This window comes from Mus pahari, chromosome 10 (assembly GCF_900095145.1).
Source record: "Mus pahari chromosome 10, PAHARI_EIJ_v1.1, whole genome shotgun sequence".
Classification (NCBI taxonomy): Eukaryota; Metazoa; Chordata; class Mammalia; order Rodentia; family Muridae; genus Mus; species Mus pahari.
In genome coordinates, this window is record NC_034599.1 from 106,904,259 (window position 1) to 106,968,338 (window position 64,080).

The 64,080-nt window shown below is 42.4% G+C and overlaps 1 protein-coding gene and 1 pseudogene across 2 annotated transcripts; one reads left to right on the plus strand and one right to left on the minus strand.

Moving 5' to 3' along the window:
• Positions 1-1,972: 1,972 nt before the first annotated feature.
• Pdcd6ip (programmed cell death 6 interacting protein) lies at positions 1,973-57,333 on the minus strand. 2 transcript variants are annotated; one of them, XM_021208056.1, is made up of 18 exons: positions 56,972-57,333; positions 49,151-49,205; positions 47,077-47,146; positions 40,823-40,950; positions 39,001-39,154; positions 37,034-37,134; positions 34,853-34,969; positions 29,567-29,789; positions 28,002-28,125; positions 24,085-24,262; positions 22,321-22,432; positions 21,357-21,526; positions 12,424-12,672; positions 11,084-11,218; positions 9,941-10,035; positions 7,301-7,424; positions 6,266-6,456; positions 1,973-5,271 (listed from the first exon to the last, which is right to left on the minus strand). In XM_021208056.1, exons 1-18 carry the CDS (start codon positions 57,178-57,180, stop codon positions 5,097-5,099), a joined length of 2,610 nt encoding a protein of 869 aa, XP_021063715.1. In that variant the 5' UTR covers positions 57,181-57,333; the 3' UTR covers positions 1,973-5,096. The 2 variants fall into 2 exon arrangements, with proteins under 2 accessions (XP_021063715.1, XP_021063714.1); XM_021208055.1 differs by having other exon boundaries at positions 34,853-34,984.
• LOC115064907 lies at positions 16,101-16,228 on the plus strand (annotated as a pseudogene).
• Positions 57,334-64,080: the final 6,747 nt, after the last annotated feature.

Consider the following 64,080-nt stretch of genomic DNA (forward strand, 5'->3'; position numbering starts at 1 on the left):
GCCTGGAATTCCCAGCACCTGAGAAGGGGGTCAGCACCTAGCAAGAGGATCAGGTCAAGGTCAGCCTGGGTTAAACAGACACACAGGACCTTGTCTCTGTGACAGCAGAGAGCTGGAAAGTTCTGGAAAGATGAGGGAGGAACACTCAGAGAAGCTCAGAGAACTGTGAAAACTTACACCTCAGCAGTGGCTCATAGCATCTTTAACTCCAGATCCGCTGTTCTCTTCTGGCCTCTGTGAACAACAGGCACACACATGGAGAACACATATATACTTGCAGGCAAAACATTCACACACATAAAACAAAATAATCCTCTTTAAAATGAGTGGATGTTCAGCATCTTCGATGAATTATGAATTCAAAGCAATGGCATAACACACATATTCACTCCAATGATTAACACCCAGAAAACAGATCACATAAATATTAACAATGATGGGGAGAAATAGGAACTATTACATATTGCTGGTGGGATACAAAATACTAAAGAGACTTTGGAAAATGGCAGGTTCTTTCAAAGCTGCCATGAGTCCATCCAGAAGTTGCAATGAGACTTTCACCCAGGTGGCACTGGAACTGTATGGCTGCCCATACTTGTACGAGAACGTTTCCTTGTTTGTTTCAAGAATTCAAAGCACCCAAGATCCATCAAGAGAGGAGTGAATACCTGGGTTGTGACATGTCCTGGTAAATCCACACCGTGCTCTTGAGCCATGAAGAGGCATTGAGGAAACATAACAAAGGAATCAGCCTCGAAAGGCTCGTATGTATTACGTGATTCCAACTCTGAATTCTAACGATCTGGAAACTGGAAACGGCAGCACTGGAGAGATGGTGTGAAGACCAACGCTCACCTCGAGTTAAAGAGGGAGGGGTGGCAGCTGACACATAGGGACTTGAGAGACTGCAAATCTATTCTGTATGAAGTTGTAATGATGAATACATATGCTTTTGGCATCTTTCAGGACAGAAATGGGCCTTAATGGGAACTATGAACTTTGGTGAACATGTGAGTACTGATCATTCATTTGGTCAATGAACCACACTAATGCAAAATGTTAATAGAAGCTGGGTGGAGGGGCATGGAAATTCCCTGTGCTTTCTGCTCAACTTTCTGTAAATGCCCAAGAGCTGTGAAAAAGGAACTCAAGAAACTAAAAACAGAACCACCATCTGACACCCCCTCCCATTCCTGGGTATATGCCCAGAGATCAGAGTATACGAAGTGCCTGAACCCGCGCTTACGGTGGCATCATTCACAACAGCTCTATGGGAAGTCAGGAGTGCTTAATGACAGATCAACGGTTTTACTCTGCCACAAAGAATAAAACTGTGTCCCAGGAAAATGAACCTGGAGATTACGTCAAGCAAAATAAGATAAATATGCATGTTATCTCTCATATGCAAAATCTAATTAAAAAAAAAAAGACACAAAAGAGGGAGAAAGGAGGTGATAATTTGACTCCTGAACTTTGTTCCTGGAGGAAACACATGGAGGGTCGGGGGGAGTATGATCCAAACCTGTGAGATAGATATAGGTGTGTGTGTGTGTGTGTGTGTGTGTGTGTGTGTGTGTGTATGTGAAATGCCATAATTACATGCATCATTTTTATAACCAACATGCATTAATAAAGAGGGGAAAGAGGAACATGTTATCATCCCTTCTCCAATGAAATGAATACTGTAGTAATCATGTTGACTTGTCCCAAAAATTAGACCAAAAAAAAGGTCTCTAGAAGAAAATGCATGTCTGGAAAAGCTGCAGCCAAATTGCTAATTAATGAGAACCACAGTTTGCCCATAACAATTAAACCATGAGCTGGACAGCCATGAAAAGCTAACGGGCTTCCTTTTGCAGTCTCACACACTAGGCAGAGGGTGTCGCTGCCCAACCCACCACTTGTCAATGCATTCATGGAAACTGAAGCTCAAGGAGAAGCACTTTAAATAAGAATTCATACTCCACAGAAGTAAGAATCTTTCAACTTTTATTACTAGGATACATTCATCCGGAATCTTTTTGTTTCTTTACAATTTTCCCCCTAAGAGAAATGAATACAATAAAAATATAATCCAACTACCAGCAATGTTTGTAATCAGAAAGGAAGCTAAAATCTCCGGTGTGATAATATAGGATATATTTTCTAAAAAATATAAATTTCATACCAGAAATAAAGCCTGAATATTCTCTTTTGTTAAAAATATAATTTTCCTTCTATGCTCTTCCATTTAGTTCTAAAGTCTGTACTTAAACCAGTAATTTTAACTCTTCTTGCAAAGGTTTTGTCCAGCTCGTGCCCGGTTCTACACTGTGAGTCAACTAGCTGCACAAGTCTTAGAAATCACAGGCTGTAGCAAGGCTTCAAGACATTGGTTTAAAAACTCCCACTAGCCAACCGAGGCCTGCTTACTATTTTATCCTGTTCGTGAAATTAGGAAATGTATACAAAGGAATGCTCACAAACTGTAAATCACAATTGGAAAAACAACAAAAAACACTAAGCTGTCTTGACGAAAAAGGTAGCTGGCTGGGACAGAGGTGGGGATACAACTGCCACATCCACACTGATACTGGGGACATCACTGCAAGGGTGCCAGAGTGTAGACTCAGGGTCTCAGAGACTGGCTGCTGTGCAGCTGTGACACGAGCACTTTTCTCAATCAAGAAAGGGACCAAGGAACAGCGAAACAGTTCTCCAGCTCAGAGACTGACACCATACTGAGTAGTCAAGCCATCCACCTCTGGGGACAGGAAATCCAGATTGGATGACTTTCCCCCTCTTCTGACTGGTGTCTTGGCAAAGCTTCAGTAGTTGGCAGGTAATCAATTCATCTCATAAGAGGCTTAGAGAGCCAACATAAATGGCCGGGGGGGGGGGGTAGGTGCCTTCACTTAAGAAGGAAGCAGCAAGTCTGATTATAAACACGGGATAACATAGTCGAGCCAGAGTGGAACCCTCGACCTCCATCGTGCACAGTAACTTCTGCAGTGCATTCTGAATAGCACAACAACCCGAGCAGAGGTGGGTTAGCAGAGGACAAACCCACCCGGATGAGGGCCGCCATCTATTTTCCTAGGAAGCACAGTAGGTAGGCACGTGAGTCGGCTTTCTACCAGTCAAACCGGACAGGCTTAAGAAGGCAAAGCCAGCACTGCAGCTTAATGGCACCTAGCCTGAGACATGAAGAACATCCTGAGCAACTTAAAGGATGAGAGAGCTGGCAAGAGGCGTCCCTCAGGAGCTGAGCTGGGGTGGGGGGACTGGAAGAGGCTGACCTCCCATGCTGCCTGTCCTCTGTGACCCTGCAGGCATAGCACAGGACATGACCCCTCCTCCCCTTGGATTTCTGATACACTTACCTTCCCTTTAGACCTCCAACCCCCTTTCCCCAAGAGAATATTCAGGCCATTTTTTTCTTTTTCTTTTTTCTATTGGTGGTTGTTTTGCATTAGTAAGGAATAGACCAGCAGTCTGGGAACTCCCTAACTCAGGGGATGTCTTATAAGATACTCGAGAGGGGAAAATATAAAATTCAAATGCCATTTACAGAGGACTCAAATAAACCTGTCTCATACACTGAATACTCCAGAGCACTGAAGCTGAGCAATGAAATGTTTGTTATGTTTTGCCAAGGTTTAGCTATCGGACTTTAAGCCAACGTCCATATTCCAGGCATTAAGTCATTTATACTGAATTAGCGAATTTGTGTTTTCTGCATACAACAACAAAGTAAGGTGCTTTAGAATAACACGTTTAAACCAGTTTACTCCCTTTTACAATCGTATCTTCAGTCTTACATTTGAAATTACAGCCTGAGTTGGCAATGAGAGCCAAGGTGGACAGGGTGACAGTGTCATTTAAATGAGATGATAAGGCAAGACAACATCAGCATTAAACTTGGAAAACACAGATTAGGAATCTGTTCATACACCTTGTGTCTCACACAGGCAGAGCCGCCGAGACCTTGGACAGCTCCGACGCCATCTCCTTGCTGTCACCGGGCATTATTCCAGACTAGGCACATGTCCCAACAATTGTCCTGCATGCTCCTGGGTTACAAAAATAACCTCAGATTTCAGGAGCCACAAAAAAATAAAAAAGTAAGAAGAAGAAACTTTAAAAGGAGGGTTAGGATCTGTTCAAACACACTGTGCAGTAGACATTACAGGATAAGAATAGATAGAACCAAGAACTAGAAAGGCACGGGAAACTCTCTCCAGACTCTACCACATCAGATGAGACTGTATGGCTAAAACTACTCATTTTAACCAAATTATGGGTGAGGGAAATGAGTATTACCAGAATTTGCATCATTTGTTTTGGAAAAATCTAACAATAAAACATTAATACATACTTTTTAAATGTTATATTTATTTGAAGAATCTTTGGTAACAATTGTGTGTATCTTCCACATTAAAGGACTTTTAAATATAAATGTCCAGATGAGTTGACTAATGAGCATGAGAGACAATCTGGTGCTGCACTTGGGCTCCGCAGAGCAGCCCTTCCTGACCGCTCACCTGACACTCAGGCATTTCCACACAGTAATGGAGCCTGTGAACATACAAAAGGAGAGGCTAATACCAGAAAGGAATTAGACAGCAATGAGAATCAATGACAAAACATAACAATGACAACTGTTCGTAAGTAATTTATTTTTAAATTATAAGATTTACAATGCCTTGATTATGCAAAATATCATAATAGAAATTAAACTAAATCAATAAACCAAAAGAGAAAGAAAACTTTTTCCTTAAATATCAGTACTTAAGCCATCTTTGTCCCAACTGCATCTTATAAAGTATGCTAATTTCAAATGTTTCACTTGCAGGTTTAATTTCTCACTTTCAGCGTTTTATGGAACTGAAATTTTTTTCAATGCTATTATAGCTAGCGTTTATACTGCAACAGCAGCAGAATCTCACGAGTGCGATCAAATGTGGAGGTGGGGCCCAGCCTTCGGCTTTAGCCACAGAAGGAAATCATCCACAGCAATCAGTAGAGCAAGATACTCTTGAGTGGCCAGAGCGTGGCTTAGAGCTGGTGGCAGCTGCTGTCCTCGCTCCGATCTGAACCAGCAGCATGTGGCAGCACTACTGCTGTGGATAGTAGGACTGCTGTGGGGGCTGAGGGAAGGGGTAGGTAGGCTGCTGGGGTCCTGGGTATGGAGCCTGTCCGGGGCTCTGGTGATACACCGGTGGGTACGGCATATTGTACTGGCCATATGCGTAGGGGTTGTAGCCCATGGGCATGGGCATTTGGCAATACCTGATGGCGAGAAGAAAACAAAACACTGCGTTGGTAAACCAGACCCTACTGAGACCCTACAGTCACTGCTGTAACATCAGTTTTCAACAAGCGCCTCTGTCCTCTATATTCATCCTTCTGGGGAAAGGGAGTGAGGCAAAGGTCTTGTTTCAAGATACACAGAGAAAAAGCATTCCTACCATTAATTAAAAAGAATATCACACTTTTAATACTACCCAGAAAAAAATAATGTTGAATCCAACCTCTAAAAGAAGAATAAAAATAGAGACAGTTCGTTTTAATGAGGCAATCCAGTTCTCTAAATATGTTGCTGTGGAGATAGAGGTGGCATGGTAGTTAAGAGAACTGGTTGCTCTTCCAGTATAGATCCATGACTGACTGACTGACTGGCTGGCTGGCTGGCTGGCTGGCTGGCTGGCTGACTGACTGACTGACTGACTGACTGACTGACTGGGTGGGTGGGTGGATGGATGGATGGATGGATGGATGGATGGATGGATGGATGGATGGATGGATGGATGGATGGATGGACGGACGGACAGATGGANGATGGATGGATGGATGGATGGACTGACAGATGGATGAATGAATGAATGATCCCCGAACAAGGATAACCCTTCAAATATATCCCATAACTACGTTTCTATTCATCAGTTTATAAGATTCTGAGATTTTCAAGCATCGAAAACAAGGCCTTACTGTCTTTGCTTCACATAAGGGCAGCCATGAAACATATACTTTATTTCAAACAGAAGAGATATATTTATATAAATGCAAGATGCAAAAAATAAAAATATATATCACAGGCACCTAGTAAATAGCTATTCAGCTACTCAAACAAGTAATTGTAACATGAGCTTTTAATTTCTGGGCAAGTTGACAACATGGCTAATTCATGAGACCTGTGTTGAGAGAAGAGACAAACCTGCCATTAAAGATTAATTACAGCTAGAAATTACTCAATCCTTGATGACACAGTGTGCCACTGCCTTACCCGGGATACCCTGGATAGGTAGGGTATGGTGGTCCCTGAGCCTGTGGAGGGGGAGCAGTGCCAGGGGTCTGTGGAGGCGCTGCTGAAGCCGTCCCCACGCCTGCAGGGGCAGCAGCAGCAGCAGGAGGAGGAACTCGGTTTGCAGGAAGCACAGGAGGTGGAGGCCGGGCTGGAGGCTGGGGCTTAGCAGGCTGGAGGAAACAAGCAGTAACAGAACGTCAAGTGTGGGTCCCAAAGAGCGGTGGCGTAAACCAACGGCAGTGTGAACATTCACCCAAACCCTCCTCCACCTGCCACAAGTACCAGCTTACTACACTAGATGCGGCTGAGTAGAAGGCTCTCCCCAACTCTGAAGAGCCACCATTCTTCCTGGTGCTGATGTCTAGTCACATGCTGCCTCCACCAGCAGTCAAACACATTACTGGACCTTCTGTCAGGCCCCAAATTCTTTTTACAAAAGTCTTCAAACCCGTGAAAACTTTTAAAACTCTCAGTCGCACGTGAAGCAGTGAGATTCAGTGATTGTTAACACTACTTTATCTCCTATGCTTCTGTAGAACCACCTGAAAGAAAGCTGCTAGCTTCACAGCACCAGCCCTCCAGACAGCAACCCTCAGCACGGCACCAAAACAATCAAGCTATTCCCTAGGACTAGTGAATACCCTGTCAGATCCAAGATTCCCTAGTCACCTGAAAGAAAGGCTCCTTTGGTGAACCAAATTCGAATCAAGGTTCATGCCACAAAAACCGTAATGAATTGTTTATTCTCAGCTACAATCCCCTCCTGGCTTCCAGGTGTCTGCATCCCATGCTCTAGGTCTGTTTAGGTTTTGCTGAGGACATGGCTGAGCATCTGTCTCCATCACGTCACTCATTTGTGAGAGAAAGTCCATTCTAACATTGTTGTTTCCCTCCGAGAATTCACTATGCACACTGCGGGCAGCAGAAGGCTGGACCTGGTCAGATGTGGGGACCATCGGTTTCCTCACTGCAGCCTCCAGAGCTGACTGGCTGCAGAAGATGGGGCCTACTCACCGGCATGGTTCTTGGGGCTGGAGTTGGAGGGGCTGCTGCATGTCCCCCTGCTGAGGAGGACTGATACGCTGGAGGAGGGATCGAAGGAGCGCTGGGCTCTCTGGCAATGCTCTGCTGCAGATCCCTTATGAAGGACAGGGGGTTAGATTGACACCATGAAAAAAAAACCTAGGTCATTTTTTGTTTTCCTCCAAATGACAGTATTCTAGGATGTGTTTTTAATCTTGCCTAGAAAGTTAAGTCTTTATTTCTGCAGCAAAACAAGGTTATAGCCTAATATTTCCAAAAACTAGCAAAGAGAGTAGATTTTTCAGACATCTTAGTTACAACCCAAATATGGAATGTATTAACTAGGCAAACAGCCTGCTTAGAAGACTGCTTTTTGTCTAATAAGAGGTAATTACAAAACAAAAAAAACCTACAGCCTAGTCAGTCACCTGGCTAACATTTCAATCATGATATGACATCACTGTCCAAACAAAATACATGAGAGAGAGGCAGAAAGAGTATAGCCTGGGTGTGGCCCTGGCTATGTAGCAGAAAGTCTCTCTCAAACAAACAAGAAAGGAATAAAACAAAGATGGGAGCTAATCTATGCAACTCATTATGTAAATTTATAGAACAATTCTTAACCTATTATTTAAAACACGTAGCACTGAACTAAAAGATAAATGTCACTAGGGCAACCTGTCACTAGGGTCATCTGTCACTAGGGTACTCTGTCACTGAGGTACTGTCACTAGGGTACTCTGTTACTAGGGTACTCTGTCACTGAGGTACTGTCACTAGGGTACTCTGTCACTGAGGTACTGTCACTAGGGTACTCTGTCACTGAGGTACTGTCACTAGGGCACTCTGTCACTGAGGTACTCTGTTACTCAGGTACTTTGTAACTAGGGTAAACTCACAAAGGATACATTACTGAAAAGACATCAAAACACAGAAGTATTAAGAGAGAGATTTAAAGTCTCTTCAAATCCAAAGTCTGTTAGGTAAACTGGAATTAACTTCAAAAGTCTCACTAAACCCCAAGGTTTACATTCAATGACACATGGTGGCCATCAGCTTCTTGCGGCATGATCAATAGCTTCAGTAGGACCAGCAGCCCTGAAGCCACAGTCACCCTTATCACAGTCACCCCTCCTACCTGTCACGTACACCCTCACTCTCAAAAAAGGCCCCAGGTAAAAATACACAAGAGGTATATTCTTCAATGAAAGAACTCGATGTAAGCACTTAATGTAAGTCAAATGGGGAGGTTTTTTTAGTCAGTGATAATATTCTAAAGGTCAGACTTTGAAAGATCTAAAATATATACATATACTACAAAGGCTTAACATAAGACTCCCCCTTAATAAACTCCAGTAATTAACATATTTGTGGGAAATGAGAATTTCCTATGCCTTACTAATGATATAAATCAAAAGCTATGAAGTCACAGCTCAATAACGTACAACATGGAAAGTAGCTGCCACAGCTGCTCTGTCCAACATTCCCCACTGACACTAGGGTTAATCACCCGTGAAAAGGAACTGAAGTAAACGCAAAAACCATTCAATTCTTTCAAATGCTCTGCCTTTAATTAAAACATTTCAGTTAACAGTGAAATTAGGAAATCTGAAGGCAAATGGTCATAATTGAATAATTAATTATACTGATCAAGGTCGCTCAGATCCAGACAGACCAATGTCAAACGTTCTCACTCACTTTATCTTTGTGTGCTCACTTGGAATACCTGCACAAGGGGGCCACTGGGGGTGGGGGGGAAGATCTGAAGGGAGGTATGGATAACAGAGCACAGATGATAAAGGGAAGGAAAAGAAAGAGGGAGATAAAAGGAGGGCAATGGGAGGGAGGGCGAGGCAGTGGAAGGCTTGGGAGAGGGATAACCAGACAATAGGGATATTTAAAAGAGCCATCCAGAAACATACAATTTTATGTTTCCTAAATATATATAGATATATGGAGATGTATATGTATGTGAGTGCATATATATGTGTGTATATGTACATATATATGTATTTTTGTGTATATATACATATATATAACGCATATGTATATATATGTTGTGTGTGTGAGAGAAAGAGAGAGAGAGAGAGAGAGAGAGAGAGAGAGAGAGAGAGTGTGTGTGTGTGTGTGTGCGTGTGTGGATGTGTGTAGGCTTAACTGTGGTTTCTCCACACAGGGGATAGTGTTCTGGTTATTAAACGATTAAATGAGAAGTCTAGTACCAGGTATGACACTCTCTCCTTAAGGTGTTAGTCAATAGTTCCTAAATCCTGTCCTGTTATTCACAGCATAAACACAGTATCTGTGAACACGGCTCAGCTTTCGCTGGGTTGCTTGCTGTGTCAGTCCTCCACTACAGGCCCTGCTTTCGCAGTGGCTCCTGAAGAGGGGACTGTGCTATCTTCTGAACTGTTCATCTTCCGCAGGCTAATATACCTGAGCCTTTCCCCTCCGTACCCCACTGGGTTTCCTCAGCCTGGGTTTCTGCTCCTTTTCGTTCTTTCATCCCAGATCAAGAAGCCCTGTGACTGAGACACTCAGAGGAGAAGGGCATCAGCTGCATCAGCATCACCCAGCTCACCACACAAGGACACAGCTCCGAGTAGCATCTGATGCACAAAACAAACTCACTTCAGGAGCTCATCTCTTTCTGTCTTCCGTGCAAACACTATGTCACTGCATTTGTTCTGGAACCTGACCAGGATTTCAGTCAGCTCATTGTAAAACTATAAGCAAAGAACAAATACAAATAATAAGTAAAAAGCAATTTTAATCTAGGGAAAAATACATTCTAACAATAATTTATCAATGCTGCTGAAACTAGAAGCTGAAATCATTCACACATGAAGCATTCATACCATCAATTGAGTATCTTAGTACTAAATATGTCCTAAGATTGGTCACTGACACTAAACATTAAAAGACAGTGTTAAGTTTTATAACCATGAACGTGTTCCCAATTCTTAGACAAAAACCAGCTACTAAGTGATGATTCTGAATCCGTCCTCATGCTGAGGAAAACCTATGCACTAACTTCAATCCAGACTTAACTAAGGATAATTTAAAGTCCAAGGCGCTCAGAGAATCGCTCAGGTCATCTGCCTGAACAAAGCACGGAGCCCCAGTGACCACCACCCAACTGTCAGCACCCCAAGGCTTCACAGTGCCATCTAGTCAAAGGACTGCTGAGGCTACACACTGCATCTCATCCAAGGCAACTGTATTCAGTGACCATTACAGAGGTAAGAACCAAAAGAAACTCTGCCTCTAAAAAATTTAAAAATCCCGTGTCTCCACAGCAAAATAATCAGAAATTTAAAAAGCCTTTCTCTAAACCCTTTAAGGGACAAAGCAAAGAAAGCACTTAGAGCCTATCTTTGATACTCAGGCAGTTCCCAAGTCTGTCCTCACCACACTACCAGCACAGAAGATCAAAGCTTCTTCCATGTGTCTCTCCCCACCACACATCAGTCCCAAATACCCCTTAAGATGTCTCACAGTCCCAAATACCCGTTAAGATGAATCACAAGCCAGTGATAGCTCTGATTCCTGCTACCTACAATACGCTAGTCCCCTCTATAAAGTTGACTCTTCAAAGCTCCACTAAGATGCTGCTGCCTCCACTAAGAGTTCTCCCTCTACAAGCCTGACAGAAGCAGAAGGCACTTAAACCAAGTCAAAAGCACAAAGCTTGACTACTTGGAAACAGCAGCAGTGGCCACTCCTTTCCAATCCTTACTTATCAGCTCTAGTCTCTCCTATGTGCACACATACCTTTGTGCCCTCCTTCAAGTTAGCTACAAGCTCAACAAAGTTGTCATATGCAGTTGCTAGGTTCTTCAGAACTTCTTCTCTCAAGTTAGCCTCGTTGTTAGACTGCTTCATTTTAGAGAATTCCTGGTGTGAGACCTTTGTAAAAAACAAACACACAAACAAAACGTATATTTATTTATAAATTTAATTCAGCTTGAAATACTTTTTAATTTTTATTCATAATTTATTAAATACACATGTATGTGTGCAGGTGTGCTTATGCCACAGTACACACTGGGAAGTCAGAGCACAAATATCAAGAGTTGGCTCTCTGCTGTCACCATATGGATTCCAAGGGTGGAACTCAGGTCATCAGGATTGGTGACATGCACCTTTATCCCTGAGCCATCTTGATAGCCAACCAAAACATTTGTAACAGGAATGGGTGTGGTGGCACACGCCTTTAATCCCAACACTGGGAGGCAGAGGCAGGCAGAGCTCTAAAACTACTGCGCCTCTCAAGCTGTCATCCCAAAGAACAAGAATAACAACAAATGTACTGATCTCTTTTCCAATTAGGAAATCGTGATTGCTGATATGCAAATTTACAAGAAATATCTAGAATTTGTTTTATGCCAGTACACTGCTTTGACTTTTTTCTTAAGTAAAATATCACAAATTCAATAGATATCAAAACATAATCAGTAAGTTACCAACTTCTATCATTCTGTAACAAATAAAACACCCAGACAAAAGCTGTTTACTTTAGAACACTTGATACCACTACAGAATTCTGCACACTCACTATAAAAAGGCCAAGTCTCAAGTCCTGTTAGTACAAACTGCTGATGTGCAAATGCATAGCTAATGTCTTATTATGTATTAGCCAGGTAAGTCTGTAAGCGTTGATGATCCTAACTAAGGTCGACTCTTCCCTACACATAGCAAGAAAAATAAAAAAGGAAATACTACAAATGATTTGTAAACCCCTTGTGTGAAGTAACAAGGCCTTCTACAGTACGCAGCGCCCTAGTCAGAGAAGTGGCTTTCTTTCTAGTGCAGGGAACTGAGCCTAGGCCCTCACACATACCGGGTGAATACAACCTACCCTAGAGATGCTTGGCCATTGAGATTGCACACTGCTCTGAACCCCAGCACTTGAGAGGAAGACACACAAAGATGGCAAGTTTGAGACTTTCCTGTGCTACACAATGATATTTGAGTTGTAGACCAGCCTGGGCTAAAAGACTATTTTTGTAAATTCTACAGATATGCCATATTCTACTCTGTGAATTCTTCATTTTTACATTTTTCAATGGTCATAGGCTTGTGTACACCTCCTATTAAAAACACAAATTTACCTGTATATTTTTTAGAAGTCCCTCCTGTTTCTTCAGAGACTCTTGAACTTTACTTGTTAGACCACCATAGATCCGATCCAGTTCAGTGACTGAGAGAGCCTCCTCATTTATCACACCATCTTGGGCCAGAGCTGTCAAAAACTTGCTTGTCATGTCAAAATTCACTGACTTCAGGTCATTCTCAAGACCCTCTCTTTCCTTCTTTATTTCATCAAGATTTGATAATAAGGATTTTAAAACACTTACAACCTAGACAACAAACACATACATGGTCAATGGTAGAGCATCCCTGGGGACAAAGCTCAGGCTGAGGAACACAATCCCTGAGGACAGGGTTCTCAACATTTTTATATATTCAAAACACAAGGCTTTCCTATTGAAAACAAACTGGCCTATCAAACAGTCACTGCAAGGACAATATTTCAAACTAGGCTTGGTGCTACCTTTAATCCAAGCATGAGAGGCAGAGGCAGGTGGAGAACTGTTGAGTTCAGGCAAAGTTGAACTACATAGTAAATTCCAGGTCAGCCAAGGCTACACAGAGAGAGCTTGTCTCAAAAAGGGGGGGTAGGGGGGAGGAAGGGGAAGAAGAAGAAGAGGAAGAAGGGGAAAAGGGAAAAGAAAGGGTAAATGGGGAAGAAGGGGAAGAAGGGGAAGAAGGGGAAGAAGGGGAAGAAGGGGAAGGGGACAGGAAGAAAACAGTACTTCAGCACTGGGTACCAGCAGTCAACATGATGGACTGTTACTAGGTGACCAGGGCAGATGTGTCCCGGGAAAGGTCCATTGCAAGACAGAAATAGTCCTTTTGTAGGACCACTGTAAAGACCACAGTGACCGATATGAAGTGATCAACAGAACTCCCTGCAGAAGGCAGAGCACCTGCACCATGCACCCATTACTCCCTGGTACTCAAGATCTGTAATTCCCAGCACAGGGCTAGCCAAGCCCACTATACATACATCCTGGCACCTGAGCTTTATGGTATAACTGCAAACCTTGCATGCATTTTAAACTACATAGAGGCTTAGAAATCTAAGCACTCAGACAGATTTTTTAAAAAGCAATGAGAAACAGGACTTAAAGTCTTATTTATTTAGTGAATTTAAACTTAACACTTTAATTATGTGCCATAATTTTATTCGGCAAGGTGAAGTAGGATTTATAAGTTTAAAATGTTAGACAATCTATCTGGTGGGAGGCTAGGGAGATAGCTCAGTGGGTAAGCACTAGGGCCTGAACTTGGATCCCCAATACCCATGGTTTGGTTTGGTTTAAAAAAAAAAAAAAAAAAATGCTAGAAGCAGTAGCACGGCCTGTGACCACTCTCCACCCTCACCTGACCCCAGCAGTAGAGGAAGTGAAGAGGAACGGCAAGAGGAACACTAAACAACATCAAGCTCCAGACCTACTGGAAGATCCTGTTTCCAAAAGTGAGGAGAAATGACAGAGGAAGACATTCAGTGGCAATCTCTAACCTCAAGGGTTTGCTCACCACATGTGAGCATGTGCTTGCATACATGAACCACAAAAAAAATAAAATAATAATAATAATAATAATAATAATAATAATAATAATAATTTTCTATTAGCACATTTAAGTTGATAAAGGACTAAGTTTATTTTAAATCTCTGTACAAACTGTATGGCTAACAAAAAATTCAGAATGAAAGAGGGAGGAAAGGAGAAGCGGCTCCGTCCTCAGGTCCCCTTGCAGATGGGGCCCAGTGGACAACGAGGGAGGCCTCCCCACCACTCCAACGGTATAACTGCCCATGTCCACTGGCATACTGAGTGACACAAAATAGAGGATCCTAGCAAACTAGTAGAGCCTCAGAATGGGCCCAGAACAGGGCAATGGATGCTTCCCGTCTTTATGGACGTCCTCTCAGGTGCTGACAGCCTGCCACCTCCCCATAGTGCCACTGGGATAGCTGGCTACTCCAGGGCTTGTGCAGATTCCCTATTGGTCCATAGGCTGTATAAAAATGCTTGCTGCTGCACAGTACAGTACATCTGCACAGTCTCGATGATGGTCTCTGGAATCTGTTTCCCCAGGGTTCATGATTCTGCCTCTCTCACTCTCTCCTGCTCCCAGTTCTCACATCTCATCAGCCAAAAATGAAAGTACATGTAGAAAAAAGGAAATTTGCAGAAAGGCAAACAAGTGAGGACCCACAGCTAGAGCACCACTGTGTGAAAACAAACTGTGTGCCTCAGACACAGCACAGAAACTTAAATTTAGATCCTCTCACCAAATAGCAGGCCTAGATGATGGTAAGAACCACCCACTAGTGAGCTGCCAGTAAGAGCAGACAGAAGGGCCACACATGGACACAGGTTCCTCCCAGTGAGGAACTGCACACAAGCAGTGGGAAATGTAGGAAGAGCACTAGGGTTTCCAAGAAAGAGTCTAAAACCAGCTCTACTTACAGCTAAAGCCTGCTTACTTCCTGATTTTCATGAACATCACTTTTTAACCATGGAAATAATGACTAAGTTCCTACACTTAACAAGTCTTGTGCTGTTTCAAAATGTCATGGTTCTAAGTCTCTGAAAAATACATCATTTTAAACAGCTGACTTACGATTGTGTGAATACCACATACAGCTAGCTCCTTTGTGTCACAGGGGCCTCCACTCTACCCTGATAATTAATGGGCACCTACACTAGCTAAACTAGTTCAGACTGCATGATACTGTCCTAATTTTAAGAAAGTAGATAAGGAGAAAAATGGATTAAACTGCTTGCACAGATGAATGGCCAGTATAACAACAACAACACCCAGTGCCTAAATAATCTTATAAGCTCAAACTTGAGGCTTGCACCTCCTTATCATATCAAAATGCACAGAGGCCTGACAAATTTATTTCTCTCTTTTAAGTAGCTCCATTATATTACCTTTCCTTAACGGGGTCTCATTATGTAGATCAGGATGACATTGAACTCTCTACCCTTCAGCTAAGCCTCCGAGTGCTGATATTACAGGTATAAGTTTGTCATTACTAATACATCTGCTTATAATCAGCTTTTAAATGCAACTACCATAATTATTTTATTAAATTAAGCTGCCAGCAGTTACTACTCCATCAAATGTGGGGCAGCTTTCAGAGTGGTTGTGTTACTTCTGTTAATTACCACTCCTGTTAGTGACTCCTTCACTTGACTCCTTCACTTAAGAAACAGACTGATGGGCTGGTGAGATGGCTCAGTGGGTAAGAGCACCCGACTGCTCTTCTGAAGGTCCGGAGTTCAAATCCCAGCAACAACATGGTGGCTCATAACCATCCGTAACAAGATCTGACGCCTTCTTCTGGAGTGTCTGAAGACAGCTACAGTGTACTTACATATAATAAGTAAATAAAATCTTTAAAAAAAAAAAAAAAGAAAAGAAACAGACTGATATGGCAAGAATGGAGAAACGGCTGGGTCTGAGACAAGGAAAAGTTATGGTAGAGTGGAAAGTCTTTAAAGAAAATACAAATGTAAAAACCTCCTTGGGTAGGATGGAGTTAACAGATCAGAAAAGGAAGATCTTGCCACAGCACAGAACCAAGAAACTTTGGCTTCTGGAAAAAGTGTATATCACAAAACTTTATCAATTCAACAATGTCGCAAATGGCTACGTGGTTGGTTTTTGGTGTTTTGTTTTGTTTTTCTTTTTATGAAAATAGATTTAACATCCCTGACAATGAGTCAAGAGACACCTTGGTGGTGTTTTTATATCAGTCAGGGACAGAGTCCTTTGTTTATCTTAGCCTGATGCCTGGCTTGGTAGCCAAAGCTTTTCTATGCCTAGGACTCATAAAAATCAATGCAATCCAGACAGCACAGCACAGGAGGAAGACGGACCTGCCCTCCAGAGCACTGCACAGGTGAGCTACAGAGACCTGCTTGCTGCCACACCACACAGCAAGGACACAAGATGGCACCTAGAGGCACACCAGCCACATTGCCAGCCTGCAGAGGGAGCTACCACAATGTAAAAGTATGTGGTGGACAGTGGAAGAGAAAGAGAAGTAGAGCAGCTTGAGTGGGGGGCAAGGAGACCATGGCACCAGACAAACCTGGTAAGGTTGAAGCAGGTTAAAAAACCCCAGCAATTTTTATAATTGAGAATGGCAGGTATTAGAGCCAGCTTCCGGCCACAGTCTACCTGTCCTGGAACACATAACCACGACATCCCATTGAGAGGACCATGATAACCTGTCACGTAGCAGTAAAACCTAGAGGTCTCCCTGCTAATGGAGTAGTATCTAGGTAGGCCCCGAGTGTTTATCCAATAAGCTTCCCTTCCTGGGCATCCCTTTCTGCAAAAGGTATTTAACCCCTTTCCACCCTGAGTAAGTATGCATTCACATCCTCCATAACAATACAACATTCTGGGCAAGCAAGGTCCTCCACCAATGATCACTGAAGGGAAGGGGGCAGGGCCTGGACATAAAGAGCTGAGCCTAAATCTCCCGGGAAAGGCCTCTCTTCCAGCCCCTCTATACTTTCGGCACTCACTTGAACAGAGTAGAATTTGCCCCATCCTGGGCTCAGCCATCCCCTTCCTGTCTGATGCATAGAGGAAATGCGGGCCTGTAGACCCTCGTTCTCAACTCCTCATGGTCCCTGGCAGTACCTGAATACATAAGAGGCTGGGAAGCATCGTTCTCAACTCCTCAAGGTCCCCGGTGATATCTGGGTACATGGAATTGTGGACCACAATACGTGTCCCAACCCCTGCTGTTTCACACCGGGGAAACACGGGCTGGGACTACCCGCTACCCCAATCTTGGCTTGTGTTCTGCCTTCCCTGAGCAACATGATGATGGCACTCTGGCATCCAGGAGAGCAAGGGGAGAGGTAGGTTCACAGCCCACACTTGACCATTATGAAGATGGAAGTGGAGACACAAGAGTAGAGAGGAGGAGCCTGTTGTGAGTGGCCAGTCCAAAATCTATTCCAACACAGGATGATTGGGAAGACGCCCCGTTAGGATCCAATATTGATGGTGAGAAGCCAGAGATCTCAAGCCAGACCAATGACTCATTGCCCTGAACATTTGCAAGTGAAGATGTGTAGACAGAGGGATATAGTGTGAGACACGCTGTTATATACTACAGCTTCCACGATGAGATCTGTAGGGAGGATAGGGTGGAAGTTCTTTCTACCAGCCAGGAGAGGGAATGTGAGGTGAGTAAGGCTGGCTCAGACATGAGGAAGGTATCCAGAGAAACATCAAGGCAGAACGTAACTGAAGCCCAGAAGGCCAGACCAATACTGAAATACAAGTATCTCGGGATTTTGGCTGGGAGTTAACCAGATTAGTTTAGAGGATTAAAAGAGAGATCAATGACTGCCCAGGTAAAGCTTGACTAAATAAATCTTTGTCTCCATGTGCCATTACTGGGGAATCAGCTAGGATAAAGAAAAACAGTTGCAATATTTACTGCATATGTTTATATTAAAATTACCATTACAAAGATATTTTCTATGCTTTATATTCTGTGTGTTTATTTTATGCGGGAAGTTGCAAGGGCAAAGGGCAGATACGAGAGGACAGAGAGATGTGTGGGACTGGGGTACAACATGTGAAACTCACATTGATCAAGAATCAATAGTTTTTAAAACAGGAAATAGATTTTTAAAATGATTCCTGATGATATATATCATGCTATTCTTACAGATCAGTACCTTATCCGGTAATCAGCAGAGAGGCTTCATCTGAGCGCAGATAAGAACAGACAGAGAGATCCACAACCAGACACTATTATGTGGAGAGAGCCATCAAATCCCCCCTTTAGAAGAGGAGGTGGAAAGACTGTTAAGACCCAGAGGGGATGGAGGACACTAGGAGGAAAGACCCTCTGAATCAATGGGCTAGGTGCACGAGCTCAGGGAGACTGAAGCAGCAGGCGCAGGGCCTACAGGGTCTGCACAGGTCTTCTGCATGTATGTGATAGCTATTAGCGTAGTGCTTTACGGGACGCCTGACTGAGAGAACACCAAGTACAGACCTGTGACTCCTGTGCCTGCCCTTGGGACTCTTTTCCTCCTGATATGTTGCCATGTCCAACTTCAAGAGAAAAGGTTTTGCTTGAATTTACTGTATTTCATTTTGTCATGTTTGGTTATTATCTCTTTAAAGCCTGTTCTTTTCTATTGAGGGAGAAAGGAGGGGGAAGGGGGCAAGGAACTGGGAGGAGTAGAGGGAAGGGAGACTTTAATCAGGATAGATTCTGAGAAAGAGTATGTTTAGTAGAAGAAAAAAACGAAAATAAGAATTCTACTGTGTATCTGTCCCATATTTTCAGTCTCACATGTACTATGAGTATTAGGAAACATTAATTAGAAACATTAATTTTACATATACATGTATGTATGTATTTTGTGATAGTAACTATAGAAGACAACATGAATGAGAAGAAGCCTTGGGGAGGGAACACTGGAAGGACTGGAGTGTAAGCAGAGCTATGGATAGGATCAAAACGCATTGCACTCATCTATGACACTCTCAAGATCAAAAAAAAAAAAAATAGACAATAAATATTTCTAAGATTTTAAATAAAATTGATCTTTTTCGTACAATATATTCTGATTACCGTTTCCCTTCCCCCAATTCCTCCTGGTTTCTCTCCATCTCCCCATCCATCCAGATCCATACCCTTCCTATCTCTCCTTAAAACACAGGCATCTAATGAAAAGCAATAAAATAAAACATAAACAAACTGGAATAAGTCAAAATAAACAAACAAAAGAAAGAGAGCCAAAGAAAAAGAACAAGAAACACATATATTTTAGACAGAGTCTCATCATACAGGCTGGCCACCCTGGATCTCACTATGCAGACCCAGTCAACCTTGAACTCAGAGACCTCATAAGTCTCTACCTAGTCATGCACCACCATGCCTGGCTTTCAAACAGCAATGTTTTCCCATGAACACTCTGGGAAAACTATCATCATATTTTATGATAAAAGTCTGAAACAGCTTTGATAACATATGATGTCTTCTTAATTAACAGAGGCTCATGGTGCATAAGCACAGCAGGCTGAACATTTTCTTTGCACCTCTGTCAGGAAATCCAGCTTCAATACAATAACTTAGTGTTGATTATAAAAGACTTTACCTCTGTATGCAATAGCATTAAAGATTATCAAAAAGCCACTGTAAATTTAAATGAATAAATTTACCAAAAAATAAAGGCTTACTAGTTCTGATTTTGCTTAGCACAAGTGATTTTTGCTTTTCCATTAAAGAGAAATCAATCCATATAAATTTATCAATAAGACACCAATGGTCTGGGACTGTAGACCCTAACAAACCTTTGGTTTCAATCCTCAGCATGGAAAGAAAAAAGAAGAGTCCAAAAAGAATAAGAAAGATATGTCCCACAGCTATCTTTCTCTAAAATTACAAAACAAACAAACAAACAAACAAACCTGCCAAGGGCTGGAGATGCAGCTCTACAGGTTAAAGGCTTGCTTGGGCATGTAGAGAGACTTTGTCTTAGGAAAGGGGGTTTGGAGTAAGCTGGGGACACAGCTCAGTGGTAGAATGCCTGTATAATATGCACCAGGCCCCGGTTTAATCCTCAGCCCTGCAGGGCAGGGCTTAGGGATCCTGTTGCTGTTCCCTGGGGCTATCCTCGTGTTTAGATTCCTTGCTCTTCACATCCTCATGCTCTGACCACATCCAGGCATGTAGCTGGCATTCCTGGTCCACCTATCCTGTAGACCTGGATCCCTTAGACACTCTGCTCTGCAGCTCTCCTGCTGTTGAGTGCTGCCCGGGACCTGCTCTGCCCTCCACACCCTCTATCAGTGCACTCAGATGAACACGGCCATGAGGAATCTTACCTGTGTTCATTTATTCTACCTCTGTTCTCAAAGTGTACCTGTTTCCCAAGAAGACTCCCAAACTGGTGCCCCACACTACTGCTAAATCCCAACAGCGACCCCTTATGCTTTGCCTGTTGAGTTTATAAACTTGTAACCAATCATTGTCATCTTTTTATATGACTAAGGTTCCACACTGACAAGCTGAGATAAAGAAAGAAAGGCTATATTCATTTGCTAATTTTTCAAAGTACTTAACACAGTATCTCACGAAGTAAGTCTTGCTAGAATATATATAATTATTCTATACAAAGAGAAATAACAGCATTAACAACTTTAGAAATCTATGGTGTCTGGAAATGTACCTTTTCAATACACTGTGTTTCTTACTTGCCTGGACTTACTTTCTAGGCATCAGGGAACCTCTATCCTAGTGTAATACAACCAACCTTACAATGACCACCACCACATTCTGCCTGCATTTTCTCTCCTCTCTAAGACTTCCCTAACCAGAGGCTCTGTGGGTTTCCTCTCTCCTACCACCATTAGAAATATCATCCTGATGCTGTCCACTTACTGACATGCACACCTTGCCAATCTTCCCTTCAAACCAGCCCCATGTGGAATATAATGGGAGCCAGAAGAAAATCATAAAGAAAAAAGAAACTAGGTTGGAAGGCTCCCATCTTCTTCACCTCAAGGGAAGTTTCTGTCCTTTCTAAGCTTTCCTCTTTAAAAAAAATCAGAGTTTTAATCATTGTTAGCATATGAAATACCAGCTCACAAATGTAACTCAACAAATGAAAATTCCAACAGGACATTAATCTATAACTCCATTATCAGTCAATGTACAGAATGCTAGTTTTGATATAACAATCCTGATTTACTTCTATATGTGTTTATGTGTCTGTGTGTGATCATACAAGAATATGTGGTACTTGGAATCAAACCCAAAGCCTGGTTGCAAGCTAAGCAAGTGGTCTTCCATGAAGTTGCACCTCAAGCCCCCTTTGGCTCTGAGTTGACAATAAGACCCTGGCAGTCTCTACATAGCAACTTGAACGGAGTCCCATAAACACAGGACCACCCATATCACGTTCTCCCTTCTCACCTCGCTGCCCTGCATGGTCTTTGCTGGGTTAGCAGAGGGGATGGCGGCATTCAGCTCTGGCTCCGGCTTACACAGAAGTGCGATGGTGTCTCGATGGGACTGGTAGCGCTCCTTCACCTGTCCATCCGCTTGCACAGCTTTATCTAAAACGGCTCTGAATTTGGCTCCCTCTGGGGAAGAGAGTTTCCAAAACTCAGCAGACTAGATTTTTAAAGCTCTGGTCCTCAGCTTGATCTTCCTTCCCCTTCTTAGGCCCTAATTCATTAAGCAATAGACCTCAACTTCTATCTATCTGTGAAGTTGTGATTTAGGGAATAAAACAAAATTACTTGTGAAGCTAGGGTACAGTAATTTGTAGTCACTTTGTTAACATCTACCCAGTGAAAGAAAACTGACATTTGTCTAGTTTCTTTCTAGAACTCATAAATACAGAAAGAAATTATTCATGCCAAAATAGGGTACAACTCACTGAAATAGTTCTCCTCTCTCAAGGGATGCTCTCATTTCAAAGAAAAATAGAACCATTTTCAGATATATCTAACAGCAATAAAATCTCTAGCTAAAATGAAGATATTATTTATTATAAGCACAAATCTTAATAGTCAAATTCTTTAAAAGCATAATATATTTCAAAGTAGTTGTTAAGGTTCATTTTTTTTAATCACCTAGGATTCACTACTAAGTCAAAAGGGAATTACCAGATCATACGTTATCACTTCACGCGTGTCTTGAAAATACACACGGGGCTTGGGAAAGCTTGAGACTTACAGGACCAGCTTACTCCACCCGTCACAGAGAACCTGAATGAGCTTCACTACTGTTTATCTTTGTTAAGGAGAAATGCCTGGGTGTTCATTATTCATACACAGCTAAGTAAGAAATGAGTTTACAACTGAGTCTAAGTTTAAAACTATGTGACTAAATGGGAACTCCCTTGCATGCAGGTCACTCATGCCATGGTTACCTGCTCGTAAAGGCTTGTACAGGTCATTGGATGGAGTCCTTTGCCAGCGGTCCTTGAATTTGGCTCTTAAGTCATTGTCAGTTGCTTCTTCTTCATCCAACAATCTTAGCGACTAAGGAAGCAAAAATCATTGAGACAGCATTGTTAGCATTAAAAAAAGAAACCTCAAACCGTGTATTGTTGTTTATGAGGTCTAAGAGGGTTGTTCATATGGTTTGATTTTATGAATGCCTTGCTACATAGACCTGGCTAGCCCAGAACTTGCTATGTAGAGCAGGCTGGCCTCACACCTACTGTAGTCCTTCTGCCTCCATTCCCCTGAGTGTTGGGATAATAGGTCTAAGCCATCAGGCCTGTTCCTGTCTTAATGATCATACCAAATAAAGAAAATAACTAATGAGGTGGAAAATTTTCAATACCACTAATTAACTGCTATGTAGATTTTGTTTTGTTGGAAATGGTCTCAATATATAACCCATACTGGCCTCATATTTGTGATCTTCCTGCCTTCTAAGAACTGACATTATAGATGTAAGCCACCACATCAGCTTAGTACAAAATGTGGTACATTCTTGTTGCGGAAATCTGAGTTACAACAGGACAGAAACTTGATCTGGGGAGGTAGCTCAGTAATAGTGGAGAGCTTGCTTAACAGGTGCAAGATACTGGATTCTATTATGCACGCATGTGTGCGACATAGTCAGAGTTAAGGGTAGCTATTATCTTTCTCAGTAAAAAACAAAATCAAAACAAAAAACCCGAGTGCTCAATGGTAGTGTTTGCTTAACATGCACACGATCTTCAGTCTCTAGCACCACACAAAAAACAGGTACAGTAAGCATGGTGGTGGTGGTGTCACAAGCCTTTAATCTCAGCACTTGGGAGGCAGAAACAGATGGATCCCTGAGTTCGAGGCCAGCCTGGTCTACAGAGTGAGTTCCAGGACAGGGCTATTCAGAGAAAAACACTGTCTCAAAAAAAAAAAAAAAAAACACCCAAACCAAACCAAAATACCAACCAACCAATCCAAATAAGGAAGTATATTAAATAAACTAGATCTTAACTCAGGAGAAGTGTGATTCCACGTTTACTAAGAAACCTGAAGTCCAGGTGTGGAGCTGCAGCACAGTTGGTAAATAGCCTGCCTAGNAAAAAAAAAAAAAAAAAAAAAAAAGCCACAAAACAAACAAACTTGTTAGTTTAAGGAATGTATCACGGCCCCTAAGATCTTAACTCAGGAGAAGTGTGATTCCACGTTTACTAAGAAACCTGAAGTCCAGGTGTGGAGCTGCAGCACAGTTGGTAAATAGCCTGCCTAGCATGTGCAAAGCCCTGTGTGCAGTCCCCAAGCATTCATTGTGAGGGTGTGCACTTGGGATCACAGAACTCAGGAGGTACAAGCAGTAGGACCCAAAGTTCAAAGTCATCCTTGGCTACAGGCCAGCTCGGATACCAGAATCAAACTCTGATATCTAATACAGAACCCAATGTTTATACAGAAAAGAAATGACTAGTTACGAAGGGTTATACCTGAACAGTTTGTTTGATCTCCACAGTTGACTAGTTATGCCACAGTCAGATGACTGATTTACCTAATATGCATTTATTTTCCCCAAAGAATGGCTCACTGTCACTCAGTGGAATTCTTCCTGAAGCTAAAAGGAAAGCAAGGCTCAGGCATCTCAACCAGGTACTGAGCACTGCTCCCTGGGAACCTTGAGTCCTAATCCTACTGGACACCAGGAGAAGTCTTTTCAAACATACCTCCTCTAATATTTCTCTGTTTCTCTGTAGCAGCTCAGGTAGCTCTTTTATCAGCTGGTCGACAGTCTGGATGCCTCCCTGTTCAACTACAGATGTAGACTTAGTAAGTATAGACTGAGGTACAGTGTCTCCAGACACATCTTCAATTGCTGCTGGAAGGTTAAGGGAAGCCAATACTCTGCAAAAATAGGAAACAAGTTGTGTCATATGCAAGTCTACATTGCAGTCACTTAGCCAGGTGGTGGTGGCGGCACACACCTTTAACCCCAGCACTTGGGAAGCAGGTGGATCTCTGAATTCAAGGTCAACCTGGTCTACAAAGTAAGATCCAAGACAGCCAGAGCTAAAACAAAGAAACCCTGTTTCAAAAAAGCAAAAATAATAATAATAATAATAATAATAAATGGCAGTCACTTTTATCAACCCCAATCAACAATGGAGTTAGCAATGACTTCTATTAAAAATAAGTGGGAAACATCAATGAATTAATATAATTAAAATAAAATAATGAATTGGGGAGAGAGAGATGTGCTGGCTGGGTGGTGGAGCTGGAGAAAGAAAGCAGAGGATAGATAATGACAAAATTCATTATATGCATATATAAATTTTCAAAAAAGTATTTTAAAACTTTACAAACTGAGACATTTAAGTTCAGAGTTCAGAATTAAAGACAAAAAGCAAGAAAAATGGTAGGCTTGGTGGTGCATGCCCTGAGCATCCCAGGACTGAGGAGAGAGAAGCAGGAGGGGTTCTCTGAGTCCCAAGCCAGTCTAGTCTACACCGTGATTTCCAAGAAAGCCAGGGCTACACAGAGAAACTGTCTCAATATTTAAAACAAAATTGAGGGAGAGGGGCAATATGGCAGGTAAAATAATCTACCATAGTCTTGGATTACAGGTGAAACTTAAATTCTCTCTAAAATCAGAAACTCTTTGATCTGTGTTGCTAGAGTTTGAATCCAGGGCCTTAAGCATGTGAGACAAACACTCTATCACTGACCAATACCCTATCACCAGAAATTACATCTATTAAGATGTGATCTTTTATATTTATCTTTTATGCTGTCACAAATCAGCAATAATGTACAACTGTTATAATTTTATATCTAACAAAAATCAAAGGACACAGGAGATCAAAGTATCAATTGCAGACTCTCCCATGTTCTGGGTTTTATGGTATAATAACGCCATAAAATTCTTCAGTCACTTTTCACTGACATGAAGAGGCAGAGGAATCTACCCCTATTTACCATTCACAATGCCAAAAAAGCAAGTAAAAGGCTATATAATAAGATGGACTGCTTATGGTTTTGTCTAAACTCAGATTGCATTTAACCATATAAAAGTCAATGCATTTTGTTATGCCTGACATAGTGGCACACACTCAGCTACAGAGTGAAATCCTGTGTCATGACTTGAATGTAAAATGACCCCACAGGTACATATTTTAATAGTTGGCTCCTAGGGAGTGGCGCTGTTTGGAGAAGTTGTGAAACCTTTAGGCAATAACCAGGTAGGTCAGGGATGACAAGTTTGGAAGAATTAAGAGCCCAGTTCCCCTTCTGCCAAGATACGAACAAATGATTCCACCAACCACTGTTCCATGGATGGAGCCACGCCTGCCACACTGCCCTGATAGCTCCTAAAACCAGAGCTGTCATAAATCTTCTGTGATAACCACAAGACAAGTAACAAGGGGCTAGAGATGGAGCTCAGTTGGTAAGTCCTTGCCTAGCACACACACCTGGGGTTGGCTCCTAAGACAGCACAAACCACAGCTGTCATCCCAGCCTTCTACAAACAGAACAAGAGGATCAGGATTCAAGATTATCCTCAGCTACATATGAAGCTTGAAGCCAGACTGGGATACATGAGGCTCTGGATTGAAATGGAGGGAGGGAAAGAGAGAGGGAGGACCTAATACAAATGTTTCATAAACAAAAAAAGGCAAAATTCACATAATCTTTAACTGAAAACATGAAAAGTCAAAATTGGGAAAAAAATGCATATCTAACAAAGGATTTGCATCCAAAACACATGAAGAATCCTTTAAAGACAATGCTGATTAGGAGAGATGGTGCAGCCTGTTGCACTTGTAGAGGACCCAGTAGGGCTCAGTTGCCAACATTCACATGGCAGCTCACAATTATCCATAAAGGTAGCTTCAGGGGATCTGACGCCCTCTTCTGTCCTCCACTGGCTACACAAGCATGGTATACATACATACATACATACATACATACATACATACATACATACAAGCAATACTACAGTAATTTAAAATATACTTATAACAAACACAGTAAAAGACTTTAAAATAGATCTTTTTTAAGATGATTAAAAAGAAAAACTAAATGTATGTATGAAGGAGAGACGCACATGGCACCCTTACAGGAGCTAGTTCTTGCTTTTCCCATGCAGGGATCAAACTCAAGTGATGAGGCTTGAAGGCAGATGCCTGTGCCCACTCAACAATCTCCCTCACCTCAGGAAAACCTAAGTTTTGGAAAGGCAATAAATGACTGAGAGTGGTAGAGAAAACACAGTAGTAGAAATGCACCTAACACACAAAAGCTGGGATTAATCCCAGGGACCCTCCATACCCTTACTCTAAAGCAGAATAAACCCTTTACCTTCTTTTTGTTGTCAAGGTACTTTATCATAGCAACAGAAAAGAAACTAAAACACCCCCCCTCAAGTAGTTTCCACAGTATTCTGTCACATGATAAAATAGTGAGGATTATGGGCTGACTGAGCTGAGTCCTCCCTGGGGTCCTATCCTCAACACTTGGTCCCAGCTGGAGATGGTTTTGGAGTTGTGGAACCTTACAGGTGAGGCCCATGTGAAGGACATGGACTAATGGAGGACAAGCTATAGAAGTCATAGCCCAATTCTACTTCCTGACCATGCAACATAACCAGCCACCTCATATCCCTGGTACTATGGCCAGCTGCTCCCACCCTCAAGCCTTCCCCAACACATCATGAGCCAAAGCAAAGACTTCCTCCCCAGGATGCACCTTGTAGTCACTATGTGACAGCAATGGACAGAATGGCCACAGTACACGGCAAGTGCAGCATGCACTGCTAGTGGCACATCATGTACGGTGCATAATGTGGCAAAAGAGGATGGGCACAAATCACACGCTAGTGTTACATTGATGGCAAACTGCAGAGCACACAGACCACGTGAGAGTAGCCAGGAACCAAGGAAGAGGGACTGAAGGAAAGGAGGTGCGAGGACTGATTTAGGTTATGTTCTCTTTGTAGTCGTTACATGGACAGCTGCACTCAGCAGACTGAATAAACTACATTTTAAATGGGTACATTATTATGTGTAAATTACACCTAATTTGTTTAACCCACAGAATATTTTCTTAATCTAATATAAAAATTGGTTTACAGTACAGTTCCACGAGTCTTCTTACTACATGTATTTATTTTTGTTGAGTATGCATGTGGACACTCACCTCCCACAGTACACATGTGTCAGAGACAACTTGTAGGAGTCAACTTCCACAGTGAGAGTCCCAGGAACAGAACATGATCAGAAGGCTTGGCAGCAAGTACTTACCTGCTGAGCCATCTTATCAGCCTGGACCGTGCATCTTCAAGGACTCATTTCTACCCATTTTGCCTCAGTCAATCTCAAAATACAAAATAGGAGTCAAATATGCTTACTTTTTTTCTGCAATTCCATTCCTTCCAACTCTAGTTTACCTAAGACTTTTAATAAAATGATAAGAAAGGCGTGTGTGTGTGTGTGTGTCTACGTCTGCTTGGTATTCATTTCCAAACTCATAAAACTAAAAAGAAAAAAGAAAAAGAAAAACTAATAACTAAAAAAATGTTCATAAATTATTCAAAACACAAACTTGAGAACCTGTCAGTCAGTTCAGAAAGCCAGGTGCCACCTACCCATTTGCCAAAGTAGTAGCTTCTCTCATCTGAGCGATTGATCTGTTGACCAAGTCAGCTTTCCTCTGACTAAACACAGCCAGGGACTGCTGCACAGACACAGGGACCATCTTCTCAAACAAATCTAAAACACAGGAGAAGATCCAAGTAAATATATGGAATCAACTCAAGCTACTGACATGACTACATTCATAAGATCACAAGATCATACTCAACAGCAGCAGTGAAGAGAATTCTAGTCCACCACATTGATGGGCAGGAGCAGTGACCGCTTCCCTTTGATTGTATGTCATCAACTGAGGGATCTTGGCGGTACTGTTCACTTGCCAATTAGACAGACAGACCATGAGGTTCATCATCTCCTAGTTGTGTACCCTAGGGAAAGCCCACCTGGACCTCAGCACCTTCATCAGGGGCACAGACATCAATAGTAGTTCCTGAGCCACATGGCTGCTGTGAGAGACAAATACTCATCTTTTGGTGCTTAACCATCACTGGCATATGGTAAACACTTTCTGTTTATTAAATAAAAATAAGTTCAATAACCATTCTTTCCCAGGAACTTAAATATTATCCAGGAGATCTGCTAGAAGGTATAAAATACTGCATATACTACATATATTCACACTATCAAAAGAGGGCTATAAGAACACTGATCTATTGCAAATACTATCCTAGAAAGATACTGGTTTAAAAGTTATTGATCCAAGTATGGGTCTCATGCCTCTAATCTCAACCTTTAGGAGGCTAAAGCAGGAGAACTGGGAGTTCAAAGCCAACCTAGATTACACAGTGAGTTGAAGGCTAGGCTACATGAAACCTCTATCTCAAATGAGTAAGTAAATAAATAACCACATTTATTTTCAGTAATGGTATCTTAAATATAGCAAATGTCCATTAACAAAATGTTCTGGCTTGTCACAGGCCTGAGTCTTATCTCAAACATCCATCTGGTTATATGTGCCTGCTTACTTTTCCCCTTGAGAACCTCACAGAAGACACCACACTTAACTTTCCCACCCTCTCTTGTCCAGTTAGCTGGCAGTTTGTTTGCTTGTCTTACTCATCCTATAGCCAAGCTAGGCCTCAAGCTCACTCTGTGGGGCAGGCTGGCCTCAACCTCAGACCCCTGCCTCAGCCTCACAGGTGCTGAGATTTCAGGGATGCACCACCATGTCTATTCCCACATTTCTTTTAAACAACATAAATGACTGTTATAATCTAAGTATTAGAAAAAGAATGTGAGATTTTACATGAATCACACAGCTCAGCCTAGACAAAAGAGAAGGCTACACCAAAGCATCATTTTCTTCATGGAAAATAAAAGCCAAGCAGTGGTGGTGCACACCTTTAATCTCAGCACTTGGGAAGCAGGGCAAGGAGAATTCGAGGCCAGCCTGGTCTACAAGAGTGAGCTACAGAGAGCCTGTCTCAAAAAAAAAGGAAAATAAAATAAGTAATTTTTAGGGCCTATGACTATGACGGCAAAAGATGAAGGGAGGGAAGGGGACAGAGGACCTAGAGAAAGCATAACTGTACTAAAGTGCATGAAGAACACAACGTACCCGTGAACTTCTGGCTGACGGGTACATTGACTGGGGTGGGCTTCACAAGTGTGGCTTTGCCAATAGGATCCAGATCCTTAAGGTCCGGAACGCGGTCATGATAAATAAAATCATTATCCTTCTTTGCTGCAGTAAGGGCACGGTTGATTTTGTCAGAAAAGTCCTTCACATTGACATACTCATCATAGCGAGAGGCCACATTCTTAATCAGTTCTGCTGCATGCTGAAAGGAAACATTACAGAGAGAGTTTGTGTATAGGTGAACACTTTCTCTACCAAGCTTTTGTTAAGCTCTCAGAATTCCCAGTGCTATGCCTGGCAGGACAACCTGGAAATTCCATGACAAAGCACCCAAGACTACAAGGGGGGAGAGCAACCGTCCCTAAATATACACAAATGAGCTGCCAAGGCAGTAAAAGAAGACTGGGCCAATTAACATATCCTGACACTAATGAAGGTTGGATGTTAAGTAACTTCCACAAGCTATACAACTATTAGCAGTAATTAGAAGTACTGACACCTTTACGGGGCCCAAGACAAAGGTCTTGAAACAACAGAAGTCAGCAACCAGAGATGCAGCCCCTCCACACCATTAACATGAGCAGAAGTCAGCAATCAGAGATATGCCCACTCCACACCAACAATTCTCATAAGGTAACTGTCAGGAATGAAACGAGTACTTGTTTTAACATCTACCATTATAAGCTACAAAACTTAATAGCTGTGTGTATGACACTAGCCATGTAAGCGATTATAAGGTGCTGATATCTCAATCCATAGCAAAGATTTTTAACATTCCTGGCTGAATGTGGAGTTCCATACTGGGACTACGTTAAAAAAAATAAAAAGATAAAAAGACTTGAACAGCACAGTCAGTGTAATTTACCAGATCTTTGGGTTTATACAGAACTATATAACTCTGACACATGATGACACGGCGAGCCTAAAACACCAAAACCACATTACATAAAATGGTTTAATACTAGACTATCTGCTTACACAATTCTCTGAAATATTCAAATTTAAATGTAAAAATGTCAAAGTTTTTGATAAAGTACCCCATGTTCATCATTGGGACAAGCATCTCACGAGTCCACAGGTCAAAGGCTTGGTTTATGGGAGGCTAATGTAAGCTTTAGAAGTGCAGCTTCATAGAAGGTACCCAAACACTGGAGGTACTCCATGAAGGGATGGAGAGAACCAGCTTCTTACTTGCCCTCTCTTGCATCCTGGCCTAAGGTGAAACGGTTTGCACACTGCACCATGAGGTACTGACTCAGTGCAGGACCAAAGGCAACACAAGTAATTCACTGAGGATGAAGCCTCCCAAACTGGAGGATAAGAAAACTGACCGCCCTGATGGTTTGTTTCTTCTCTCTTTTCTTTTACTTTTCTTTTCTCCAGTTTTTCATGGCAGTGTAGTAGTTTGAATATGCTTGGCCTTGACCCAGAGAGTGGCACTATTAGGGGGTGTGGCCCTGGAGTAGGTGTGGCCTTGTTGGAATAGGTGTATCACTGGGGAGGTGGGCTTTGAGACCTTCCTCCTAACTTCCTGGAAGCCAGTCTTCTCCTGTCTGCCTTTGGATAAAGATGTAGAATTCTTAGCTCCTCCAGTCCCATGTCTGCCTGGACACTGCCATGTTACCACCTTGATGACAAAGGTCTGAACCTCTGAAACTCTGAAACCAGCCCCAATTAAATGTTATCCTTACAAGAGTTGCCTTGGTCATGGTGTCTGTTCACAGAAGTAAAACCCCAACTAAGACAGCAGGGTTCCTCTGTATAGCCCAGCTGTCCTAAAACTCACTCTGTAGACTAGGCTGGCCTCAAACTCAGAGATCCACCTGCCTCTACCTCCTGAGTGCTAGGATTAAAGGTATGAGCCACCACCACCTGGTGGCTTTTTCATTTTTTATTTATTTTTGTGTGTATATGCATACAGGTGCACCTGGAGGTCAAAGGACAACTTTCGGGAGTCAGTTCTTTCCCTCCACCACATGAACTCTGGACTTGCTCAGCAGCAAGCGCCTCTACCCACTGAGGCGTCACCCTGGCTCAGTGTTCCTTTTTGTTATCTTAAGAGAACAGAAACAGATACACAGTTCTTTAAACATAATAAAAATCTTCACTATGCTTAATTTAAACATGTACTATTCCTAAAAGCAGAAAGTGAAAGCCACCAGTCACCATGATCACAGACACAGCAAGCAATAGGACAAGCAGGTAATCACAGGTATAAAAAAGGAACTTAGTTACAGGTGATACACTGAGAGTTGCTAAACTGTATATCTCATAAGTAGTACCTGAGACAAATACATACGGCAAATATAAACACTCAACCCCTAATGCGAAGAAGTAACAGAGGAAATAGATCTACTCTTAATAACTACATACAAAATATACGCTACACTTTAAAACATCTAAGATCAATATGAAACTATAGAGAAAGAAGGATTGACATACAAGTATCTTCACTATAGTCTAGGAAAATACAAGCTTAACTACATGCAAACCAAATCTGATCTGTAAATTCACTGAACACTTCTTCAGAGAGAACCTTAATTTGAGGGATCCTGAAAACATGGAGAAGAGGACCATACAGAGCACCATCCTTAGTGGGAACTGCTTAGATTAAATCACAAACAACGGATAGATAGCACTGTAAAACAGATACCAGCCAAGACAGAACCAACACCAACTGATTAACTTAACAGGAAACCATAAGAAAAAGATGGGATACTGAGGGCTTCATGCACCGAGCAAGAGTCAGGTTACCCAGTCCTAAGGGGAGAGTTACCAGATGCTAGAGATGAAGAGAAGGATTAAAGCATGAGAAGGCAGATAAGCACACACCCAGAGACCGAAGCACAAGTATAGAGGACAAGTCCCTCCCACACCATCAAGGTTCTAAAGACCAGAGAAACCCATACACAACCGTAGTAGAAAGCAAAAGGCCATCCAGGAAAATCAGCCATATTCAAACACAAGTAAATAAAAAGGCATCTCACAAGACACAACTCTGAACCACCCATTTGTAAGAAAACATGAATCAAGTAGTGTTTAAGCAAGAGGGGAAGAGGAGAAATACCTTTAATCCTAGCACTTAGGAGCTGGAAAGTAGCAGATCAGGAGTTCACAGTCATCCTCAACTACATGGAGAGTTTGAAGTAAACCTGGGTTAGATAAGACTATGTCTCAGGCTGGAGAGATGGCTCAGCAGTTCAGAGCACTGACTGCTCTTCCAGAGGTCCTGAGTTCAATTCCCAGCAACCACATGGAGGCTCACAACCATCTGCAATGGGGTCCAATGCCCTCTTCTGGTATGTCTGAAGAGAGCAACAGTGTACTCACATACATAAAATAAATAAACCTTTTAAAAAAAAAAAAAAACAACTATGTCTCAAAATAAATAAATAACAAAAATGAGTATTATAACTTCCCAAATTTACTAAGGAAGTACTGCCCAAAAATAATGAAAATTCCATGCTAAAGAAACTATATTAGGCCAGGCAGTGGTGGTGCACACCTTTAATCTCAGCACTCAGGAGGCAGAGGCAGGCGGATTTCTGAGTTTAAGACCAGCCTGATCTACAAAGAGTTTTCCCGGACAGCCAGGACTACACAGAGAAAACCTGCCTCAAAAAAAGGAGAGGGTGTGGGGAGAGAAGGAGTGAGAGAAGAAAGGAGGAAGGGAGGGAGGGAGGGAGGGCCTAAGATTTTAAGGATGCAACCAACCACAGTAATAAAACACCCACACAAAGCTTCTAGGGGAGGCAGTTGGAAGTCGCTGTGTGTTACAGAGTCAAAAATAAACACTCTTTCAAAGAGAGGATGAGGAAACATATCAGAAACTGACCAATGGACTCAAGGACAGCAAGGACGGTCAGACAGTATGCCAGCCCTGTCCTGGGGGCTCAGGGAGAGCCTGGACCCTGGTGAGAGAGACTGTCAATCCTGCCTCAGGAGGAGCCCACTCTTATCAGATGCTCAAATCCAGACGCAGGATTTGGTGAGAAAGTGGCTCTTCCAGGTCAGTAGTAGCGGGAGGAGCTCCGATTTTTCACTTGACAACACCAATGACAGCTGGTGGCCACCCTGAGTAGAAATCTACTACAGAGCTGAGCTACCCTAAGGGCCTGAGAACAAGGAGCAGAAGTCAGAGCCTAAAGTCAAGCTTCCACAGGGTGAAACACAACCCTCAGAAGCAGTCCCGAAGAAACAGACCGCTAGGCTATGTCTGACATGTCAAGCCTGCAGGCAGAAGTGTACTGGGAGGTAGATGCTGACTCTGCATCTGAGAATGGTCTGATACAGTGTGTGGATCAATCTCTGGAGCCATGTACTTGCCCTCAATGGCACTGACCTAGCAGCAGTACTCTGATGCTCCAGCAGGCTATCCATGGCCACATGCCTCTAAGGGTTTTTAACATGACGACAGATACACCAGTACAGAGCCCAGCTGTGCTCACTTGCCACATTATCGACATACTTGAGGGGGCACTCCACAGCTGGACAATCAGGCACCAGAGGGCTGGGGAACTGGGTAATCTCAGGATGGTAGGTAGAACCTGCCCAATACACAGTTACAGGGCTCAAAGAGCTTGGCAGAAGCCGTCGTAGGAAAGGAGGAGAGTGACTTGGGTGAAGGCAGCTGTGGTACAAGCTGACACTTGTCCAATCCAAACAGTGTAACCACACAGTCAGCTAATGTCCCTATGAGCAGCCACCCTGCAGAGGACACAGAAAGACATCGGTCCTGCACGTTCCCTATTTAGGGCTTTGCTGTATGCTTCCCTTTTCATCTTTTGGTAATATTTAGATGAAGACGACACCTGACATGGACTTCTGGCTTCTAGGTATACACACAAAGACGCACAAACACAAACACAGCAAGGACAAGGGCAAGGGTACCTGCCCCATACACACAATGTAGAAGGAAAAGAATCACACAGTGAAAAGACCAGAGTGCATAACCCCATATCCCTCTAAAACTGTGGGGTTATAATCGCCAGTTTACCAGCCTATGACACAAGCTAAGCAAATAATTAATGTAGAACACTTTTATATTAAAATAAGCAGAGACAAATTAAGAGAAAGGAATAAAAACTTAAATGCAATTTTTAGATAACACATGTAAGATTTTACAAAGCATGTTTCTGGGGAAAATATAAAGATAAAAACCATCACTTGCCTCTGCTGATAAAGACAATAAATGGGAAATGTGCTTATGGGCAAATCTGGTGTGGAGAAGGATGTTACCTAAACATTTATCACCAAAAGACTCACCTGCAACCTTGCGATCTCTTCCCCAAACTTCTTCTGCTGCTTGGCCAGGATGGACTGGTGGTACTCAGCATTGGCCTGCATGATACACTGCTTTGCAGCCAGGGTGGGGAATACCTCCTGGAAATAAAAATACTGACCAGGGGAAAGTCCAACCACACAAACCATCACAGACAACAAGGATGCAGGAAGAGAAAGGAGAAGGAGACAGAAATTACAATCACCCAGTAATGGTTTAGATAGGTTAGTCATTAGGTGTGAGCAGAGAAGACCTCCTGGTTTTTCAGGAATTGCCATCTGTGAATTCAATTTTCTATCAGTTAATATTAGGGTTTGTCTTTGTTTTAAACTGTTAAATGAAGCCAATTCAGGTTTTTTAAAGCTTATTCTATGGAGTCAGAAAATCAGCATTTTGTTTACAGGAAGAGAGGCATGCATTAGAAAGAGCTGGGAAGTTCCTGTGGGAATGGACACCAAGCCCGGCTTTAAATGCTTTCTTAGCCCCTTACCCAGCCTTCAGGTACCTACACCACCGTTACTCACATATACTAATGAAACTGCTCTAGAGCTGACTGTTGCATCGTGTTTAAAAGACAAAAGACAGTAAGGTAAGTTCTCACTTAAACTCATATGCTAAGAGACTGTATAAAGATTATGGTAGCCAATAAAAGATGACTTAGTATCATATAATTATTAACATTTCAGTATTATATATTCAAAAATACATCCCAGACATACAAATGCATTAATTATTGTGACAATACAGTCTAACTTTGCCCTAATTTATTTTTGAAATCACTATAGTCTAATATACTTAAATCCAAACATAAATCAAGAAAGCCATGATATTGCTAGGGGCTCTTCCAAATTGTCGAGTCTTATCCTGCAATTTCACTGTTTTTATAAGTACATGGTATTTTTAAAAACCAATGAATACACTAGATAAGTGTTCTATTAAGAACCAAATTATTGTCGTGAGTGTTTTCTGTCTGCTAAAGAAAAACCCCAGCACTCTTAAGCCAATTCTTGCAGACATCCAGTTAGAACTGGATATGAAAATACTTCAGGAGACTCAGTGAAAGGAGAAATTCAAAGACATCACAGTCTAAAACTGCTGGCACTTCAAAAAGGCTGGAGCATCTCTGTAAAGATGTTTCAGGAGACACAGGCATGCAGCAGAATGGTGTCCAAGTCTTTGAGATGACAGGACTGTGGTCAGACTGAATCATTGATGCGACAGGATGTGACAGTGCCCTGTGCAGCTATCCATGGAGAGAGGATCTAAGTAATGGCACTAACACACTAGGATCCTGAGCAGACTTCTAAACTGGGGGCATGAAGGCAGTGCTATGGGTGGGTCCCCATGTCTCTTAGGTGCTGGGAAGTGCCTAGCAATAATCTTAAGCCTGGAGTGTCTTACATCCCCACATCTTGACAATACTCTCCACTGCTCAGGTACTATTAGGTACCTTAGGCCTATTTTTAACTGTACCCCATGTTTTCTGCAGTTTCATAATTTATAAAGATTCCTGAATAACATAAAGTCACAGATTCTCCTAAAAAGTCCTCAAACTACCACAGATAAGCAATTTCTTGCCCAACTGTGAGGAAGAGCAGTTAAAACATCTTTCGTGCCCACATTCGGGTACACGCTTTGTCATCTATAAGCCATTACCCCTCAGAAGAGCTACAGTAAAACAATGCTTCCCGTAGTACGTGGTCAGGACAGCTGCCTTTCCTTCCGTGTCCATTAGCAACCAAATTTGCTATCCCAGTTGGTAAAACTTAATTCTAACCAAGGAATCAGATGGATTTAGGTTTTCTGTTCCTTTTTTTGTGTCTGGTTTTGTGCTTTAAGGCTCATCCGTAAGAAAACAGGATAACTAAAAATGAGAGTCGCCAATGCTCCATTTCCATGCTTCTCCCAAAGCTATCAGCAACCAGAATGCTAACAAGATGAAGACAGATGGCCAAAGTTTTCCAGAGTTTCAGCTCAGGAAAAGAAGTTCAGTAAAAAGTTAATAGAAAGGCATCACCCAAAACAACAGCTCATGCATCATTCTTCAAATGTGTCCACTAAAATACCACATTTACTTGTTAAAACATACTTTTCAACTTGTTTCTCATACATAAAAATATCCCCGCATGCAAAACCACCAACCGTCTATGAAGGCAGTAACTGACCTTGGGGAGAGTATCTTTGTACTGACACTGTTTGAAAGCATCGCCAAAGTAATCTGCAGCCTGATTTGCCAGCTTAGCTATGATGGCATCTTTCATCTTATCTGAAATAAAATGGTAAACTGATCATTATAACTGAAATAAACGAGACAAGGGCCAGCAAGCAAACTCTGACAGCCTGCACGTCATCTCCAGACCTCAGGGTGGAGGAGAGCACCAACTCCTCAAAGTCTCCTTTGGCCTCCCATAAGCACCATGGCACACATGCGCCTGCATTCTCTCCCCTTCCCCCCACCTCCGACCTCTCTCTCTCTCTCTCTCTCTCTCTCTCTCTCACACACACACACACACACACACACACACACAAATAAAATAAAATAAAATAAATGACATAACCCGATATATGACGTGGTACAGACACAAATCATTTTTTTAAAATATGTATATATCTGGGACTGGAACGATGGCTCAGTAGTTAAGGACACTGGCTGCTCCTCCAAAGGTCTCAGTTTCAGTTCCCAGAACCTACATGGCAGCTCACAACTGTCTAGCACCCAGTGGTACCAAGCACAATAGTGGTACATAGATATAAAGCATCTACAATAAACATACACATTTAAAAGAAAAAAAAGACAAAAGTAAAATTTATACATCTAAGAAGTCTAAAGTGATGAAATTTAGTCTTCTGCACAAAAACTACTCCACAGGTAGCAAAGCATGATGGTGCCAATCTATATAACCCTAGCACTTTGGGCAGAGCCAGGAAAATCAAAAATTCCAAGCCATCTTTGGCTATAAAGCAAGTTCGAGGCCAAGCCAGGCTCCATAATCCCTTTCTAAACAAGTAAATAAACAAGTAATTCCATAAACAAGTCAAAAAACACAGAACAGACTAATGGCTGCTGGCAGCTGCAGAAGGAGAGTCCTGACAGCCATCCTCGGGCATGACCATTCCCTAACAGAAGGTAGTGGCAATGGCTAGGACGGTCTGTCTGTCTTTAACACTCCAGAAAGCACTGCATTGTCAAGTAAAAGGATACTGAGCATTTGACTTCTATCTCTTCATCAGTGGCTCCTTTCTTCCTTCCTCACCCCTCCTCAGTTTTTAAAGTAGTCTCAGTCTGTAGGCCAGGATGGCCTCCAGCTCAGTTTAAGTCTAACAGCTATGATTATACATATAAATCCCCACATATGGAACTTTTTGTGTGTTTTGTTTTGTTTGTGGACAGAGTTCCAGACTTTTGTACCCTGGAACTCACTAAGTAACACAGTGTTACCTCAGTGTCATGGCAATCCCCCTGAATTGGCCTCCAAGGTGTGTAGGATTACAGGCATGAGCCACCAAATCCAACAAAGCTGCCATTTTAAGAAAAAATACGATGTGTTTGTACTTCTGCATTTTCAATCACTCTGTACTTAGATATTCAATCTCTACCTCTCATACCGACTAACACACCTTTACTAGGATTGCTTTTATAGCCGGTTCACCAAGGACATTGCTTGAATAGCACCTCGTTATCATTTACATCTAGTTTTAACAGGACAACATTAAGAAGCCATTCTGGATGGCTCAATAACTAAGAGCACTTGCTGCTCAAACATGAAGAAAAGACCCCCTGTATCACATCAAGTGGCTCACAGTGCCTGGGACTCCAGCCCCAGGAGTCTTGTCCCTTCTTTTCACCTGCAGAGCACTGACACTTGCACACACACTTGAATAAAATCTTAAAAGAAACCATTCTGAGCTAACTTGAAGAATGCAGTGATCCCATAACCACCCCCCAGGCTATGCCACTGCCACATGAAGCTTTCCATCTTCTTCCAGGTAACTCTCCCTCTGAAGTGAGCTTAAGTACTCAATGACCTCTTAGGACCCTACCTACCTGATACTGTGTTCTAATCACTGTCTTAGTATAAAAGCCTAGCACTTATTTTCACATGGAACACAGTAAAGAAGAAATTGGAGTTACCTCTTGTGGCTTTTAAGAAAAATACTTCTTGAGCTTGGGCCAGCATAATAAGACTGAGAGTTCCAACAGTATCTGGAGATATGTCCACAGTAGGCTCTCGACTTAAGGCAGATAACACTGTGTCTTTAATATGTAAAAAGGCACCACTAGCAAACTAGAAAAAGAGAAAATGAAACATTGAGACTTAATTTTCTACTATCACACACAAACATCTTCTACTTGCCAACTGAAAAGATGGTAATTATAGATACATTTCCATACATTCCATACATCCCAATTCATAGGTGGGCCTTTGCAAAATTTTAACCAAGATTCAAAGGAGACTATGGGGAGAATATCATAAGTGAATGTAAAAGGTGATCAAACAATTGATCAGACACACTTCTTCACAGGTGAAAAGATAAAACACTATTCAAATCTCTCTCTCTCTCTCTCTCTCTCTCTCTCTCTCTCTCTCTCTCTCTCTCTCTGTGTGTGTGTGTGTGTGTGTGTGTGTGTGTGTGTGTGTGTGTGTGTGTGTAGGCCAAAGGACAATCCCAAGTGTCATCCTCAGGCCCACCACCTACTTCCTTTGAGACAGGGCCTCTCATTGGTCTGGAGCTCACCCATTAGGCTAGATTGGCTGGCAAGCAAGCCCCCAGGAACAGGATTACAGTACACACCACCAAGCCCAGCATTAATTGTATGAATTTGGGGTATCAAACTCAGGTCCTTGAGCTTACAAGGCAAATACTTTAATGACTGAGACATTCCTCCATCCGCTACACAAATGTTTTTAGTATAGAATAAGCCCCCTGTGCTTATTAGGAAGCACTCCCAATGGCAATCAAAGGACCAGCATGCACTGACGTTCTCTCTGGACTTCAGAACATCATACTCAGTGTTCCCCTCTATATTTTTCATCCCAACTTTATCTTGTTGGGGTTACTACTAAAATATCTTTTTATAAAACAAATTACGCTGAGAAAAAGGAAATATCACTCTGGAATTTTTAAAGTTGGTTAGCTTGGTAGGCTACACAGACAAAACTCAAAGTCATGGTATTAACAAGAGACCATTATGAGGTCAGCAAGATGGCTCAGTATGTAAAAGTGCCTGCACCAAGCCTGACAACCTGGGTTCAAGCCATGGGACCCATAAGTGAAAGGAGAAACCAACTCCCTTAAGTTGTCCTCTGACCTCCATACACATAAACACACACACACACACACACACATACTTTTTCAATGAAAAAACACTTATTGTTCTTTTATCTGAAACAAAAAATAAAAACTGAGTACATAATAAACGGTCTCAGAACAGCATGGTATATTGCCTATGACTAGTCCTAAGCTAGTTAACTATCTTAAAAACCTTCCAGGCCTGACCACACTGATCACATTTAAACAGCACTTCTCCACAGTCTATAGTTAACTTATTTTCTTGCCAAAAGTTCTTAATTTTGTCATACCACTTAAAAGTCTGGATGTGCCTCACCCTGAGAAAACACACAAATATCTAACTATTTTTGAATGAAGTCATTCACTTCTAAGAGGTTTTCCACATATTCATCTTTGTTGTCCAATCAACATTCACTGAGCCTCTATTATGTGCCAGGCACTGTGCTAGGTGCTGGGTGGGTGTACACAGGGAGGAAAACAGACATAGGCCAGAGAACAACTGCTTCAGTGCTGAAGTGTTTATCAACAACGAGGATCAGTTTACTGAAGATCACGACTTCCGCGGAGCATCAGTCGTGAAGAAGGCAGCAGCTATCACCTAAATGCCAATCACCCCTTGAATCCAGTGTGCATCCCTGTGTAGAAACTGCTCCTCTGCATACCTGGTACTGCTTAGCAGCGGTTTTCAATCCTTCATCATTATCCAGGTTCTGCTCTGCTGCAATCTGGCTAGCTAAGGCAGCACAATTGAACAACACACAGCTCTTTTCATATCCTAAGCTTGCAAGAGCTGGAAAAAATTGAGAAGGAAAAGTGTATCATTATTTTTTCTAAAGAAAACAATGTTTAAATGAGTAATACCATGGCCTCTAGCCCATGAACTCTCCCAAGACCTGCCTTCTCTCCTATTGCAGGCTGGTTGCCCATACTCCCACATTATGTCTAGCATCAAAAACTCAAAGGATAAATAAATTATTCTTTTTCTCCTACTTTTTGTTCCCGTATTTTTACAATTGCCAAGTTCAAAATTTAAAACTTATTTTTATGTTATTTCTTAAATTCAAATAAATCATTTCCATTTTTCCAGGACTTTTCAAATTTTTATCTCCCCCCCAACAGACACAATGCATGTGTATATGTGTGCATATACACACATGCACATACTCAAGTACTTTAAGCAAGCCCCTTCATCCACATAATCCTGAGTCAATGCCAGTGCTTCCTGGATGGTCTTCCCAACTTCCCTCTCTCTGATGAAAACTCTACACAACCCACATCCTTCAATATAACTATTTAATTTAAAGATAAAAAGAGCAAGTTTGATGACAACAGAGATGAGCCACAGCCTTTGTGCGGAAACAGTGCATGGGTCCTCAAAACATTAAAAATAGATTATCACACAACTCAGAAATCCCCTTCCTGGGTATATGCCAAAAAGAACTGAACACAAAATCTCATCGAGGAATTTCTACACTTATGTTCACAGCAGCATTACTCAAACAGCAACCTGAGTGAAGTATTTATCAGTCAACCACCAAGGAAGGAACATAAGACAAGCCTTACGTGAAATAAGCAGTCACAAAACAACTGAAGATTCCACTTACAGGAAATACTTAAGGAAGTCCAAGTCTTAGAGACACAAAGTACAAAGACAGTGGGTAGAAAGATGCGGGCCAGCAGGTTTTGTAGTTCAATAAATAAAGTACTTCAAAATAAAGTTGCTTTACAATGTGAATGGACCTTGTCCTATGAAAAACCATGTACTTCAAAATGGTTAAAAGACAATTCCATGCATTGTTTCCTACAACTTCTTAAAAAGACAGACATATAAGTCTACTTACAACAGTAACATTCAAAGACAAGAGGATGAACAGGTCTGCCAGAAGCTAACAGGGAGAGAGGGATGGGAAGTTACTGTTTAATGGGTACAATTTCAGTTCTGTAAAAGGAAAGAGCTTTAACACCAGATGGCAAGATGACTGCACAGTACAAAAAGTGTGCTAAGTAGTTTTATGTCAACTTGATCCAGGCTAGAGTCATCTGAGGAGGGAACCTCAATTAAGAAAATGTCTCCAAAGATTACCTTGTAGGTAAGCCTACAGGGCATTTTTTTTTTTTTTTTTTTTTTGGTTTTTCGAGACAGGGTTTCTCTGTATAGCCCTGGCTGCCCTGGAACTCACTTTGTAGACCAGGCTGGCCTCGAACTCAGAAATCCGCCTGCCTCTGCCTCCCGAGTGCTGGGATTAAAGGCATNCGCCACCACGACCGGCCTATAGGGCATTTTCTTAATTAGTGATTGATGGGTAAGGCCACCCCTGGGCTGGTGATCCTGAGCAAGCCATGGGAAGCAAGCAAATAAGCAGCACTCTTCCATGGCCTCTGCATCAGCTCCTCTCTCCAGGTTCCTACCCTGACTTCCCTCAGTGATGGCTTGTTACCTAGAAATGTAAGCCAAATAAACTCTTTCCTCCCCAGGTTGCTTTGGTCATGGAGTTTCAATACAGCGATAATAACCCTAACTAGAACAGTAAGCATAATCAGTACCACTTGGAACTGTATGCTTACCATGATTAAGATAGCAGACTGTGTATTTTATCAAATTTAAAAATAACTCTTTTAATCTACAATAGCTCTCAGTTACTTGTAAAATTCAATCACAGTATAATTTAACATTTTATATATAGTTCACCAGACACTGATTGCCAGGCCAAACACTCAGAAGGCTGCCTGCACAGAGCACTGCAAGCCCATCCCAGAGAACCAGAGCAAAATGACAGAGGTCTACTCTACACAGTAGGACCATGAAGTCAGCATCTCTCTAAAGGCAGCCAGTTCTCTACTTGTCCTCAACCCTCCTTAATCACTCAGCAGACACACTAACTGCTCCAATCGAATTCTAAATAACTGCATGAAACCAAGGTAACACCACATAGTGAATAGTGAGAGGGGGTCCTAAAGAAGAATAAATGATGAAGGGAGTGAAGATGTGCATGCCTGAATCCCCAGCATTTTGGGAAATGGAGGCAGGAGGATATCAGGGCTTCGGAGTCTTCCTTGGCTACAAAAGGAGCTCAGGTCAGCCTGGACTACATTAAAACACTATCTCAAAAACAGGCAACTAAAAAGTGAGCCCAGAATAAGTGTAGGAAATTACAGAAGTCAACAGAGTTGACAAAAAAACTTTTAAGGCAGTAAAGCTTAAGGCAGAACATGCATCAAACAGTACAGGGCTACTGCTGCTGTCATCTCACACACTCTTGGTTACCCAGGCTGGCCCAGAACTCTTCAGAGCCAAGGCCAAGCTAAATCTCATCATCCTACCTCCAGAGTTCTAGGGCTACAGAGTAGTGGCCAGGACGAAATCCAAGCAGGATGGTTTTAGATTATTAGATAAAATAAATTTAAAACTTGATACTAAAATTTTCTTTTTCATTTAAGATTTATTTATTGATTTTATGAATGAGTGCTCTATCTGTATGTATATCTGTACACCAGAAGAGGGCATTAGAATTCATTACAGATGGTTGTGACCTACCATGTGGTTGCTGGAATTGAACTCAGGACCTCTGGAAGAGCAGCCAGTGCTCTTAACTGCTGAGCCATCTCTCCACCCCTATACTAACATTTTCTTTAGAAAAAAAAAATGTAGACAGTGTGCCTGGACTCAGACCATCAACATCTGACTAATAAAGAATAGGGAGGCAGGTTGGGGAGATCAAAAAAATATTTTTTAAAACTTCAAAGAGCTGAAGAATTAAGTGTTACAACTAACTGTACCAGCAATAAATGCTGTTGTATTTCTCATAACTATCATTACCCCAGGCTGTCATCTGCCATTTTATTTTCATACTTTTTCATATCTGAGAGATTTCTGATTACTTTTTGTTCTTTTAATTGAGATTTGCACTTTTCTAACTTCATGATATCTTCTATAGCATTTAAACTGAAACCAGCTTTTTAAAGCAATAAATATTCTATTCTCCCTTTCAATAGAGCCCATTTTTTTTCCTAGCATCCAACTCTGTTCTTGTTTGCAACAATCTCTTCTTCTACACTAAGTTCATCTTAAGAAAAGAACTTAGTTACAAATAATAACTGTTTTCCAAAATTCAAACAACTGTTAAAAAACAAATTACAATTACAAAAGGAAGGAAAATTAAAATCACCCACTATCTTTTTTTTAAGATTTATTTATTATTATTCATAAGTGCATTGTAGCTGTCTTCAGACGCACCAGAAGAGGGCGTCAGATCTCATTACTGATGGTTGTGAGCCACCATGTGGTTACTGGGATTTGAACTCAGAACCTTCGGAAGAGCAGTCAGTGTTCTTACCTGCTGAGCCATCTTGCCAGCACCAATCACCCACTATCTTACCTCTTAGAAATAAACGTTTTCTATTTTCACAAATAACTATAGTCATGCTCACACACAGCTTTTCACAAATTGCCACTGCACGTGCTCAGGCTGCCTGGATGCAAGCTCCAAGGAGGAGAGGGAAGAGGTTCGTTACAAGCATCCCTAGGAGCCCAAAGCAAAGGGCCCTTAAAGTGTATGATGTAGGTTACTGAATTCAGTGTTCTCTGGGCACAGTTTAACACACCACCCACATACATGTCAGCATGGAAACTCACTCTTCTAAAAGGACACAAGAGCAGCAAGTGTGCAGAAAGATACTACTGAAGAACATTCAATTTCTAATTTTTGCTACTAGAAATGACCATCTTCCAGAAGTCCCACTACAACCTGTTTCAACCCCACATAGTCAGCCCCAGTCAGTCTGCACAATCACCAGTCAGCTGGAGATAGTTACTCAAGTGCTCCACCCCAACAATTCCTTCTGTGGCACCAGGTACACTACACTGCATTTACACCTTTAACATGCCCCCCAATTGTTGTAACATGCAACCAAGTGTCAGAAGCACTAGACAGCCTCACCCTGAGAACACTTCAACATTCACTTCACAGTGATTTCCTGAGTCCTCCATGACCCAAAAGCTTTTTCTCAACTTCACTCTAGTTCTGATTTTTATATGCTTTTGCCTATAATCTGTCAGAGGGGATGAATTTTATCACTAATGATTAACTGTTACCAAACCTAGAACTCCCTCTTCTGAGCTTCAAATCTACCATTTCCAGATGTCAGAGAAACACTTACACAGAAGTGGTAACAGAAAAGCCACATTAGACATATCATAAACTAAATATCCAACCAGCCCGATCTCAGAGTCAACCCACTGTTCCTCCTCCTCCCTCTGACAGGCAGCAAAGCCAGTCAATTTCACGTCACCAAAGTTCTTCCAAGCCCAATCCTTCTGTGACCTCCCACATTACCTAGTCTAACTCACCATCTCTCAGATCTCCCAATGGTCTGTTTCTCTAGTCTTAGAGGCAGGCTCTCTGGATTCCTCTCAGCTCCTTTAAATCCTAGCCACACACCCTTCACAAGTCACTTAACTCTTCCAAGCTAATATACTCAACTAGTCATCAAAGTGTATTTCCTTACTGTGTTACTGGGAATTCAGTAACATAATACATATGAAGACCTGTCCACAGTACCTGGATGTAAGTAATAATAACTGGCTATTAAGGTGAACATGGGAAAGTGCAAATTCAAGAGTTTATTTTTACCTCTTTACAATCTATCTTCCATTACCACAACCCTTCAAAATCCAATTCAACTTACAATTTCAACCATAATTGTTATATTGACCACATTTTATATAGAACATATAGTACATAAGATTATATAATATCCTACTTTCGTACCTACAAAGGTAAAAACATATATTTACTTAAGTGCATCTATGTACATATCATATATATATATATATGTGTGTGTGTGTGTGTGTGTGTATATACTGTATCTTATGTAATGTATATCTACTATATAAAATATACACACATATAACACATTTATAAAAATATATACATCATATGTATGTATACAAATATGGTTCATATATAGTAACAACATTACTATTATTCATTCACTGTAGTTAATACTTAGTGAACACTGAAACCTTTTTTTTTTTCTGAGACAGGGTTTCTCTGTGTATCCCTGGCTGTCCTGGAACTAACTTTGTAGACCAGGCTGGCCTCGAACTCACCTGCCTTTGCCTTCCCAAGTGCTGGGATAAAAGGTGTGCGCCACCACCACTCAGCTGAAACTTTTTTTAAATGAAACATTTAAGACTTTAACTGTTTCCACCCACCTGAAACTTTTTTTAAATGAAACATTTAAAGACTTTAACTGTGTCCACTCTTTTAACCTATATAATAACTATATAAACTAAATACTACTTCCATTTTTCAGATGAGGAAATTAAGGCTAACTGATCTAGACGTCTTTATCACCCTCTGTACTTGGTTATACAAACTCATCCTTCAAGACCTACCTCGTTGCTTGCTTCCTACAAGTAAAATTAACTTCTTGCTCATCCAGGCTCCCATGAGTTTTACAGCCGTACCTCAATGACTTCAATACATTCTGAGAAATGAGCCTTTAAGCACTTTGTTCTTATGTGTGTAGTTACATGAACCAGGACAGGTACAATATCATCAGACAACAATCGAACATGACCACTAGCAGACATGTAGTTTCATATGGATCAAAACATTATCACAGGCTGCATTCTGCACATATGTACACATAGTACATTTCTGTGAGATAATTGTCTTCACAACCAAACTGGACAGAACTGCCTTACGCATCTTTTTAACTAGGACAGTGCCTGGCAAGGCATGGGCTCTGCAATTATTTTGAAATTACATTGGATTAGAAGTTGAAGTCAAAAAAGAAAATGAGACTTTTTAAAAACTGCAGTATTCACAAGGAGTCATTAAGAAACCAACTTTAAAAAAATCTAAAAGCAGCAAAAATGTTCAAGTCTATAATTTTTATTAAACATACATACCCAATTTTACAGATCCTCCAAAAAGGGAACCTTTATCAAAAGCATCCTTCCACGTAAATGTCAAGCAGATCTAGGATGAAGGAAGGAGAGGAAACAAAAAACATTTATTACCTCTTTGGACTTCGTTAGATACTGAAGAAAAATCCAGTTAGGAAGACAAAGTTCAACCTGTGCAGCTGCCACCTCTACCCAATGAACCCTTTCCCTCTTATGAACCTTTTTTTTTCCCCCATGTAAAATACTAACATTACGGTATTTCAAAACATTATTCCGTGTGGTCTTTATAAACAAAGAGAAGTAAAGGAAATAAAGCGCCATAAGGCTTCCTGTGGACCAAACTGAACAGCTCTCCTACCAAGGAGGAAAAACGGGCTGCTGAGATGGCCCAGCAGATAAAGAGCTTGCCACATAATCCTTATAAAATGAGTTCAATCCCCGGAACTCATGCAAAGATGGAGAGAACAGAACCGACTCCCAGAGCTGTCCTCTGACTTCCACATGCAGACCATTATATCCACACATATCATATCCACACATACTACTAAAAAATACAGTCTTTTTTTTTTTGGGAGGCAAGGTTTAACTGTGTAGCCCTGGACTAGGCTAGTTTTAAACTCCCAGAAATCTGTCTGTCTCTGTCTCCTACATGTGTTGGTGAAAGGTATGTGACACCACATAGGGTCTAAAATATATTTTTTATTTTGCTTTATTATTTTTAAAAACCTGGAAATAAAAATAGCACACCAAAATTAACCAGACTCAAAGACCATACAATAATGAAGTTACATACAATTAGAAATAGCATTCAAAATGCAAGCTGTGAAGCTTCAACATTAAATTTTACACTAATAAAGTATTTTTTAAAGACATAAGAGGGGGCTGGAGAGATGGCTTGGGGGTTAAGAGTGCTCTTCTGACTGCTCTTCTAAAGGTTCTGAGTTCAAATCCCAGCAACTACATGGTGGCTCACAACCATCTGACATATCTGATTTGGAGTGTCTGAAGACAGCTACAGTGTACTCACATATAATAAATAAATAAATAAATAAATAAATAAATCTTAAAAATTAAAGACATAAGAGAATGGCTTTTAGGGGAGAATGGAAGATAATATTTTATTTCTTGATCTGAGTAGTAGTTATACAATATACTTACTTTGTAAAGAGTTAAGCTACACATGATTATAGATGAATAAAAATTTCACCTAATAGAAAACTAGCTGGGCCTGTTAGCACAGGCCTATAATCCCAGCTATTGAGGAGGCTGAGGCAGGAAGGTCACAAGTTCAAGGTCTGCCTGGGTTACATAAGTTGAAGTTGAAAGCCAGCTTCAACAACTTAGTGAGTCCCTGCCTCAAAATAAAAGACAGAAAGAGGGCTGGGGATGTAATTTGGTGGTAGAGTGTTTGGGAGCCACAGGTTCAATGGAACTTTCACCCTGGACTTCCTTAAAGGGAGTCTCAACAAATGGTAACTTTATCTGCAAAACTACTAGTACAAGAATAGGCCAGGCAGAGGTACATACACCTTTCATCCCAGCACTCAGGAGGCAGAAGCAGGTGGATCTCTTTAAGTTCAAGCCCAGTCTGGGCTATAGAGCTAGTTCCAGAACAGCCAGAGATATACAAAAACCCTGTGTCAAAAAACCAAACAAACAAACAAAAAGGCTTTCCCAAACTTGGTGGCACATACCTTTAATCCCAGCAGAGGCAAACTGATCTCTTGAGTTCAAGGCGACCCTGGTTTACATAGTAAATTCCAGGACAGTCAGAGACCCTGTCTCAACCATCCTCAAAAAAAGTCAAGGGTGAAAATAGAGAGATCCCATTGGTATAAAATAGAGATTAACACTCTATACAAGCTTCAAAACTGACTGAGGACATAGAGAAAATTCAGGAGAATCTTCAGAAGACAATATTCACATCTGACAGAGTCAAACTTTCTATTTTATATAAAACTCCCACAGAAGCCTAACCATAGTAAAGACATATCACTGACTTCAATGAAACAGACCCACAGGTAGAAAGAAGTGGGTGACCTGCAATCACAACTTGACAGCAAAATTAACAGCTTACCTGATTTTCAGAAAATGGGAACTTGGGTTCAATGGAACAAATCTGATCATAATATCTATTTAAAAAGAGAGAGAGAGAGAAAGACTAATTATTAGCAGAGTAAAATGACATGAATTTATATAAACTCAACAGCTGGAGAGAAGGCTCAGCAGTTAAAAACACTGGCTGCTCTTGCAGAGGACCTGAGTTCAATCCAGAACACAATTAGTGGCTCCTAACCATCTCTAACTCCAGTTCCACATCTTCTAGACTCTACATCCTCTTCTGTTCTCTGTGGGCACTAGGCATACATATAGTGCACATACATGCAGGCAAAACACCCATACACATATAATTAAAATAATAAATTTTTAAGAGAATAAACCAAAACTATTTGTGGTGGTTTGAATGAGAACAACTCCCATAGGTTCATAGATTTGAATGTTTGGTCATTAAGTAGTGACACTACTTGACAGGGATTAGGAAGTGTAACCTTGTTGGGGTAGGAATGGCCCTGTTATGTCATTGGGGTAGACCTTGAGGTTTCAAAAGTACAAGACAGCCAGTCTCTCTCTTCCTGCTGCCTGTGGATCTGGATGTAGAACTAACTCTCAGCCACTTCTCCAGCACTATGTTTGCCTGCTTGCTGCAAGACTTCCCTTCCACTATGCTGATAATGGACTAAACCTCTAAAACTACAAGCAAGCCATAGTTAAATGTTTTCTTCTCTAAGAGCTGCCTTGGTCACAGTGTCCCTTCACAGCAATAGAATACTGACTAAGACTCTACTTGTCCCCAATTACAGTGGCCCACAAATCCAACTTAACCATTTGTTTTAAGGTCACTAAATGCAATCCTTAAACCACACACTAAATTATGTACAATAAAGAGCTATACTAAAAATGAAAAAGGATACTCACCACGATGGACAAACATTCACCTCATGCTATTCAGTACAAGTCAACAAACACCTACTTGTAAACTTTGTATTTCTTAAAATAGTTTATTAAGATGGCTATGTTTGGCCTTGTGTGACAGCTCACACCTTTATTGCCAGCACTGGGGAGGCAAAGGCAGGCAGATCTCTGTGAGGCCAGCCTTTTCTACATAGCAAGTTCCAGAACACCCATGGTTACATAGCCTCTCTGAATATTTAAAAAGAGGTTCACTAAGTCTAGTTCACATATCTAATCAACTGATTAACAACTGATCTTCAACTTTCAGACAGTTTAGGCATATCCATTACTGACACAACAGCCCCCTAAAAGCTCACAAATTACATGTATCTCAGGTCCGCCAACCCAAAGTCCTCACTTCTTGTTCTTTGCAGTATATAATCCACACAGTAATCAATATCACACAATGCAGCAAATCGACCACCCTTCCCCGAGTCACTGCACTCAGGGTGAGCCTTTAACCAGTAACTGGCAACAGAGGGTCAAAGCTAAGCTGGGTGGCTGGCCTCCTCTCCCTTCACTTATTCCTGTCCACACCCCTGCCACCTTCATCATGACCGGCTTTCCAATGATTACTTCTGGAGGTAGTTTCAAGAAGGCAAGCAAGAGAGGCAGAGAGCAACATGCATGACAGTAAGTTTGACTGCAAACTGAGCAAAGTGAGTCATTAAAAACACACAGACGCTCATGGGAGTCAGTTACCTCACTGTCAAAGGAAAGAATCCCAAATACTGGAAGGGGCGGGGCTGGAACAAAATGTAATTCTGGACTGGAAGTATCAATGTGAACCCATTTTTTTTTTTTTTTTTTTTATTATANGTAAGTACACTGTAGCTGTTTTCAGACACACCAGAAGAGGGCATCAGATCTCATTACGGATGGTTGTGAGCCACCATGTGGTTGCTGGGATTTGAACTCAGGACCTTCAGAAGAGCAGTCAGTGCTCTTAACCACTNAGCCATCTCTCCAGCCCCCATGAACCCATTTTTTAACATTGTAGAGATAAAGAAGAACAACTACAAATGTATATTATACATTACATACACTGAGAGGGCCTTGAAGTAATGACACCTCTCCAGAACAAGAAACACTTGTTGTCCAGATAACCTCCTGCACTAAGGAAAGAGAAATGGATATAACTGGGAAAACAAAAGAATCAAGTCAGAAAGTGATGGAGACATGGAAAACAAAGAGCAAAGCAGCCAAACCACAAGGAACAGGTCTCAAGGAACTCCTCATGGCCACACAGAGAACAATCAAACAAGAAGCTGAGTAGATGGCTCAGTCAGTAAAGTGCCTGCCACACAAAAAGGAGGAAAGTTTGATCCCCTGCTTGTAACCTCAGCATACGTACCCTAAAGCTCTGGCCAGCCAAGCCTACTCTACAAGCTCAATGAGACCCTGTCTCAAAACACAGAGTGGAGGTCAGGAGAGGTTAAGAGTACTGACAATCTTCCAATGGACATGGGTTTGATTCATATGGTGGCTCACAGACATGTTCTCCTCCAGTTTCAGGGCATCCAATACCCTCTGCTGGTCTTCATAGGCACAAGGCATGAATGTGATGTACAGACATATTCATATGCATTAAAGAGACAGACTGACAAATTTTAAAGGAGAATGAACAAGTGGATGCAGCAGAAGAATGGCATCCAAGGCTGACTTCTGGCCTCCACACAAATGCACACACATGCACACAGAATCATACACACATGCACACATATGCACACACATGCACACACATGCACACAGACCCATACACACATGCAACCACATCCTGATGAACACACACACACTGACAAATCACAATCCACTGAAGAAAAGAACAGTATTGGGAAGTAAATAAGCAGGTGACTAGAATTTGCTCCACATGTTGTGTAATGACAACTAGTAAATCTTCTCCCACAGTATATATCCAGTGTGGTAATGTCTTAGTCAGGGTTTCTATTCCTATACAAATATCATGACCAAGAAGCAAGTTGGGGAGGAAAAGGTTTATTCAGCTCACACTTCCACACTGCTGTTCATCACCAAAAGAAGTCAGGACAGGAGCGTGGAGGTAGTAACTGGTGCAGAGGCCATGGAAGGATGTTACTTACTGGCTTTCTCCCCCTGGCTTGCTCAACTTGTTCTCTTATATCACCTAAACCTACCAGACCAGAGATGGCACCACCCACAATGGGCCCTCCTCCCTTCATCACCAAAGGAGAAAATGCCCCACAGCTGTATCTCATGGAGACACTTCCCCAACTGAAGCTCCTTCCTCTATAACTCCAGTCTATGTCAAGTTGACACACAAAAACAGCCAGTACAGGTAATATTCATCAATGGATAGTAAAAATAATCAAAGCTTTGTGTGTTCAAAGCCCAGGATACAATCTCTGGCACTATATGAGCTAGAGGCAATGCTCTGCAGCTGTAATCTCAATACTGGGGAGACAGAGGCAGGAAGAACAAGAGCTTGAGGCCAGCTTCAACAGAACAATAATAAAAGTTTGATGTGGTATCCTACAAATGTTTATTAAGAAGTATACTCATTAACTGTAAAGTCAAGGAACCTGGCAAACAGTATCCTAACCAAGTCATAAAAATCCAAATTATCATATGGCACCACACTCCTAACATGCCCTGAAAGCAGCACAGGCCCACCTGGGCACAAACACCCAAGCCACACGGTAATCTGATTCAAAACCTTACGGGGGGGGGGGNGCATCAGAGGGGCCAGATATGATGACACATACCATTAGTCAAACCACTCAGGATTTCTTTTGAGTTCAAAGCCAACCTAGTCTTTATAGTAAGTTCTAGAACAGCCAAAACTACCTAGAGAGACCTTGTCTTAAAAAAATAATAAAAGAAAAAGAAAAAGAAAAAAAAGGAAAAGGAAAAGGAAAAAGAAAAAGAAAAGGAAAAGGAAAAGGGAAAGGGAAAGGGAAAGAAAGGAAAGGAAAGATATTCTGCAAAGCAACTAGCCTGAACTCTTCAAAACTGCCAAAGTCATAGGTAGAATGTAGTTCACTAGCCTCGAGTGGCTGAGTCCCTGCATTTGATTCCTAGGAACCATTAAAGGGAAATAAAGCCAAGGCTCAAATGATAAAAGGAGTAGTACTACTCCGACTGAAGGACATTAAAGAGGCATTAGTAACTGAAGCAACTGCTGGAAGCCAGATCCTGGACCTATAAACCTCACCAATGGAGTATCAGCAAAACTTGAGTTCAACAGATTGAATGAAGTCAGCAAACTTCATAATTATGAAAGACATGGCTGGATTATATAAGAAAGTGCCCTTATCCCTAGGGAAAAAAAATTTAAGTATTAAAACCTTTTGATGGACTACTGTTGTGGTCATGAATGAGATATCCTCTATGGTCTCAGGCATTTGAACATTTGGTCCTCAACCGATGGCACTGACTGGGAGGCTTCAGGGGTTTAACTTTGCTGGAGAACGTCACTGGGGTGGGCTCTGAGAGTTCAAAGCCTCTCACCATCTCTTACGTGCTCTCTCCCTGCTTATGGTTCAAGATTTGAGCCCTCAGTTTGCTGCTCCAGCTGCCTTGTCTGACGCTTCCTCATAATGGTGATAAACTCATCCCTCTAGAGCAGGGGTTCTCAGCTAATGCTGAGACCCTTTGATACAGTTCCTCCTGTTGTAGTGACCCCCAACCATAACTGTAATCTTTCTACTGTCATGAATCATAATGTAAATACTGTTGGAGATACAGGTTTGCCAAAGGAGTTAAAACCTACAGGTTGAGAACCACTACTCTAGAAATATAGGTTCTAATAAATCCTTCCAAGTTACCTCAGGCATGGTGCTTTATCGTAGCAATGAAAAAGTAACACCCATTATACTTAAAATTACTTTCATATTTTTTATGATGCTGTTCCTTACCTGGCCACCAATCAACTCTGGAGCTCAACATCAGGATATGCATTACACATTCGAGTCAATAAATTACATTCTCTCTGGCTCAGGGCCTTCACTCCCTTCACTAGATCTTAAGGAGGCTACAGCAAAGCCTGGAGCAGCAGAGCCTTTAGATGTACCTGCCACAGTAAGGCCAGCTGGATACAGACCAAGAACTGGCACTTTTTCAGAAAAGGGATATTCTAGACTACTGATGAAAAGGAAAAGCAAAAACTGTGTAAGTACTTTCATAACAAGAAAGAAACATCTGCCCCTGTCCCTACCCCAAGCCTAAAGACACAACAACCGTTCAACTCCCAACAACTAGACACGTTCTCTGAAAAGTGCCACTTTGCAGGAAAGGAAATAGAGGAAGAAAGAAGTGGCCAACACACCAGCACCTCCTGTACTTTGGCTATTCAGTGTCACCCCAAAATTGACTTGTTAAAGACTTAGTCTCCTGCCAGTGGTATCTAGAGAGGTACCTGAATTAAGAAATGCTTATCCATGAGTTAACCCACTGGTGAGTTCTATTGGTTACTAAAAGTATCATTTAGCTGGATGGAAGAAGATCACTGCAAGAGTGCCTTTGAAGGGCACCATCTCCTCTCTAACTGTCCCCATGCCCGCAGCTGCCAGAGGTGAGTAGCCTCTGCCATCACACACTCAGGCTGCTTCACTCCAGGCATAAAGCAACTGAACCACAACCACAGATCGAAAACAGTAACAAACTTTTCTCCTTTTCTCTCGGTATTTTTGTCACAGCACTAAACACCACCCAAATTCCAATGAACTCTCCCCTCCTATGGGAGAACAAAATAATCCACTGTGAACCTCCAGACTGGGGGTTCACTGGGGAGCCAAGCATGGCTAAACCAATGTATGGGTGACAGCACCGTAAGCCTAGACAGCTGTGATGTGCATACCGGCCAACAGGAAAAGCACTGAAGCAAAGGGCAGAGTGAGCACAAAACACCATTAGGCCAACCGGGGCTCAGAGCTAACCCACCCAAGGGTTGTCTGCAGGCCACACAAAACAGGCAACCCATTAGTCCTAATCCTAACCCTGCTAGAAAGTAAGCAAAGAAGAAAATAGGACACGAAGCTACTTGCTGCAAAGGTATAAAAGAATGACTACATAGGATATACTGACACCTTCGTACCAAGCCTCTTCCTCCACAATCTGAGGTCAACGAGCAAAACCAGAGTTGCATGGGCAGAAGAGGCCATATATACTACACATGTACATGATCACAAAGTTTGAGATGGCTGCCTTAGAACAGTTCTGCCTCTGTTTCAGATACCAAAGTTCTCTAGGAAGGCATCTGCCAAAACCACAAGAGTATACCACACCCCTCTCTTTAAGATTCACAGAGACCTGGCAATCAAGACTCTAGCCTAAGATACTTCCCTAACAATATAGAGACCTATGCAAGTTTAACACAACTTGAAAGAAAGCCAATATGCTTTCTCAGCATGACTGAAAGATGTCCCCTAAAACACATCCAACACAGGAAATGATGGAGTAAAGAGCAAGAATCCCTACGGATTTTAGTTTAGAAATAAACATCTCTTCAGGGCTGGCCAGAAAGCTAAGTACAGGAAGATGCTTGCCACCAAGTCTAACCACAAAGGCAACTACTATATATAATGTCTCAGGCACTGTCTGAGGACTCGTAAGGTGAAGGCAATACTTCCCTTACAGCAATGGTTCTCAACCTTTCTAATGCTTTACCCTTTAATACAGCTCCTCCTGGTGTAGTGACACCCAACCATAAAATCTGTTGTTACTTGATAACTGTAATTCTGCTACTGTCACGAATGATAATATAAATATCTGATATGCAGGATGTCTGATATGCCAACCCAAAGGGGTCATGACCCACAGGTTGAGACCCACTGTCTTAGAGGAACAGATGATGCAATGTGTATCAAGCACTTGAGACAGCCACTGGATACACAGGCCACATAGACCACCCATAGACAAGCACTATGTGACTACACCCCAGCACTCTCAGACGTCCCTTACAGTTTTACAAAACTCAGGCACTTTAAAGCAAATCCACTTTAAAACTCTCATGGGAGAACTGTTTGAAATCTGGCTCCACAGTCTGTCAACAGATAAAATCTACTCAGTGCTGGGAGCCATTCTAACTAAGGTAAGGGTTGCTAGCGGCCATCTGACAACACATAAACCTCACCTCTGCAGGAAACATCAAAGGAGCAAGATGATGCCAAAACTAAGGGGTGTCTCTGGACATCTCTGTTCCCACCCTAATCCACCAGCGTCCCTTGCATGAAACAAGATCATATTACCGGAAACTGGATCATAAGATACCATGGAAATGTTAAGTTGTCACCAATTACAAAGAGAACCAGGGTACCCCACATATGCATACACCCATGTCACCAGTCTCTGCGGTCTACTATGTCACTCAAGTTTTCTTTCAAATGACTGTAGCTCCTAACTTTTACAACTGTCAGTCTGTCACTTGATTATTCTGAACAAGAGATGACTTACTTCAAGTGAACAATGTAAAAAGTCACCGACATTTGGTTCAGAGTCCAAATTCTCTCCCTTCCCTTACGTAACTATTATTAGGAAATCTAGACGTGGCCCCATAAAGTCACAAACGGGGATTGTAAAAGGGAGACTCCAGTTGTAACACCCAAAAAGTGAAAACCGGTCAAACGGCTGTAACCAGAGAGATCATTTTTACCCGGCAGACGTCCTCCCAGGTAAGGAGCCTCGGTGACAGAAGGCACTCGGGAGGGAGGGCAGGGTTACGAGTCCTCTCACCAGGAAAGAATGCTGACCACACCTACGCGGCTGGCCTGAGTCCCAGTGGAGAGGCCAGGCGCGGGGGAGAGGGAAAGGCTGGGAAGGAAGGAGGAAGCCGGGCTGGGAAGGAGGGACGCGGGGAGGAGAGCGGGGACAGGAAGGGAGGCCGGGAGGGAGCCCCGCCGCCCGGGCCCACCTCAGCAGCGTCTCCAGCGCGCCCTCGTGCTTGTCCAGCGGGCGGCCGAGCGCCGAGCGCCGCAGCTTGCTGAGCTCCTCGGCCGCGCGGCAGTACTGGGCCTGCTCCTCGCCGCCGCTCGGGTACGTCTGCTGGATGAACTTCACCAGCGGCTTGGCCAGGTCCACCTCCGAGGTCTTCTTCAGCTGCACCCAGATGAACGACGCCATGGTGAGCGCCCGGGCCGCCGCGTCGGGCCGCACAGACGGAGGGACGGCGACCACGGCCTAGGCGCGCTCGGCACCGGCAGCGGGGGAGCGGACCGACGGGCGGACGGACTGGGCCGCCAGCGCTTCGAGCGGGCCACTTCCGGGAGCCCCCGCGCAGGCGCAGTCGGAGGGGCGCGCCGCTCGGTCACGTGATGGTGCCACCAGAGCGTCGCTTCACCTGGGCTCGCCTGTGCGGCGCCTGCGTGGTGGGATCAGGCGGTAGCCTACTGCGATGATTAAACTTTCAAAAAGATTCTTTTGGTTATTTTGGTTTGGTTTGGTTGTTTTGTTCGAAACCGGGTTTCTCTGTGTAGCCCTGGCTGTCCTGGCTGGCCTCGAACTCTCGGAGATCTTCTTGCCTATGCCTCCCCAGTGCTAGGATTAAAGGCATGCGCCGTACTACCCAGCTAAAAGATTTTAATTTATCTTTAAATTCTTCTTTATTTTTCTTTTTAAATATTTTTAATTGATTGTATTTTTCCTTTTTTATTACACAAAATTAATTTTATAGATCAATATATCCTGCCCGGTGGTGAAATACTCCCTCGTTATGCTTTCTCCTATGAGGCCAGACCCTGGGGGGTATTGTGATGTACGGTTGAAGGTGCACTGTGTGTGCAGTCCCTCAGTCCAAAGTGGGCAAAGTCCCTGCCTTCGCGCAGTCAACCAGGTAAGGACACAGACGGTAGTAAGGTAAGTAGAAAGAGATCTCTTAGAAGAACGTAGCATAAGGAAGATAATTTAAGAAACATCCTCCCAGAAGGTGAATTTAAAAGAATACTCACAGTTTGACATTAAAGGAGGGCTCGGGTGGAGAGGGCTTAGGTGGAAAGAGGCCCCCAAACATCCCATATCCAGAGCTTAAAAGGGAAGTAGAGGCTAGAATGACAGGAAGTTGAAGAGTTACACCACAAATCATTATGGAACTTGTAGTCAGTGTCTAGAATCTGTTTAGTACAATCAGTAGTACTTAAGCAATATTAGATAGATAGATAGATAGATAGATAGATAGATAGATAGATAGATTAACAGTTAAAGATTGTTTGCTGCCCTGCCTGAGTGAGAGAGGCCGACCTGGGTTCCCAGTAGCCTCTTGAGGCACACCCTCAACACCTGCAACTCAAGGTGACCCATTGCCCTCTGGTGGCCTCCTCTGGGGCCAGCCCTCTCCCACACCATACACAGAATGTTTCTTGAAGGCCTCCCAGAAGACAAGTATGGTATTTTTAATGTTTATTTTTATTATGTTTTATTTATTGTGGAGTATGCAGAAGTCAAAAGGTCAACTTCTGGAGTCAGTTCCTTCTACCACGTGGGTCTCAGGGGTGGAACTCAGATGGACATGATTGGCAGCAAGCACCTTTCCCTGCTGAGCCATCTCACTACTCTTGATGGAGCAGATGTAGATGAACAATATCGTCCATGAAACATTCCAGGCAAAACTAACTTGAATCTACCAAGCCTTCACATCAAACACGCAATTTTTTTCATTTTTTATTATATATATATATATATATATATATATATATATATATATATAGGGGTTTCTGCCTGCATGTATGTCTGTGTACCATGTTTGTTCCTAGTGCCCCTTGAAGTCAGAAGAGGGCATCAGATCCCCTGGAACTGGAGTTTCAGAAATTATGAGCTGCATGTGGGTTCTGGGAATCGAACCTGTGTCCTCTGGAAGAACAGCTAGTGCTCTTTAACAGAGGAACCATCTCTCCAGTACCAGAACACATAGTGTATAAGAAATACAACGGGCGAAACAAGAAATTCTGTGACGGATAAGAAATACAACAGGCAAAATAAATTCTGTGACGTTCTGGAGCATAACTGGTGTATATGCTTCAAAATGTATCAGCCTGGAAAAAAAAAACAATGGTTGTATAAAAAAAATTTTTTTTTAAAAAAGCAAAACTCTGGGACATTACAGCCTGTCCCAGATCCTACTCTGAACAGACCAGCTATAAAGCACTTTTCAGGACAGTTGAAAGATGAATGAAAACATGGGATATTTCATAAGATGAAGCTGGGTTGCCGTACAAACCTTGGGGGTCATTAAGAAAATGACAACTCAAAACAGGGTGTGTGTGTAACACTATCTTGGTTTTAAAAAATTAAATATGTGTATATATGGACGATGAAAAGGGATTGTACCCCAAAGTGGTGCTGATTCTTTGTAAATAGAAACATACATTTTTTGTCTTATTTTTATCTTCATGTAATAATTTTGCTTTATACATTATATTTGTTCATTAACAATAAATTTTATTGAAGTTTTATTTATTCATTTACATTTACTTTTTAGTTCAGGGGAAAACGTGTGTGTGTATGTGTGTGTGTGTGTCTGTGTGTGTGTAGGACAAAGACAACCTGTAGGAATCCTTTTCTGGTGTGTGAGTGTGTGGGGGGGGGTCAAAGACAACCTGTAGGAATCCTTTTCTGTTTTGTGTGTGTGTGTGTGTGTGTGTGTGTGTGTAGGTCAAAGACAACCTGTAGGAATCCTTTTCTGGTGTGTGTGTGTATGTGTGTGTGTCAAAGGACAACCTGTAGGAATCCTTTTCTGGTCCAGCTCAGGTCTTCAGATTTGGCGGCAAGCCCCTTAGCCACTGATCCATCTCAGTGCACTATAAAAATGTCTTTATTCTTGTTAAACTTTCTACTTACAGTAAATCCCACGGCCACCCTGCCCAGTGTGCATCAGAAGGATGTAGTGAGGCAAAGTGTAAAACACGTTCAGAAATCAGGCAAAAAAAAAAAAATTCATCATCAAATCTGACCTAAGGAAGATAAACAAAACTGATATGTTTTTTGAGTTTAGAATTGAATTTACTAACACCAAGACAGGAAAATAAGGAAAGGGACATAACCAAGAATGGCACCTGGTTTGGGTACCTGTGTATCTGAGTGTTTGGTGAGAACATATGTTGCCAGAAAGAAGGGCGGTGGATAACTCACTGAGCAGGGCGGATGAAATGGCTGTTGCCAGAGGAGTTCCGGCTGTGGCCTGCCTCAGCTGGTTATGTCTTACGTGGGGCAGTGGATGTCGGGCTGCATATCTGCCTCGCTTATAGGGTGCCTCATAATAGGCGTCCCAGTCCGTGTTTTCCACAGTGAGAAACAGCGGAGTCTGAGACTGATGCTGTGGTTCCTAGTCTCCTGTGTACCCAGGTGCCTCCGGTGTATCACTGGGAGTTGGGAACGAGGTCTGAGGGTCTGTGTTTCCTCTCAGGGCGACTACTCACCAGGCAAGAAGGGGAAGGCTCAGTCCAGGATGGAGATGGAATCCGCTTTGGTTCCAATTGAGAGCCAACAATATGGAGGGACTGGAAGAGGAAAGGCCTTCTCCAGGAGATTTAGTCCTGGCTCTTTACCACAAAGGCCTCATCACCACCACTTTCCCTCCCGGGGGTTCTTGTCCAAACTTTTATTTGATGGCGGATGTGACCGTATACACTTTACTTGGGGTGAACCAGGGAATAAATAGCTTTTGTGGGAAGGAAGAAAGGGAAGTTCATTGCCTGAACAGCCAGGTTCTATCTAGACACCTCATTAGCATGGAGAACTCCAGGTTTTTATGGTAGGTGCCCAATTGTCATGGCCCTCTCAGTGCAGTGTCTTGCTTAGGTGTTCCAGATCGGGTAGTTTGGCAGGGAGCTGCCTCCATGCCTGCTGTTCTCAAATCTGAGAGTCGCCCGGGGATTTGTGCCTGCCCAGCCTTACCGTTCTTCTGTCTGGTGGTGGCATGGTCCACTTCCTCCCCAGGCTGTGCTCGCCCCCATGCATTAGAATCATTGTGGTGATGATATAGAAGAGATTGAGGGCTACAGATGGGTTTTTGCATAGGAGTCAGCATTCAGCAGGCAAATTACTTACAAGTCTGAGGGACTAAAAAAGGGTCACATAAAATAGGTCAAAAATTATCAAGAATTTAAGATTCAATGTAAGGGTTTTTATTTATTTATTTAAAAATGTATGTGTGAATGGGGGTATGCCCAAGCCACAGAGTACGTGTGGAGGTCAGAAGACAACTTTTCAGAGGTTGGTTCTCACTTCTACTTTGCTTTTGAGGCAGGAATTCTCTTGCCGATGCTGTGCTGGCTGAGTATTCTAGAGCAGCTGGCCCCCGAACTGTTAATTCTCCTGTCTTCAGCTCCCAGCTCACTGCAGGGATCGTGGGAGTGGAGATGCGCTCCACTGCATCCAGCTTTATATGTTGTTCTTTCATTTTGTTGTTGTTTTTCTCTGAAACAAGGTCCCTTCTTGGTCCTTGAATGCCATATGTAACCAGATTTGAAGCAGAAGCTTAAGGGTTCTTTGACAAGTCACTTGTGTTAGATGGTGTTTTGCTGGGGCAGGGCAAACACATGAGGGAGTGTTTTCTTGGAGTGGACACAGGTGAAAGGCTCAGGTAGACTCGTGAAGGAACATTTGACTGAAGCAGACCCAGGAGAAAGGATGTTCTGCTAAAGCAAGCACATGAAAGGACACGTGGTGAAGGATTCTTTGCTAACGACACACATGTATTGGTCTGCCTTGCATTGCATAGTTGAGCTGCATTTGTCAGGACTCCATAGAGAGAAACGCACCAAAAAATTTATAGTGCCAGGCGTGGTGGCGCACTCCTTTAATCCCAGCACTTGGGAGGCAGAGGCAGGCAGATTTCTGAGTTCGAGGCCAGCCTGGTCTACAAAGTGAGTTCCAGGACAGCCAGGGCTATACAGAGAAACCCTGTCTCAAAAAAGAAAACTTACTTATAGTGGTGTGCCTCTCTGTTTCTTGCCACTTCCTTGGACTCAAGCTGATGGACAGAGTGATGTCAGCTGAGACAGACACAAGTGCTGAGGCAACACCCATGGAGGACACGTGATGTTTGAAGGGACTATAAAAAGGACTCATCGGACAGTGATGGGGGCTGGGCTTGGCTTGCTTGCATAGCTAAACTGTGGATCTAGCATCTTTGATGCTCTTCGCTCTTTGCTCAGTCGAGACAGACACAGCTGAGAACTGCTCCTGACATCTCTGCTGGTTCGAATCCCTCCTGCCTGGTTGTGCCTGCTAGGTTGTGCCACCTGCTGCTATCCTGACACTACTGAACTGGACAGCTGGTGCATCCGTGAACACTACTGAATTGGACTGCTGGTGCATCCATGAAGGGCTTTCAAGTGGATCATGCTGCTGACCTGTGAACTGAACCGCTGATTTCCTGACAACACAGTCGGGAATTGCTCCAAAGAACCTTTATAAACAGGTCCACTTCCCCCGCATCTTTTCTTTCCACTACCTCTGGTAGGATGGTGAGCTATAAAGGAGGTTAAAGCATTTAAGAACCATCATTAAAAGTAGACTTTGAAAACAGTTGAGTTACACAGATTAACCTTAAACTCACTGAGATCCACCTGCCTATACCTTCCAAGGCATGGATCAACACACACGGCTTACATCTAGATTTTGTGCGCATGTTCTGAGGATCAAACTCAGGCCAGCAGGCTTGCACAGTAAGCACATTTACCAGCTGAGCCTTCTTGCTAGCTCATAATTTGTTGTTTTTGGTGGTGGTGGTGGTTTTGTTTTTTTTCAAGACAGGGTTTCTCTGTGTAGTCCTGGCTGTCCTGGAACTCACTCTGTAAACCATTCTGGCCTCGAACTCAAAGAGATCCAACTACCTCTGCCTCCCTAAAGCTGGGACTAAAAGTGTGTGCCACCACTGACCAGCAAAAGTGGAATTTTTTAAATTTCACAAAGATGTACATCACCAAAAAAAGCCAAATACATGAGGTGGGCAACAGGAAGCAACAAGAAGAGTGTACAAGAAGAGAGAAGAGCTGGAAGAAGGGTAGAGAACATGGCAGATGAAAGGGAAGGGACCTGACAGGCGTGGGACTGGCGATGTAGACCAGTCAGCAGAGAGCTTACCTGAAGCCATGGGTTTGGTCCCAGCACTGAACAAACGGGCTGTAATAGCACACATGTCATACACCTTCCAAGGTCTGGGATTGCCAGCATGCACCATTCTGCCCCAACTTTGATGACTAAATTTTTGTCCGACTTCCCCACTAGGACGTAAGCTTTGTGGAAGAAAAGTTTGTGTTCGTTTTGTATAGTGTTACAAACACCCCTTGACTTACCATAGACTTATGTCCCATGTTAACTGACCCATCATAGGTCAGAATGTATTGAATATCTTTAACCAATAAACATTATCACTTAGTAACATGGTACAGCATGAACGATGGTTTGCTTGCCTGCAGGATTGTGCGATTCACTGACTCACTGCGCTGCCCTGTATCATAAGAGAATATCAGACAGCATATCACTAACCCAGGGAAAAGATCAAACAAGCTGTGGAGCCAAGGATGACGGTGAACATCTGATGATCCTCCTGAAAGCTGGGGTTCTAGGCATGCATCACTGTGGGGAGCCAAACAAACCCAAGATTTTCTCAGACGCACTGATGAAAGGACAAAGGAAACTTTAGCTCTGATTCCTTGTCCAGGAGTGGGCTTGGCAAGGCCAGACCAGGGCCAGAGCCAGTGTGTCCTCAGAAGGGTCAAGGTTGCAGCTTCTGGAGACTTGACTCTTCCCCTTGGACTGTAGCTGTGAATCTTTGGGCAGCTGTGTCTGAGGTAGCCCATGTTCTCTTTGCCCACACTGAGCTCTCTGCTGATATTGGCTAACACTCTTTGCCCACACTGTCTGAGCTCTCTGCTGTTATTGGCTAACACTCCCCCCCCCCCAAATAGCATATATGATGCTGTACTTCCTTTTACACTTCTTTTGTGCATGTATGTATATATGCACTTGTGCCACAGCCTGCATAGGTGAGTCAGGACAGCGTACAAGAGTTAAATTTCACCT

Excerpts from the sequence above, each read along its gene's own strand:
- Pdcd6ip (XM_021208055.1), bottom strand. The coding sequence starts at position 57,180 with ATGGCGTCGTTCATCTGGGTGCAGCTGAAGAAGACCTCGGAGGTGGAC. Across the intron at positions 39,155-40,822 it reads CCGCTGCTAAGCAGTACCAG|TTTGCTAGTGGTGCCTTTTT; the intron begins GTATGCAGAGGA and ends CTCTTTTTCTAG. Across the intron at positions 28,126-29,566 it reads CGTCAGCCAGAAGTTCACGG|ATTTGTTTGAGAAGATGGTC; the intron begins GTACGTTGTGTT and ends CCTGTGTTTTAG.